This window comes from Urtica dioica, chromosome 4 (genome assembly GCF_054948205.1).
Source record: "Urtica dioica subsp. dioica isolate 48M chromosome 4, U.dioica_male_clone48M_v1_H2, whole genome shotgun sequence".
Lineage (NCBI taxonomy): Eukaryota > Viridiplantae > Streptophyta > Magnoliopsida > Rosales > Urticaceae > Urtica > Urtica dioica.
This window is the reverse complement of record NC_142759.1, coordinates 13,087,970-13,160,058: the sequence shown is the minus strand read 5'-3', so window position 1 is coordinate 13,160,058 and position 72,089 is coordinate 13,087,970. Positions and strand designations below refer to the sequence as shown.

Below are 72,089 nucleotides of genomic sequence, written 5' to 3'. Positions count from 1 at the left end.
GGTAGGTTTGTTTTTGTTGATGGAAATTGAGTTTTATAATTCCGGCCTCAATAAATTTGGAATGGTTACTTTAATTCGTGGATATGCTTATGACAAACGGTGTGCTAAAGGAGGAATTATTTAGTTAGTTGGATTAAATTGTAGAAAAAGGTCAAGAGTTACCTTATTGAGCTAATTAGTGGCATTATCAAGCATGTTATTCATGGAGCATTATTCAATAGTAGTAGTTTAATTTTATTTGAAGAAATGTGTGATTGATAACCAGATTTTAGTTCGCACATAATTTTCTAACAAAAAAGCGGTTGTCCAATGGCACATGCAAGGTAACTTGTTAGATCAAAGCAAAATAAAAATAAACCACCGCAAACAAAACAAAGCCAAATGAAAAAGCTACTAAAGTTGGAACCAATCATGCCGGCTAATGTTTGAAAGCATATAATAAATGAGGACGTACAAAAAATGAAAGTGGAGTGATGCTTGTTTGAATTATAATGCAGTTTGGTACCTTTTAAAAAAAACAATTATTTAGCAAAATAGCCAACTCAAACCTTTAAAATTGATAAATAACCAAAGTTTTATAAATACTAAGTAAATAGTCAGATATAATTTAATACACTCCTAAATTTACAAAAACGCCCAAATGATTCCCGCCCATAAGTCACAGCAGTTGACTTAAAAAAAAAACGTGATTCCGAGATTTGAGGGGAGTAATAACTGCAAATTTAAAACCTATCAACTCACAACCTCTTATCACACGACAATTAAGAAAAAAAAAGATTTCTCCCAAAAAAAATTTCCAACTCGCGTCACTTTCTCCGACGAACTGCATCCATCTTCTCCGACTATCGATTTCGGCGAGGGGATCTCAAACATATACGCATGTGTAATTTATTCCGATTGTAACTCGTATTTACTAATGTTCAACATCGATTTACCCCTTAAAAAATGGAAAATTGTTTTTTTAGGAATCGGTTATGAAATAAGATGGTATTGCTTATTCTTCTTCCTCTTGTAATGAATCAATGGATTATTGTTCATTTTTCCGAAAAATTTCACAAAACCCTAATCTTCACAATGTATTTTGGGGGATCCGACTATTGTGTTTATAATACACCTATGCATGTGTCATTTAGTGATTATAAATATGTTAAAATTATAGGGGAACCTGGTTAACGAATATATTTTCTTTTGATTTCCATTTTTAAATGTTTATTGTAAATCTTTTTTAAATGTTGGTGGTTTGGGTATGATGTCTAAAACTTGATGTGTTATATCTAGATCTTGTTGAGTAGTGTATTGATTCTGTTTTAATGTGTGTTAGTGTATGAGTAATACCATTGTAAATGTGTTTGAAGAATTGGTGTATTTGGATATTAGAAGGAAATATGATTGACATATTTTGCAGTAAATATGTGTAAATGTCAGACACGCCCAGATTATTTGTAAGTCATTATTTACACATAATACCATTGTAAATGAGTTTAAAATTGGTGTTTTTGGATTTACAAGGATGTAGGTCAAACAAACAATACTATATCGGGTTTTGCTAGATCTCTGGACCCTGAATTCAAAGTTACCCCGAAGCACAATCATGCTCATAGCCGCCACAGGAACATCCTTTATGTGCATTATAACAACATGTAAATATACGTAAATAACATCATGTAAATATACTGCATTATAATAGTATGTAAATATACGTAAATACATTAATAAACTGGGATGAACCTGGCGTGGAAGAGAGATATAACAACGTTTGAAATATATGTGCGTTAGAAACAAGAAATTTAAATAATAAAACGAGACAAGATAAATCATGCAGTAAATATAAGAAAATAATATAATAGGAAATAAATAAATTGCAACTGGCACGTCCAAATTAGTTCCTAAAATAAAGGGAATCATTAAGTTGACTAAATCATGTTCACACTTATATGAGGAATTTAAATTAAAAAAAACCGGGAAGTTATATAATCAGAAATTTCATAAAAAATTGAAATTCAAATGCAACAGGGGTAAATTTTGGATATGAAAAAACATATTATTGGGCCACGTCATCCGAGTGACTATTTACTTAGTATTTACAAAACCTTGGCTATATAGCAAATCATAAGGTTTGATTTGACTATTTTGCTAATTTACCCTTAAAAAAATTGAATTTGGTAGTTGTTTTGTATTATTCTTTTTAGGTATTATTTAGAGGAAGAGAGAAACGAGTGTTTTCGACCTTCGGTGAGGAAAAGAAAGGAAAATAATGTCGTACATAATTGTGACAAACCTAGAACACAGTCGATGTTTAAATCTAATGGATTTACTTCTGGATAGGTGCCTAACTCGTCAATCCCTACGAAGACCATAGTGGCAAGTGGCCAAGTATTTTCGATGATGAGCAATGTCATATGCGGTCGATGATTTTCTCATAACTTCAACAAGCTCGGTATAGAAAATCAGCATCGCACTAGTTGAAGTTTCAAGGAATTCGACGCATTAACTCTGTGTTCATGTTTTTGGTATCCAAACTTCAGATTCACATTATCGAAAATAAGAACTAACTCCAAAAAACCATATATTAAGGAAATAAACACTAACTCCAAAAAATTATATATTAAAAAATTATGTATCTATTGAAATTAAAAAAATTGAACTCTTCATATTTTTTCACTTCAGCATTTTATTAATTTCATAAAAGTAATTATTAAAAATTATATTCTTACTCTTAAAAACACAAAATATAAGTTGAATATATAATTATGTATTCTAGAGTAAATTTTTTTTAATGATACTTTTATTATTATAAACAAGTTTTATTGTTTATTATTGCTAATTTCAAATTTACGTATAAAACAAAAAGACTACAAATACATTTATTAATCAAAACTGCATATACCTCTTTATCATGTAAAATAAAATATAAAGAAGTGTGTTATTGTTCGTATTTATTCTACACACATCACTTACAAAATTCATAATTTACTATTATTGTCTTTTAACTTTAAAAGTCTTTTAATCCTTCAACCATTGGTTTTCTTTCCATTCCATGATATTGTGACATTATTATTTATAATAGAAGGTAAATGGCATGCAACTTATTTTAATTATGAATTAATTAATAATTACATGTTGTAATATTATATATTTAATAACTGAATACTATATATAAAAAAACATATGTACAAAATATCTGAAAATATGAATATTTCCAACTACTTATATGTTTTAACTAAAACATAATAAACCGTTTAAAAAAAAAAAACTAAAACATAATAAACATATTGGATAATTATCAAGAAAATTACTATTATTATCTTTATAAACTCGTAAACAGTTTAGAATAGTGTTACTTTTTTTTAGTAAATCCGTAGCAACGCGCGGGTCAATAAACTCGTTTTACACTAAAAATGACATCAATTTAAAAACAAACGAATAGGGAAATAAACGACAAGCTCAATATATCCCTAGAAATAAACGACAAGGAGATAGAAACGACAAGTGTGGAATTCTAGACCAAATACAAAAGAAAACCCTATGCTCTCGTTTTGGCGGTGTCACTCTCGAAAGCGCTAGTCTGGAAGTAAAGCCTTGAACTTACGTGAGGCGGTTTTGATTTTTGACGATTTCATTTTCTTCTCCGAGTATCTCCACAGATCTGATCTAGGGTTCCTAGGGTTTCGATTCCTCTTCGTCTCTCTTCCACAATGGGCGCACCCGATATCCTCGGCGACCGCCAGTACGGCCAGGACGTTCGTACCCAAAACGGTACAAACCTATCTCTCTCTCTCTGTATATATATATGTGTATACATGGATATTTAATGATGTATGTGTGCTCTTACGTTGAAGAAATGGACTGAGTTTATTCCATGTATGCTTACAGTTATGGCTTGTCAATCCGTTGCAAACATCGTCAAATCGTCTCTAGGTCCCGTTGGCCTCGACAAGGTATATACACTAAAGAACCTCAGTTTCTGCAATCGAAGTTTCTAGAGCTTCCTTTTATTTTGACCTAGAAACGACTAGACAGTGGTTTCTTTGAATGTTTGTACTCTTAATAGTTAAATCTGTGACTAATATGTACTGATAAAATTTTCAGATGCTTGTGGACGACATTGGTGATGTAACCATCACTAACGATGGAGCCACTATACTCAAGATGTTGGAAGTTGAACACCCAGCTGCCAAGGTGAGAGATATTGGAGTGTTTTTTTTTTTTGAAGTGTTTATTTGGTGCGAATGTGTGTTTGAACACCATTTTTTTTGGGTGTTATAGGTTCTCGTGGAACTGGCTGAGCTTCAAGATCGAGAGGTCGGTGACGGGACTACTTCGGTTGTCATTGTGGCTGCAGAGTTGCTTAAGGTCAGCAGAGTATTTATACCGAGTTTATTTGGGCAATGTGAAAAAAGATGATTGAGATTGTAATATGTGAGATTTCTGCTGCTGTTGCTGCAGAGAGCAAACGAACTCGTGAGGAATAAGATTCACCCAACATCTATAATAAGTGGTTACAGAGTGAGTCCAATTTGTTTTACTCTTTTGCGTTCTAAGTTTTCAACGCCCTTTTATTTTGTGTGCGTAAATTTTCAATTATTAGTGTTGTTATTTTTCACCTTACATTCTCTATCTCAATGTCTCAGCTTGCTATGAGGGAAGCATGTAAATATATCGAAGAGAAATTAGCTGTCAAGGTATGGTTTTCTTGCTGAAGTTATTAAAGCTGATAGTGTATCTGATCCTTGCATGTCAGGAAAATGTATTATTCTTCCAATTTTCCATGGAGCATTACGTCAAGTAGTGTTTGACAAGGCTTAAGTTCAATATTTTCTAAATCTACAGCTGATTTTAAATTATGGATGATGTACATGGGTATTTTGGCCGTCTTGTGAATGATGACATGATAGATATTTTGAATTCTGTAGTAGCTTGCAGATTATTTTATGTGTGGTATAAGTACCTGATTTTGTTATTTATTCTTCACTTTATAGGTTGAGAAACTTGGAAAAGATTCTCTTGTAAACTGTGCCAAGACAAGCATGTCGTCAAAGTTGATAGCTGGTGAAAGTGACTTCTTTGCCAATCTGGTATGCTATTATGCTGAGAACTTGCGAGATTAAATAGCATCCCCCGTAAACACTGCATTCAATTTGAAATATATAAATGACATGGTTGTTTAATGGTGCACTGGGCGGTATTCATTTTTTTGGATGTTTGTTCTTTCTAGGTTGTTGATGCAGTGACAGCTGTAAAGATGACAAATGCTAGGGGGGACATTAGATATCCGATTAAGGTTGGTAATCACTGACCTTCTCTATTGGTGTTATATTTAATGGTTTCAGTGTCTTGATTATCATGTGGTTAATCATTACTCTTTCAAACTCCTTCCAAGTTTTCATGGTTTTGAATTGCATGAAATTTTTTTTCTTTCGTACTGTCCAGGGGATTAATATTTTGAAAGCTCATGGAAAAAGTGCTAGAGAAAGTTATCTCTTGAATGGATATGCTCTAAACACAGGTCGTGCCGCACAAGGAATGCCAACTAGAGTTTCCCCTGCAAAAATTGCCTGCATTGACTTTAACCTCCAGAAAACAAAAATGCAACTGGGAGTTCAAGTTTTAGTAACTGATCCCAGGGAGCTAGAAAAAATTCGACAAAGGTAAGTAGCTCATTGGACCTAAATTTATTCCGGCTGTATCTGAATGTCTTGAATGATGTGACCATGTATTCACAGGGAAGCTGATATGACGAAAGAACGTATTGAGAAACTTCTCAAAGCAGGAGCAAATGTTGTTTTGACTACAAAAGGGATTGATGACATGGCCCTCAAGGCAAGCTTTACCTATTTTTGCTTTTCAAACTTACTGTATATATACATGACAACGATAATGTAAATTGAATATCCTTCGAATTTTTGTTAGCATGGTGCAATAACATCTTTTGGGCATGTGTGCGTGAAAGTCAATTTTCTTTATTATCTCCACCTCTAATATCAAAAGAATAAGTGTCGTTGTGAAAGAGTTCCCATTATCATGACCAGTAAATTCACAACCTCCCTTTCTAGTGTTTTTTAATTGTGGAGACAGTGCATACAATAATTTCCTGCTTTCGATTTATTTGAGAGATGTTTGGCGGGTATTCTAATTCATCCACGTGTGCAGTATTTTGTGGAGGCCGGGGCTATTGCTGTGAGGCGAGTTAGGAAAGAAGATATGCGCCATGTTGCAAAGGCCACTGGTGCAACTTTGGTAATGCTGCTCTGTTTCTTTAGTTTATATTTCTAATTGCTTTAGTTCAGTTATAGGCTTGTCAAAGCTGTTACTATTATGAGCTTTTTTTTAATAATATTTCTACACTTCTTATAGCCGGGACCTGTTAGATTTTATCCGTATTTGCTTATGTTAATGTATCTGTAGGTCTCAACTTTTGCTGACATGGAAGGGGAGGAAACATTTGAGGCATCATTTCTTGGTTCCGCTGATGAAGTTGTGGAGGAGCGAATTGCTGATGATGATGTGATTATGATAAAAGGGACCAAAAATACGAGTGCAGTGAGTCATAAATTAAACTTGATATACACTATGTAATTGTTTAAAGTAATGGATTTCTGTTTAACAACTTGAGTATCCATTCGTCTTTTACCGATCATTTATTTATTTATATTTCATATTTTATATTTATTTTGGAAACGAGTATTGATGTGAATTGTCTATTTTACTTCAGAAAAATTTGCTCAAAGGTATTTTTAGATAATATTGGCGTTTCGAATACCGACTTCGTTCTTATTATTGATTGCCATGTGAAAGTGAATTGTCTAACTTTGGTTCATTAATTTCTAGGTATCTTTGATTCTAAGAGGTGCCAATGACTACATGCTTGACGAGATGGAAAGAGCTTTGCATGACGCTCTATCGATCGTGAAGAGAACCCTCGAATCAAACACGGTAAATGTTTACTACAAAGGCCAAAAGCCATGTCACCTCTAATCTGAAATGGGATTAGGAAATTTGAAATTTTAAGTTTTTGGCCCTTGTATAGTGTTTGCTTGATTATTATGGGATGCAACAGGTTGAGATTACTTTTTTGAAAAATCATAATCTTGAGTTGATCACTTGGCTGTAATCTTTATTGTTATTCTTTAGTCAAGAAATGGTCATTCTACAGTCTTAATTCAATCACAACTTTGCCCCCGTGACCCCAAAAACATGAAAAAGAAAAGGAATAAGAGAGAGAAAAGTAAAGCAAATGGTTTGTAACAAAATAAATTTCATTTGTTGGTGCTCATTTCATTGTCGATATTGGCTGTGACTATACAACAGGTGGTGGCCGGTGGCGGTGCTGTTGAGTCTGCACTATCTGTCTATTTGGAGTGCCTTGCTACCACTTTAGGATCACGTGAACAATTGGCAATTGCAGAGTTTGCTGAGGCTCTGCTAATTATCCCCAAGGTGTGTTTTCCATAAAAGTTGCTAATTATCCCCAAGGCTTAGGACATATGAAGTTATTTATTTGAATAATCCCCTCTTCCCAAATATTAGGGTTCGGTTGGCGGACCTGATTTTTTTTCCCTTTCATATTCTCTAATTAGAGACCTTTTTTTTTTCATTAAATATAATGTAGAACAATAAATTTGAACTTTGGTTTTGCAGGTCCTATCTGTTAATGCTGCCAAGGATGCAACCGAGTTAGTGGCGAAGTTAAGGGCATACCATCACACAGCACAGACCAAGGCAGATAAGAAGCATTTATCAAGGTATTCTATTTGCTGCTTTGTCTATACAAGATATGTTTTGTATGCATATTTATGGGGGGCAGAAATATACATTGGCTTTATAATTCTGCTAGTGAAAGTTCAGGTTTGTACCATGTTATCGCATTTACATCATCATTGCTGTAAGTGTTTGTGAAGGGTGTGGAGTTAGTGGCGAAATCATAGAAGAACCCATATTTTGATGAGAATAAAAGAAAAAGAGGGCCAAAACGATTAAATCTGAACGACAATGGGAACTTTTTTTTTTGTAATAATAAGCTTTTTTATATTTTTTTTATTGTAGCATGGGATTGGACCTCTTAAAGGGAACTGTGCGCAACAACTTGGAAGCCGGAGTCATTGAGCCTGCAATGAGCAAAGTGAAGATAATCCAGGTATTAGTCAGTTCTATGTATTTTACACACCAATGAATTGTCATTACCGAGCTCTGTCTAATATGTTTTTCCATTAAATCCTCTCTTCCACAGTTTGCAACCGAAGCTGCTATTACAATTCTTCGAATCGATGATATGATCCGACTTGTCAAAGATGAGAGTCAGGAGGAGTAGGGGAGGCATAGCATCTTTGGAGAGGATGGGATTTGTGGTTTGAGTTGGGTTTTGTATTTAACGTTGCAGAAACGAGAACTTGATGTTGTATGTGTGCTTTACCGAGGCTGAATTCGTTTTTGATCAAGGTCCATCTTTTTTTTTTCTTCTGGAATTAGGGTTTATAGAATATCATGAACTATGGGGACTTGGTGATTTTGTAGGGGGGGTTCTGATCGTAACACTAGAGACTGGATACTACATGTTTATTTTTGTTATGTAGTTGAGGCTTTTTCCCAAGCAGTGTTTCTTTGTTATGAAAAAGCAAGGAGGATAGTGACAACTCTCAACCGGAATATTTTTTATAGTGTCTTTAGGATTTGCCTACTGTTGGCTGAAAAACTTGCCCGAAAAATATTATTATTGTTTTGTGCTCACGTGCGTACTATATTGTGGATTGAAGAAATAAAATTCTGAAACGGGAAAAGGAAAATTTAAGTGGAGCTAATTTGCTTCATGTTTTATGCCTTTGTGGCTTTTGGGAGAGATCCAGATAATCTAATAATTAAACCTATTTAGTTCAAAAAAAAAAAAAATCAAACCTATTAATCTATTGTTCTCTATAAATATGCCCAGCTTTCATGCAAGTAAATGCCCCACCCAAACTCATGAACTATTGATTTTTGTGTTGATCTAATGATTTAATAGGGATAATGAAGCTAACTAAAGCTAAATGACTAAAATAATGTCTAAATCTTGTGATTATTTTTAACTCTCTTTGTAGGGATGAGTTTGGATATTGGCTAGTGTACTTGCATGGATTGAGTAATTTATCCTTCAACGCTATCTGTAGTGTACCGATACACTTTTAGATATCCTCCATAAATAATTGTTTTTGTTCATAAAAAAACTTTTGGAAACCGCCAAATCTTATACACCATAATCACCGCCAAAACTCATACCTAAAAAATCATTTCACTCTCTATTCTCGTATAAAACTCTCCAATGGGTTCAGTTAGCCTAATCCTTCTTCCCAAAATTCCCACCAAGGCCCCAAAATCCCAATCCCATTCCCACCGTCACGACGCTAAAATCACCTGCTCCTCCGTCACAGCCCGGTCACAGTCCGCCAAGCAAAACCTCCTGGGCCTCATCGCGGACCAGGAGCGAGGCCTCAAGACCCAGCGTGACCCCACCCGCCGAGCCTCCATCGTCGCCGCCATCGAAGACCTTGCCGAGCTCGGCCGCGACACCGTCACCACCGCCGGAGATTCTCTCTCCGCCACGTGGCGGCTCCTCTGGACGACGGAGAAGGAACAGCTCTTCATCATCGAGAAGGCTTACTTGTTCGGCACCCGAACCGGCGACGTTTTGCAGGTCATCGACGTTGACAACAGGACTCTCAACAATGTCATCACTTTCCCTCCCGACGGAGTCTTCTTCGTCAGGTCTGCTATCGATATTGCCTCTGAACAGAGAGTCAATTTCAGGTATTTCTTTAGATATCGTTCATTGATATTGTATAACTGTGTGCTTGCTTTATACGATACATATGTCGATACCATTGTGCAGAGAGTCAATTTTGGTCTTTGCGTGCTTTTAGTGAGTTTCTTACAAATCCGAGTCATTGTTGTGATTAGCTTCACAAGTGCGGTTTTGCGCGGGAAGGACTGGGAGATTCCATTGCCGCCCTTTGGACAAGGATGGTGAGCTTAGGTTTTGTTCTTGGTTCTTGGTTCTTGTCTAGTCAATGAAATGGACTGTATCTATTTTGAGTGTAGCTATGTATATAACTCGTCAAGCCATTGATATTTACTTAGTAGACGCATATTTTGTGTGTTCAGGTTCGACAACTTGTATATCGATGATGAGATTCGTGTTGTAAAAGATATCAGAGGAGATTACTTGGTCGTGGACCGTGCACCTTATGCTTGGAAAGAATAAGGTCAGAATATAAACACTTTTATTCAGCTGCGGATTTCTTTAGTCTCCGTTTTTGGAACATAACACACAACACTTATTAGCTACTAAAATAAGTTTTCGAGTATTTTAATCCGCCGTAGACCCAAAATTCAAGGCCTGGGAAGGGTCTCCTGATCGTTCTCCCAGACACCCATAGCTGTGTATTAAGCAATGTATAAACAATCCCTTGTTAATCTTATCGATCCGAAATAAATATGTCGCATGTCACTTATATATATATATCTTATAGTAGAGTTTAAATGAAATACGTTCCCTTATACGCTTCTCAAATTGTCTTGGAGTAGTGTAATCGCTTGCTCATGTTATGTAAGAAATTAATTTCATTTTATTTTATTTTCATACCCAGATTTTCTGGATGAAGAATACGGAGTTTAGCAATGTAAGAGTTAAGAGCTGACTTAAGATCATTAAGTTAATAAGCAACGTAAGCAAGTTGGTATGAGTTAGTTAAGCCAGTCTTGTAATATAATAACCAGTCTGTAACAACCATCAATGCATTGGGAAATTCTTTGTACTCATTCAATATGTCTTTCATGTCTCTCTACAATCTGAACATAATCAAGCATTGTATTTCGCTTCAGGAGACTAATTCCATCGTACATCCCTTTTCTTCCGGCATCAACTTCAGCTACATTCTTTCTTGTGAGATATCATATTACTATCAAATTGTCCAAATTAGGAAACAGCAACTATTTGAGTTTTGATTTGTGTCTATAACTCTAAAACGTAAGATTTTATATTTGTGGGAGGTTGATTAACCTTTCGTCAAGTTGGATAGAATAGAGTTAAACAAACTTTCCTTTTTTAAGCCTTCCATTCAGAAATGAAGATGACTAAAAAAGGATGCAAAATTGTCCATTGCATGAGCTTTGGGAGACTTAAACGTAGTACAGTGATCTTAGTTTGATATATATTTTTGGAGAATTCAGTATAATTCCTTGATGATGAACAATCCATGCAGATTTTCGAGCATACTTGCCTTGAAGATGTTTTACGACCAATATATGTGTATAAGACAGAATCGCTGAACGACTAAATAACTACAATAGGTAAGGTGCGGTAAACATTATATATGTAACTCTTATGTTTTTACCTACTTCCGTAGATGATAGTATTAAAAAAATAAACAATAAGAAAATTTGTGCAGTAATTTATCTATATATTATTGTCTAATTGTCTAATTCTCCAAGAGTTTTGGTATTCTACTCTGACCTCATAATTCTCATACTTGTTTGCAATGGCAATGTAAATTACATTATATTTCCTTTTTAAAAAGTCAAATTACCCAGATTCCTGCTTTTCAGCACTTGTATTTAATTTATAATTCGTCTCTGCCCTCTGAATCTATTTAACATTGTTGACATATCGGTGGCATTTTGAGCCAAATTCGTTTTCTGGTAGAAAATGGGAAAATATTATAAAATTGGTGACAAATGAGACAATTTCTCTTATGTTTTCCTTAGAAGAAATCACGCTCGAGGTATGTATTGTTTTCTGTTCACGAGTTTTTTAGATTGTATCTCAGAAATGATTTTTACTTAATTTTTTGCAGCACTTTTACCATGGCTCTCAAACTCAGGCTCAAATGACCATTAATGAATGCTATTACTAGGCACTAGGTTTATCTGACTCCTGGTTAGCAAAAATCCCCAAAAAAATTAGACAAACTGATATCAAAGTCTTCATCCTAGAAGCTCGGGGAAATTTCACAAATATGTCTTCTTTAATTCTCATTCCAAAAATACCTCTTTTTAATTAAAATTTAAAGAAGTAAAAAAAAAAGCCTGTAAACATGAAGGAAAATACGTATACAATCTGCAAAGTCGTCATTTATGACATTAAAAACTTCATTATTCGAAATTTGGGAAATAAGTTTTGATAAGTCAGGATTGCGGGTAATTTATTCTAAAATATCAAGTGTTCCTTTTCTCTATATGTATGTGTTGTATCTTTCATAGTCTTATTCGCAACCAACGCAACTCTTTATATGGATAAATAGTGTCACTGGTTTGACTAATTTATGTAGAAAGTGTTTGGATTAGGTTAAAGACAATTTAACATTATAGTCACGGCACTACTTTAAAAACAAGTCAGGCGCACAAATACCGGTACTTTAATTTTGTTTTATTAATGCCTTTTTCTTGGTCAACGAATTGACTTTTGAAACATTAATATTCCTTTTGACATATTTGTGGTAGTCGTCATCCATGATCCCATTATATTATAGTTGACCGAGTGTTCTTTTGGAACTTGCAATATAGTATATTGAATACTACTAAGTACTAACTACTATATTATTTAGTTGATCTTATTTGTTTCTTATTTTGGGTGCTTACCGTCGCCGTGTAAAAGTTGTCTTTCATATTTGTGAATGCAGTCAACTAAGAAGCTTATTTAAATGAAGAAAAACATGGCTGTTTTTACATAGAACAAAGATGTGGGCTCAGTCAGTAAATGTCATGGGGATAAGAGTAATCTAAATCTACTAAGATGAAGTTTTGCTAGAGAAGAATAAGTTTGTCGCATTGGACCCATTTTTTTTTGGGTGAGAATCTTAAAGGTGTGGAGTTCCATCTAAAACCAAGTTTGGTAATTAGATGAGTAACCTACAAGCCTTATAAAGAGGCTATGATCGTAATAGCCAGTCGATGTGGGACTATCCTTGATACACCCCCTCGGTAGTCCACAGCCGAGAATGGGCCCCGCTCTGATACCATCAGAAAGGTGTGGGGTTCCATCTAAAACCAAGCTTGATAATTAGATGAGTAACCCACAAACCTTATAAAGAGCCCATGATTGCAATATTCAGTCGATGTGAGACTATCCTTGATAGAGAATCACATGGTGTGTGAGTCAAGAGACCATCGGATTGTGGAGGAGATTTGATATCTTATATATTAAAAGGAAAGAGTAGTGCTGTCTGTACGGAAATAATTCCTTGAAATAGGCTCAAAGTAAAATGGTTGGGTGGATAAAGAAGATTTTGGGAGAGATTTCGGATGATACGAGAACAATAATAATTGTGGGTGGGTGGCTTGTGGGCCCTCACTGGATCGATAGTGGGGCTATCTCCTCTAAAGGCCTCTCAAATTAGGGCCCATAAAATTTCAGATCCACCACAAAATCCACGTCTTTTTGTTTGCTGTCAAGCCATTTTTGGTAGCATTTCATTTTCTTCATTTTCTTACCCGTATATGTTTTGTCGTTTTTTTTTTCAGCATTGAGTTTCTTTTATTTAGCCATTATTTTTATTTTCAACTGGCAAATGAATTAGAGCCTCGTAGTGAGAACGTGAAATGTGAGGAAAAAAAAGTCTTAGTCTAGTGGTGCATGACTCGTGAGTGGTCACTTTTGAAGTTATCACGTGGAGCATTTTTTTTCATTTGATGTTAGTGTTACATATAGGAAAGGCAATTACGATAAGAGCCCATTACGAAATTGGCGTATAATTTGTTTGTTTTTATTCACGAGCTGTTTTCAAAGCGACGAATAAAGCAAGCACGTTGATAGACTCTTTTGTAATTTAAAGATAGATAGAGAAGAAAAGGGGCAAGTTTAGTGCGTCATTTGATTCAATTATGCATGCTTACAGCCATTAAATTCCGTATGTGACAAGCACGTGTTTTATTATTTATTTATTTATGTATAGTGACATGTATTATACTAATTGCGTTTTTAGGCAGATTGTAGTTGGAGGTATTTTGGACATTGTTTGTTTGTTTGTTTTTTTTGTTTTTTTTTTAATTTTATTTATTTATTTATTTTTTCATAATGATGTTGACTAAATAAATATACAAACAATACTAGTCTCACTAAACCTTCTTTTCCATAAAATAATTCATCGGTCGGATATCATTTCTTTTGTGTACTAAAAGTAAAGAATTTCATCGTGGAAAAGCCATTCCGTAAAATAATTCATCAGTCGGATATCATTTTTTTTTGCTTGATACATAAAAAAAGTCAGTTTTTTGTCTATAATCAAGATATATATGCCCCCACTTTTTTTGGATCATTGCACAACATTGACAATATATACGATTTTGCTGTACGTGGATATTAACAAAATGCTCTCCGTACGGTTGACCATCCCTGAAGTCTATGAAATAACCCTACCCCGGCAACCTTATTCTGAGCTCCACCATCTCTTCTGGGACACCCACGGTCCTTAGGTCACTGTGTACCTTGCCTAAATGGGCTCGAAACGTCACCTACCCTGCAACCTTTTTGAAGACGACGATGAAGACGATACGGACGAGGTGGTGACGTAAACCACTTCCCTGTTATCATCAGAGTTATGCATTGACAAATCACCTAACTCGTTACCAGTCAAAGGTTCTGACCATGTTCTACTAGGGAAAATAATAACCTGGAAACCCTGTGGAAGAAACACCATTGCAGCTGTCCTGAATCGTGCCTGAGAAACATCGGATACATGGACGATCTCTGAGATTCGCCCCGGCCTCTTCAGACTCCAGTTCAAGCAGAGGAAAGATCTCGACGCCATTCTCAACCGAGGCCCATGGACGGTGAAGGGTGCTCAACTCATTCTTCAGCCTTGGCCAGAAAACCTCACCCTCGAGGAAGTGAAATTTCGACATTGCCCCTTTTGGATTCGCCTCTTTGGTCTGCCTCCAGCGATGAACCACGAGCACTGCCTTCGTCGGATTGCTTCCACTTTTGGCGATGTTCTAGAGTGCAAAGAAAATAGAGGGGGCCGGTTCCACCAGTCGGTTCACCTCAAAATCTCCATTCCAATTAGGAAGCCACTCAAAGCTGGCTTCTTTCTCGATCGAGAAGGCTCTCTCCCTACCTGGGTTCAAGCTAAATATGAAGGCCTCGGTTTCTTTTGTTTCCACTGTGGAATCCTCGGCCACAATCAAAAATAGTGTTCCCGCCCCAATGACACCCTGGTGGAGAAGGAAGGTTTTACTGCGGTACCTATGTATGGAGAATGGCTGTCTACGTCCTCTCCGATCGACTCTTGCTTCTCCAATGGAGGAAAAGCCCCAATCCACCTGAATCCAGATGCACGGGGAGAGGACAGGTCGGGAAAACCTCACGCTCGGAGGGAGCAAGGGGATCCCACTTGCACTGAGGATGAATCAGGGGAAGGACATCTCGAGCAGCACACCTCGTCCCAGTCTGCCAGACCTCCGCCGAAGACACCAATCTCCTCAGTCGAGGCAACCAGCTGCAAATCATTTTCCCCTTTGAGGAAAGAAGTTCCTAGACGTCTTCAGACAAAAGGAAAAGAAGGAAACCCTAATTCCTCTTTAGAGGTCTCTTGCTATAAGCCGCTTGCACATGCCACGTCACCTCTCCCCTAGTCAATGGGCCTAATACTTCTGCCCCAGGCCCAGACAATTCCTCTGGCCATACCTCATCCGGTTCTGGGCCTGGTGATAAGCAACCCGACACTAATGAGATCTCTTTTATCTCTGAAGCTTTGCAACGTTCCTTCTCCAGCCTTACCCCAATAGCTTCACCACAATAAAAAAAACGCATCACAAGCTCAGCCAGGTCCAGGAACATCGACTCGGCTCAAGCTCACCATAGTTCAACCTCCTCGACTCCTCGAAAGCGGAGGTGCACCATCCCAGCTCGGACTCCTCCAGCCAATACCACCTCTTCTCCCAGCGTGAATGAAGAACCACTATAACTTGTATCCGGCCCACCCTCGGTTCTGGCTATTTCTCCCAGTGAAGATTTGGCCGAACTATCTCAAACTAATATATCGGCACCCCCATGACCCGGGGCGACCGGGCACAATGATCGGCGTCTTTAGGAACATCTTCGGGCTCGGCGGCCCGGAGACAATGAATGCCCTGCTCTTCCACATTCAACGGCACAGGCCTGATTTCGTCTTCTTATCTGAAACTAAATCCACGAAAAAAATACATGAGACCTTCTTATCGGATTCAGCTCTTGTTTAAGTGTGGGGAGTGAGGGCAAAAGTGGTGGTATTGTTTTATTCTGGAAAGATGGTATTAATTTAAGTATTGGTTCGTACTCAAAGGCTCACATAGAAGCCTCGATCGCAGAAGATAATGGAAATTGTTGGCGCATTATGGGCATTTATGGCAACCCGAAACCGTCCCAAAGAAAATTTACTTGGGACCTTCTTTCCCGAGTTCATAAGCTCGCTACCGGTCCTTGGCTATGCGGCGGTGATTTCAACGAGCTCCTTTACAACTTCGAGAAAAAAAGGCGGTGGTCGGAAAAGTCCAGGACAAATGGCTGCTTTCCGGAGAGCTCTCGACGAATGCCACCTTGAGGACTTGGGCTATTCGGGTGACCCCTTCACTTGGCGTCGTGAAACTCTCGAGGGTAGCATCACCCTGGAACGACTCGATCGCTGTGTGGCCAACGAGGAGTGGATGAACATGTTTCCTCGGGCCTCGATTACCCACCTTGACTTATGGGCCTCCGATCATCGACCCCTCATTCTCTCCACGGAAGGCCACATATCTCGGACCGCTCGGGCTTCTCGCCGCTTTGTTTTCGAGAAGGCATGGTGTGAGGAAGAGGCGTGCAAGGCGATCATCGAGGAACATTGGCGGTCATCCATGCCTTCCGCGCTCAAACGCTGTGCCACTGCCTTGTCCTCGTGGGGGAGAAAGAGATTTCGTGAAACAACAGCCGACATTGAGAAGCTCAAGCAAACTCTCAGGCTCTTAAATGCTTCTTCCGCCCAGTATGACCCCTGGCAATCCGAAGAGCGGAGAGCGCTCTAAACTCTCTGCTGGCAAAAGAAGAAATCTATTGGCGACAACGAAGTAGAATCTCTTGGCTTCGGGAAGGTGATCGCAATACCAAGTTCTTCCATCGGAAAGCTTCCCATCGTAGAAAAAAGAATACAATCAAGGGCCTTTACGATGCCGCCCATCGTTGGACCGAAGATCCCATTGGAGTGGAAGGTATTATCTCGAGTTACTTTGTCAATATTTTCTCGTCGACTAACCCTACTTCGAGAAATATTGCTTGTGTTACTCATTGTCTAGATTCCAAAATCTCGGAGGAGGTGAATTGTTGGCTGACTTCGGCGTTCACAAGGGACGAGGTTCGTGCAGCCTTCTTCGACATCGACCCCAACAAGGCCCCCGGGAAAGACGGTTTTTCCGGATTTATTTTTCCTCAAATTCTGGGATATTGTGGGGGAAAGCGTCACCGATACCTGCCTCGGCGTCTTAAATGACAAGAAAGACCTCGGCCTCCTCAACGAGACTCTCATCGCCTTGATTCATACAACGATTCAAGACTTCCGACCCATTAGTCTCTGTAACGTTGTCTACAAGGCTATCTCCAAATGCATTACTGCGCGATTGAAATGCACAATGGAGAGTGTCATCTCCGAGAATCAAAGTGCGTTCGTGGGAGGACGTCAAATTTTTGACAACGTTATCATTGGTTTGGAAGGCACCCACACCATGAAGCGAGGGAGATTTGGTAATGGCAATTGTGGAGCCCTTAAACTGGATATGTCAAAGGCCTTCGATCATGTTGAGTGGGACTTTCTCGAAGAGGTTTTGCACCGCCTTGGTTATGCCCAAGCTTGGGTGGAACTGGTCATGAGATGTGTGCGATCCGTACACTTCTCTTTCATCCTCAACGGAGAAGTGAAAGGCGACATCACTCCTAATAGAGGACTATGACAAGGGGATCCCCTTTCCCCTTTCCTCTATCTTCTATGTTCCGAAGGCCTGACCGCACTTCTCCGCCGCGCGGAATCACTGGGAACTGTTCATGGCATCCGCTTCGGGAACTCGGGTCTCCAAGTCTCCCATCTTTTCTTCGCCGACGACAGTTTGATTTTTTTCCGGGCCACGGAAGAAGAAGGAAGAGAATTTCGCGCATGCCTTGACGTCTATGCCCGGGCCTCCGGCAAACTCATAAATTATGGAAAATCCGAGATTAGCTTCGGGAAATCGTTGGACACTAACCAGCGAGTCTTGGTGGCTGGAACTCTCGGAGTCAACATAATCGAGGGCCACAACAAGTATCTCGGCCTCCCTCTCGCCTTCGGACGAAGTAAAGCGGAAGTTTTTAGCTTCATCTGGGATCGTGTTTGGAATAAAGTCAAAGGATGGAAGGGGAATTTTTTCTCCTCGGCCGGGAAAGAAATCATTATCAAATCCATTTTGCAAGCTATCCCGAGTTATGTTATGCATTGTTTCAAGCTTCCGAAGCATCTCATCCACGATCTCCACAAGCTCACGGCTAATTTTTGGTGGGGCTCCAATGAAGAAAAGAAAAAGACTCATTAGGGGCGATGGGAGGAAGTATGTACGAGGAAATTGCACGGAGGCCTCGGATTCCAGAATTTGGAATGGACCAACAAGTCCCTCATCGCCAAAACCGGCTGGAGAACTCTTCGCAACCCCTCTTCTCTAGCCTCCCGGGTACTTAAAGAGAGTTACTTCCCAAACTCCTCCTTCCTCGACGCCACAAATACACGCTACGATTCCGGACTTTGGAGGGGACTACTTTGGGGTCGGGAACTCCTTGAAAAAGGCTCCCGATGACGTATCGGTGACGGGGCCGCCATCAACGCTGGTCGGGATCGCTGGCTGCCAAGACCCGGAAGTTTCCAGCCTCGTGCCAGTGACATCATTTCGCACGAGACAACGGTGGCCGACCTTGCCCTCCCAAAAGGAGATTGGAACCAGCCACTCTTGCACTCATACTTTTGTGCCGAAAATGTTGAGGCAATTCTTCGGCTCCCGGGCGTCTCCAACACGGTCCGGGACTCTCTCTGTTGGCACCACACAAAGGACGGCAAATACACAGCCAAGAGTGGCTACTGGGTTGCTGCCGACTCCCAACAATCGGCGGAATCCTCCTCGCCTCACGTTACTACCCGATGGTGGACTGCTCTTTGGCAACTTCGAATCCCTCCTAAGGTACGCTCCTTCCTTTGGAGAACCTGTCGAAGTTGGATACCCACATGCAAGAACCTCGCCAACAAGGGCATGAACATCGATCCAAAATGCCCCCGCTGCTCTGCTGGCCTCGAATTTTCGTTCTATGCCTTGTGGGCATGCAAAGACAACAAGCCTCTCTGGAAACACATGGGTTGGTGGTCTATGATTAAGACGAGCTATCACGGAGATATGATCTCATTCCTTGTCCGCATAAAAGCTCTCCTCAGTAGCCATGACTTCGATTTCTTCGTCATGTTATCTTGGACAGCCTGGAACCGAAGGAATGATGCAATCCATAACAACAACCGCAGATCGATGGAGAACTCCATCGACCACACTCTCAGCTTCCTTGAAGACTTTCGCGAGCACTCGGCACTTACTCTTTCTCTCCAGAACCCGAGTATATCCCGACCTGCTCGTTGGCCCCCTCCGGCTCCGAACATCACAGCAATGTCAACCGATGCAGCCTTCTCCACCGATGGAAGTCGTTGCGGCCTCAGCGGAATCTTCCGAACCACCGACGGACATATCCGCGGCTCCTTCATCACGCCGGGTAACGCCGCTTTTACTCCGACGCTGGCTAAAGCTCTGGCAATCAAGCAAGGCGTCTCTGCAGCGTGCACACTTGGGATCTCCAACCTCCTTGTCCAGACCGATTGCGAGACTCTACCAAAGCTCCTTCGGTCCAGCTCCTTGCCGGTGACTGAACTCGGCCGAGTCCTTGAAGACATCAAAGCAGCCGCTGTTTCCTTTGTTTCCTTCCAAGTCATCTACATTCCTAGAACTTGTAACTTAGCTGCCCATCTTCTTGCTACATTCGCATTAAACTTTAACGCTTTCTCTTTATGGGCCGACTCTGTACCCCCTTTTTGTGGGAAACTATTCTGGCTGATATGCCATCAATGAATTAGTCGCTGTGACTTTTCTTCAAAAAAAAAAATATATACGATTTTGCTATGTAATGGGGGACCAACCACCTGGCAGACTGAGCAATTTTCGCATATATATATATATATACGATTTTGCTATGTAATGGGGGACCAACCACCTGGCAGACTGAGCAATTTTCGCATATATATATATATATATATATATATATATATATATATATATATATATATATCATTACGTTGCTATTTGTTTTTGGTAATATCACGTTTGTTGAGTAATTTTACATTTTTTTTAATGAGTAGCAATGTAAATGATAGTGGTTCATGAAGATTTTTTTAAACTGATTTAAAATTGAATCCTAATTTTAAAGAATCAAATAATCGAATTTTAAAACTTGTTTGTAAACTGGTTCTGTTTTAAATAATCGGATAGTTGAACTTTTGTTTTAGATTAAACTGATTAAATTATTAGTCCAAAAAGTAAAAATATAAAAAAATTAAAAACCAGATTCAATTATAAAAATAGAGAAAACTAAATAAAACCAATCTAGCTAGATTAAGTGAGACATAACGAAGGAATCTGTTACATTCTTCTCTCAAAAAGTTAATTTCATGTATCGCATGACTTTTGCATTGAGGTTTTTCGTTCTAAAAGCTTTAGATTACGTCCTTTGCTGCTAACTAGTTATTTTATTCTTAAAAACTACGCTATATGGTGAAGGGCTTTCCGACGTAAGCAATCCACTTAATTATTTTTGGGCAACAAATCATGACAGCTTTGAACGTATATAAATGACATTTTTATTGTAATTGGGTCATAAAATTTTCTATACATACATGGCTAAATATAGTTGGGGTTAACGTATAGATAGCAGTCAGTATAAGAACCGATATCTATATATATATATATATATATATATGTGTGTGTGTGTGTGTGTGTGTTTTGTTGTCGTTGCACTTGCATGACGTTAAATTCTTATATTTGTTTTTTTAAAAAATATATTTACTGCTCATTTTCATCCTGTCATCCTGGTCACTCTTAAATATTACACTTCCCGTATGCTCCTAGTTCTTACAAAATAGCGAGGATTCTAATAACATTCCGGCTCAAACAATATTATACAATAACTCGCCGGCCGACTGTTTTCTCAAGTTAAGTGTGAACCTAGACGTACTTCGAGAGTGAAAAAAATAAATAAAAATATCTATCTCTCTCTTTTTTTTTTTTTTTTTTTTGTAAATAAAAAAAGATTTAATCTCACATAAAAATCAACGATGCCTTTATTGTTAGTTTCTTTGTAGTAATATATATCATCATACGGTGGTCCCCACAACCCTAAAGATGGTGATTTGTTAGTTAATATATATTGACCGTTTTTGTTATTGACAAAACTGTTGTTTTCTATGATGTTGAGAATATTTGTGTTGTGATATATATTGTCTTAAGGGTGAATTAGCCTACTAACCCAATCAACTCATTTTTGTTAAGGGAATAACCCAAGTTCGAATTAATTAAGAGAATAGCGCAAATGAAATTTCATTCCAAAATTACCCTCATAACCCAAAACACTCTGAGGATCAGGAACGTCACCGCGGCGACGAGGAAGACGAACACGGCGGCGTTGAGGAGCGAGCCTTTGAGCTTCTCGGCGACGGTGACAGAGGGGTACTCGGAGTAGACGAGGTTCGCGGCGGTGCAGGTCAGGGTCTCCGGTGATGGATGGCAGCAGAGTAGACGAGGACGACGATGCTGTGGAATAAGTGTGCGTTCGAGGGATTTGTGGTATTGGACACATTCGCGTTCTTCTTCTCGCTCTTTGTAGTTTCGATCAACCTATACATACCTCTGCTCGTTCGTGTTTTTGATTCGTTCTACAATTTCTTTTTGTTTGTTGATTCAGTGGATTTTTCCTTTGTTTGTTGATTCACTGCTAATTCGCGAATCAGTTAATTAATTAACTGACTGAATTGAGTTAGGTTAATTGATTAACTGATTGGTTGAATTAAGAATTAACTTAGGTTCTGATTTTTTTTAGTAAAGTTAATTTATTAACTAACTGAATTAGGAATTAGGTTAGTTAATTGAATGCTTTCAATATGAATTGACTTAAGTTTTGATTTTTGTAATTTTTCTGTGAATTTCCAATCCAAACATTCAGTTAATTAATTAAGCTAATTCAATTCAGTCTGTTAATTAATTAACTGATTCGCGAATGGTATAATTGTCTGCTAAGAAAAAATGAGCTATTTCCTTAATTAAATGAAACTTGAACTATTCCAATAATAAGAAGTGTAAAATAATCTAGTGATAACAAATTTCACTTGTCTTAATTCACGTGACGTGGAATTTACATAGGTAATTTTGAAGTTTAAAAAACCTAAAATGTGATCATTCAGGTCATTGTATTTATTTTATCAGTTAATGAAGTTTTATTTTCACCGAAAGTATTATCCTTATCCGATTATTCGAATTGAGTTACCATTTTGTTGTCTCTTTATTTACCGTTTAATTTGTTGTATTAATTTGATAAAATCAGTCTTGCCTAACTTGTTAAAAGAGACTTACTTTTTCAATTGACAATGATACGATGATGATCAACGGTCGACACTTCTTGGGGAGAGCAAAGTAATTAAAAGTGGGTTGCAAATTGTTACCCTTTTGGGAAACACTTGCGTGTGTTAATTAGTTTAAGCCTTTTAGCCCTAAACTGTCCTCTATGTATGTCAGTATGTGCTACTTTTTCCACCAGACTCTTACATCTGTTTTTTTAGCTTTTTTTTTTTTTTTTTAAATTATTTTATTTCCCTGCAAGGACTTTCCATAAATTTGTGGCCACAGATTGTGCTCGTTTTTATTGTGAATACTGAATAGTAGGATAGTAGGGATAGAGCAGTGTATACGTGTCTCACTCATATTTTTCAATGTCCTGATATATTTGGCCCATTCATTATTTATTGAAGGTCCTTAAGTGCATGCTTAAATGCTTGTTGGAGGTGTTCGTAAATGGTTTATATAAATAAACGGTGCTTATATAAATTGTCACGTGAAATATCAACTCGTGTAGAAAGAAACCGTTAATATATGTGATAGAAGGAAAGCCACAATTTCGTAAAAAAAAAAAAGGAAAAGAAAAGCCACAAAAATATCGTTTTCAAAGATATGAATTTCAAATAGGTTATAGTGGTAATGGCTATTTTGAAAAGTGGAAGTTCAAAATTACATCGTTTTTGTCACATTGTTTTAGTTGCACCGACTATTTTCGTTCGTGGAGTGTTAATTATTTTAACATGATGATATGACTTATTTTATGCTCAAACAACTTTCACTCTCGCACGACTTTCATAATATTAACATCTTAATTAAGATAATTATATTGCTTATTATAATAATCATATCTATCATAGTATAGTTGATTGATTATAATATTTAATTAATAAAATGTTACATATCTCAATTAATTAATATATATACGTACTTTAATTGTATTGGACATTGGTATAGTTAATATTAACAAAAAATTTTGGCTGCTTAAGCCACAGAATATGTAGCAATTTAAAATTGGCCAACGTTTTGTTAATAATCCGTAAATAGCCTAGATGCTTACGTGGCAGCTCATTTATGAAGGATTTTTTTACTGATTTGCCCTTGTTTGACCGATTTAGTAACTTCTTTTTAGGCAGTTTTTTTGTTTGAAATTTGAAAAATTTTTCGGCAAGTTTTAATTAAAACAATATTCAATATTTTGCGAGATTTTTGAAAATTCTGATTCAAAATTTTAATTTTGAATTCGTGCAGGTAGTTATTATGAGCGCATATTTTTAGGTTATTAGTTTCTAATTTTGTTACAAAGTATTTACTGGAAATCTGTTAATAATAATTCTATTTATTGAAAATATTTATAGTTGATATTTGTTGAACGCTTTATTCAAATACATTTGGCCGCCAATAGTTGTTCAAATTTTTATTTTTTCAGGATTCAACGTTTGAAATATTATTCCCAGAAATCATAACCGTCCCAAAGTATGTTTTGTATTTACAATGAATATACTGTAAATATGTTTTGTATTTACAATGAATATACTGTAAATATGTTTCTTATTTACACGAATATACTGTAAATATGTTTTCTATGAAAAAAAAACTGTTCTTCGCGGTGTCGCATATCGGGACCTTGGACGCAGATCGCGGAGAGGAGGACGAAGTGACGCTTTAACGGCGGTGGTGACGTGGTGGTGGTCGTGATTATTAGTGGTGGTCGTGATTATTAGTGGTGGCGGCGGCCTGAAGGAGGTGCTGCCTCTCGCGGAGTTGGAGGCGGGGAGAACCATTTCACACGCACGCACGCCCAGAACCATTTATGGCTGTGAAATCAACTCTTCGGTGCTCTCTGCATCGTTTCCCGGTGTCTCCTCTCGGTCCGGCATCCATGGCGGCTCGTGGCTGTCCTCGTTTTCTCGGCTGGAACACGCGCGGGTGGTGGTCGGTCTCGGCCATTGATGGCGCGCAAGGAATGAAAAAGAAGATAGGAGAAGGAGATGAAGGAGACGATGACAATGAGAGAGAGGAGGGGGGTGCTCGGGCTCGGCCATTGATGGCGGCCAAATCCTTTTTTTTTTTTTTTTTTTTTTTTTTTTTTTTTTTTTTTCTGAAGAGCAGTAAATAGCGTCCAAATTTGTGGTGCGTGATGTTTAAATTCGTTTGTTAATGCATTTATGGAGTTTTAAATGATCCCTTGATTTATGCAAGGTAGTTATGGTCGAATTTTTTCTTTCCATTTTAATTACGACGCTGAAAATAATGGGCGGGAATAACAAAGGGCAATCTCGTCCAAATTTGACTGTTAATAAATGACACTGACTATTTACAGCTTATTAACGAAAGGTGGACTAAAAAAAATTGCTTATTTTTGGGAGGCCATTTAACTTAATTACCCTAATATTAATGAATATATTCCAGATTGATATTAATATAAATTGGTCGTAATAACCATTAATGTTGCACTTTCTTTTACTCCAATGTTGTCGGTGTAACAACTTGCAACCAACACACAGTGATATTTTTATATACTTTGTGATATAAGTTAAGAACTCATGCGCGCCCCTGTTACGGTATTACTTTTATGTGACATTAGTTGCGAAAGAAGATCTCCTATTAATCTTAAATGTGTTTGCTAGAATCTAAGGCCACTTGTAATTAACAGTTTACAGAGATTATCCGTTAGCACATATGTAGATTGATTAACTTTAACTACTTTAGCCAAATTGATTGAGACAAGTATTACGATCATCAAGTATTACGAAAACATAAAAATATTTGATATTCTCATTTCTCCCCCTCCATATTTCATTATTTATAATAGTCATACATGGCAAATAATGATACGATTATGAATGTGACACACAGTATTCAATGCTTCAGCCTGAAAGCATAAAGTGTTGGGAAAAAATCGCCTGAAATAATGTCGAATATGATTTTTCTTAACTTTTTTGTGCACAATTAAACTCAATAAAAAAAAATTAAACAAGCCAAATACAAAGTTAAGCAAATGATAGATAATAATGAACACAACCAATTTTAGCATGAAAAACCCTCAAGACAAGAGTTAAAAACCACATAACCCGTAGGCCGCTCAAGAAACATTCCACTAACAATTTCATCTTCATCACATAGAGGTTCAACATCATCATCTAAATAAATATGACACAAAAGAAGAATAATCTTACTAATTGTTGGAATACTCAAATCGGGTATCTAGAGAGCGAATTGAAAAGAACAACACCGCTAAAAATGACGAGCACGACACAATGACCACCCCCCTAAATTTGAGACAAAATGGATGCTTGTTAAATAATGAGCTTCTTGCAAATATCCTAAAACCCTTTTTTTTTTCCTTCTCCATTTCCGGTGTCTTTTCATTTCTTTTTTTATTTTTTATATTTTTTTTGCAAAAAGAAAAATGCATAATTTTTTTTCCTTTTAATTGACAGAAGGCTAAAGCCCTTATTTGTCAAGCCCATCATGTGGCCCTAACCACAACATAGGGTATCTTTTTAGCATGTACCATTACTTTTACTCTTACTATTCTCTATAAGGTACGATTGTTCCTTTCTACTATCCAATTATGTTTAAAAGTGATACGAGTAGAGAGCTCGCACATGATACCTTAAGTAGTGCAAGAATCAACGAAACTAATATTTTAAAATTCACGATCATTATCACTTTTTATTCGGATGAATTTTCCAACGCTACAACCTGTTTAACTCAGAAGACGAAGGCAAAGAGAATGAAAGACTTAGATGCTTCGTTCTGCTAACTTAAGATCCATTTTGATAGACCATGTCCTTGAGATTGTCGCTCCATTTTCTTACCCGATCGTCTGTTGGCGGCTTCTCATCCGCGTCATCTATAACGATTTTCGCAAAGCTTAGAATTGTGTCCAGCTCACCAAGAAGCTTGAAGACCAGCTTGTTTCCGCATAACAAATTAAGTGTCTCCTCAGAACTCACGGTTTGAAACACGGTTTCAAGTGCGTGGGCATGTGGCGATGGCTCAACCATTTAGACGGAAGGATTTCACTCTTCCTGTACACCTCGCTCCAAGCATCACTATTGAGTATTCTTTTCCACTGCCCTCAGTGCGCCAAAGGCTAGTGAGAAACATGATCGCCAAAGGGATGCCTTTGCACATGCTCACAATTTTTTTTCCCGATCGCTTCTAAATCTTGAGAGTAATTAGGATTACCTTTGAAAGCGATAGTACTGCTACGAGAGGTCACAAGAATCCTACTCCCATATTCCCCATTACTGAATGAGCTCTTCAAAACACGCCAAAGCCCGTAACTTCCGTTCCAAACATCATCTAGGACAAGGAAAAAAACCGCTTCTCCCCTAAGGCTTTATTCAAACCCTTTTGTGTTCCAACAAATTTCCATACTCGGTAACCTCTTCGCCTTTATCTAAAGCTATGACTTTCTCAAATATCATCTAGGTCATCTCAAAGAGATCAAATCTGTGGCCAACAACAGCCGTCCACTAATTATGGGGATCTCTAGGTCTACCTCCATGTCAAGGACATAAAAATCGATGGGGAATATGAACTTTCCAACTTTGAAAACTATGTCCTCCATGAAACCTTGCAGATCCTTTACTGACCTGTCCGCCATATGCAATATGATGTTCGTGGACCTAACATCGCCGATCTCAAGCTTTTCGAAGATGGAGGATGAAATTAAGTTGATGCTTGCCCCTAGGTCGGAGAGCGCATGAGACCTTGAATCGTCCCGGGTCCTTCGTCTTCGAAGGGATCTCTCGTTGGAGGAGTGCGCTACACTTCTCGCTAAGCATCACCATACGTCTCCGGATACGGGATCTACGGTGTATAGACACAGACGAGTAAAAAAGGCTTGACCGCGGGTGTCGTTGATGAAAATGCTTCGACGTTTACCATCTTTGGGCTCTCGGGGACAACGTCAGTCTGGTGAGTGATGTCGTTGCACTTCTCCTTCGGGTTATTCATTGTGTTGCTTGGGAGCGCCCCTTGTGGTCGAGTGGGGAAAGCCTCGGCGATCTGCCCAACTTGTGCCTCAAGACTATGGAGTTGTTTGGATTGGTTCTTGAAGGTGTTTCGGGTCTCATTCATGAACATTGCAATGACATCTTTGAGGTTGGACTTGGACTCAAGTAGGCGTTGTTGCAGAAAGCCCTATTGATTTTTAACTCCATGCAGTTGTTGTAATTTTGGAATGGGGGCGGTCATAATTTGACATAAAGTTCGCGTTCTCCGATTGACTGACGATTATGTCATGATTTACGAAAAATTGACAAGCCGATAAAAAATCGAACTGATTAGCTGTTTTTAAATGCCTTTTTCATAAAAAAAATGTACACGATCCAATTTTTAACCTTATAATATGGTAGTTATGATAGTTTAATATGTAATATATATTACTACTTATATATTTGTTTCATAATATATATATAAATTTATGATGAATCTTTTTTAAAATAGTTTTATGGGACAATTAGGTAGTAGCTCACCAGAACGAAATTAATGAAATTAACTGTTAACTTCGGCCTGCTGGATTATTTCACTAATAAAATAAAATTTGAACTAAATTTAAAAATAGAGATCGAAGATTGCTTAGTTGCAACAAATACTTGTATTTTTTTTATTTTATTTGATTTGATATTTTTAGTACTATCACATTCTAACTCTCACTTTTTGTCCTTACATATCCATATTTCCTAAAAAAAATAAAAAAAATTCCAATTTTCCCATTGATAGATCTTGACTGTATACTTTAAGGTAAGACCTTTTTTCTCTTCCTCTTTGGTTGATGTTGACCACTCTGCTGAGCCCTTTTTTTGCAGTCCACTTGTGGGAGAATTTTTTTTCTTCTTGGGCCAGTGGTTCGGGAACTGAGGGTTGTGGTGGTGGTGGTTCGGGGTTGTCGAGATTCAGTTGCTCAAGGTAAAGTCTCGAAATTATTCTTCCCCTGCTCGAGTTTGCCAAGGAAGTAAGCTCTGTTTGTATCATCGTGTTCTTTTATTTTACTTTCCTCTCTCAGCTATGTCGATTATTTCTGGTTCTGTGTGCTATCTGATTTTACTAGGAGACAGAAAACTTTAAGGCACACCTCCTCAACAAGCTGTCCAAGAAGGAGGATTATCAGGAATCTGCCGATGAAATTGTTTTTTTTTTTATAATCGTTTATTGTTTTTGGGAGATTAACAAACTTCTTCATTGAGTATGGTCATTTTTTTTTTGAAAACGTGGGCGGTGCCACAGAGAATTCATAGAAGCCCTCACGTATGGCGGAGGAAAACTGTGGTTACAGGAGATAACAAAGTACAAACACAAAACCACACAACCAACACAACCGACCAAACCCTATCTCGACAAGTGGGATTGACACTCTCTGTAATCGGCTCTAATAGCCTCTTCCGAACAAGGAGGGACAAGTCCCACCCATCTGGAGTTAGAGTTTCGAGTAACAGCAAAACGGGCTAAATTGTGAGCCGCCTTGACCACCTCCGAGCAATCCGAATGAAGCTCCAATCTCGACCCGCCGATGCTACTAGCCAAAACTACGCCTTGGAGGACCGCAAATGCCTCCGCGAGCTGGGGGTAAATCCCCTAGCTTGGGAAAACGTTTGCGAGGCTAGCACCCTTCCGGTATGGTCACGGGCAATGCAACCCACACCAAATCTTCCCTGGTCCCGATCTAGCGCAGCATCCACAGTCACCGAGATCGTTCCTTGCGTCGGAGGGATCCACCTAGGCTTGGTCGTCCTTGTCTCCTCTTCCCGAACAGTTGATTTGTTCGCATCTCTGAACTCTCCGAGGAAGCTCCCAGTCCACTGAACAAGCTCCGACTGATTCCAAGCTCTCTTCCCCGATACAACATTGTTCCTGTGGTTCCACAATTTCCAGACGATAGTGATATAAAATTCAAAATTACTAACCTCGAGAGAGTCAGCCGCTCTGAGAATGGTTGTCAACGCCACGCCCTCCCCGTGCGCCGGAAGAATCTCACCGAAACCCGCCTCTTTCCAAACCTTCCGACTCCACTTGCAACCCCAAAAAACATGGTGTACCGTCTCGGCCATACCCGCACAGACAGGGCACCGATCGTCCGTGATAACCTTCCTTTTGACCAGAACGGAGCGAGTCGGGATCCGTTCCTTGCAAACTCTCCAAATAAAGAGCTTGACCTTAGGAGGAACCTTGAGCTTCCATAATTTTCTCCACCAATCCTCCATCAGGGACAGGTCAGACGGACTAGCATCGTAAATAGGCTCCATAGCCACCCGGTATCCACTCTTAACCGTATACTCCCCATCCTCTGTGTAGTGCAACCGACGACGATCGGGGACCCCATCACCACCACACGGGATACTCAGAATAGCCCTAGAATCATCCTCTAAAAACATGGCCCGAATGAGTGGCTCGTCCCAATCCCTGTCCCACCTCATCAGCTCCGCAACTCTCATGTTCGGGGGGATCAGAGGGGGGTCCAACCACGAGAAGGATCTGGGTCTGGGGATCCATTTATCTCCCATGACCATGACCGACTCGCCATCACCAATGTTCCACCTCATGCCAGCCAGGATAATCTCCCTCCCATAGACCAAACTACGCCATATAAAGGAGCTATTCGACCCACAATGAGCACTCAAGATGTCCCCGTGAGGGTAGTAACTCTCGCAGAAGACCTTGCCTACCAAACTGTCAGGCCGTCTGAGGAATCTCCAGACGTTCTTAGCGATCAGAGCTTGGTTGAACTTTTCCAGGTCCCTAAAGTCCATGCCACCCTCCACCTTGTTTCGCACGAGGACTTCCCAAGCAACCCAGTGCGTCTTATTGGCCCCATTACAATTTCCCCACCAGAACTTAGCTATGGCCGAGTGAATCTCTGATATCAGTGTCTTCGGAAGCTTGAGGCAAGAGGCCACATAGCACGGAATAGCATGAAGGATGGACTTAATGAGCACCTCTCTGCCCGCCTGCAAGAAGAAAAGACCGTTCCAACCCTTGATCTTCTCCCAGATTCGTTCTCTCACGTACTCGAAGAGCTCCTTCTTTTTCCGCCCTGTGAACGCGGGGTGGCCTAAGTAACGCTTATGGCAATCTGTTCTCCGAACTCCAAGAGTCTGAGCAAGGAGCTCTTCCTCATCCACTGTCTCAACGTGTTTACCAAAACACACGTCGGATTTCTGAAAATTTACCCGCTGACCTGACGCCGTAGAGTACACCCGGAGGGTCGTAGCCACAAAGTCGCACTCCTCCGGGCAAGCCTTAAAGATCATCAAACTATCGTCCGCAAACAGGAGGTGGAAAACACGGAGGTTTCCGAAGCGGACCCCACTGATCGATTCCGACTGATCTCCCGCTCGGAAAAGACTCGAGAGTCCCTCTGAACAGAAGAGGAAAAGGAAGGGAGAAAGCGGGTCACCTTGACGGAGACCTCTCTGCGGAATAACGTGGCCCCGAGTGGTCCCATTAATGTTAAAAGCGAAACGGACCGATGAGACACATCTCATAACTTTTTCAACCCACTTGGCCGAGTACCCAAGCCTCAACATGACCGTCTCCAGGTAAGACCACTCAACCCGGTCATAAGCCTTCGCCATGTCAAGCTTAAGGGACGCCCACCTCCCGTTACCAAACCTTCCTCTCTTCATCGTGTGAAGCGCCTTTAAACCCACCATAACATTGTCAAAGATAAGCCTTCCACCTACGAACGCACTCTGATTTTCTGAAATGGCCACGTGCATAGTGCCTTTGAGCCGATTCACAAGGCACTTAGCGACGATCTTATAGACAACGTTACATAGACTAATGGGCCTAAACTCGCTTACCCTCCAAGGCTCCTCATTCTTAGGAATAAGCGTGATAAGAGTATCGTTGATGCTCCCCAATTCTTTTCCTTCGTTGCGAATCCCAAGACACGTTTCCGACACCGATTCCCCTACCACGTCCCAATATCTCTGATAGAAAATCGCCGGGAAACCATCTTTTCCCGGGGCTTTGATAGGGTCCATCGAGTATAGCGCACTTCTCACTTCTGCAATCCCAAACGGTCGCTCAAGATCGCGATTCAACTATTCCGAGATCCTGGGCTGGATGCCATCGATCACTGCCTCGATATCCTGCTGAGACGGTCTCGCAGAGGTGAAGATGTCCTTGAAATATATGGAGATCACCTCTTCGATCTCCGTCCCGCTGCACCGCCAAGCCTCGCTCTCGTCAAATAGGCCACTGATGGTATTCCTCTTTCTCCTCGTCGTCGCCTTTCGTTGGAAGTACCTGGTATTCTTGTCTCCGTATTTCATCCAGGATGATCGACTCCTCTGCCTCCAAAACTGCTCTTCCTTATCCATCAGGGTATTCAACTGTCTCTCCTCCCGACGAAACGTATCCATGCAGAAATTTGGACCCGATCTGCCCGCCAGCTCCACGACCAACTTCTGTTTCTCAATCCGGTCCTTCATCCCCCTGTTTTCGCATACCCCCATCGAGCCAGGCCTTCTCTACACTTTCTGATTGAGTCCGTCATCGTCTGACTCCGGTCCCCCCCTCTGCCCCTGTCCCAAGTCCTCCTGATCACCTCATCGCACCCCGACTCCCCGCACCAAGCCTCCTCAAAGAAGAACCTCTTCGGTTTCCGGTTCCATCGCGTGTTTCCCAAACCCTCCGTACACAACAGGAGAGGCATGCAGTCAGAATACCAAAATCTGAGATGCTTTACGCTAGCTCGTGGGAAGAGGTCTCCCCAGTCGTGACTAGCAAGGCACCTGTCCAGACGCTCCTCGATCCCACCTCTCCGCCAAGTGAAGATATCTCCCTCAAAACCTAAGTCCTGAACATCACAACCCACGATCATCTCGCGAAACGCCGAAAGCTGACCCGGTCCCCTGTCACGGCCTCCCCTGATTTCAGCTTTCGTAGCCACTTCGATCATATCCCCTCAAACCAGCTAAGGACCCCTTTGGTTCCCACGTAGCCGGCGAAGAAGCTCCCACGTGTGTCTCCTCTGGGAGGCCACCGGGTCCCCATAAATTCCTAGGAACCTCCAAGATCTCCCATCCTCATCAATAAAGTCACCCTCGATATGATACCTCGACATTGTCCCAAGTAGAAACTTCACTGGCGTTTTCCAAAGTAACATCAAGCCTCCGCTCCTACCAAGACACTCCATAGTCACACACCCGTCAAAACCAAGCATAACTCTAACCCTCTCAACCCCTTCTTTCCTAAGCCTTGTCTCCGAGAGGAAGAGAAAGTCCGGCCTGTAGTCAATCACGTGGGACCTGAGGGCTCCCTTCGTCCTGGGGTTCCCTAACCCCTGGACGTTCCACGTAACGCCTATCATTGCGTTCGGCGGCCCTCACTCTTGAGGGACGCCGCTCTCTCAATCAAAACATCCTTAGTCAAATCCAAATCATCAGAAGCTCCTAAGGTACTACTATCCAATCCCGCCACTTCTAATACCCTCCCCCCTCCCCCCGTGACACCTGAAGAGAGACGATAGTTAGGGCAAGAGAAACTAACTTGGCTCGTCTGGGTAGTGGAGGAAAGCCCCGTCCTATTTTCTGAGAAGAGAATCCCCTCGCTGATCTCTCCGCCACCGGCTTCGAACATGCGCGCCATTTTCTTCACGCTGCCAATTCTCATCCCCTCGTTCGATTTCCTCTTACCGGGTCCGCCTTCGCTCTCTCCCGCCACCACATAGCTTGTCACCGTCAATTTTCCCGCCATCTTTGAGCCGCCCGTCTTGCCAGGTCTGGACCCAGGGGGTCGTGTCTTCGTGATCCCACTAGCTTCCTTGGTGGTAGCCAGCCCCAAAAGACCCTGGGCTGTCTGAGGAGGGGGCCCACCAGAGCCAAAATCCGGAGTGAGTTGGGGCCCAGGATGGACGCACTGGGTCACAAGGGAAGACCCAAAAATTAAAACCATTTCCCAAGTTTGCATTCCCATTCCATTTGGGCTTATCCTCCCTCAGCCCAGAAGGGTTGTCAAAGCCTCCCACAAAGTCAACATCCTCATGAGGGAGTGTAGGCCCCAGCTTGGGCGCAGAGCCTGCTGAGTCAACACGTATATTCTCCATCTCACCGACTCCCTCATTAAAGCACGTCCTTTCCTCAGAGGTATCAGTTTTTCCCTTTTTTCTAGAGAGCCTCACCTGCTCCAAAGAGACGTTGGCTCCAGTCCTCTCCAAATCCGCCCCAAATCCATCCTCTTTTTGCATAGGGCAGGTACTGCTTACCTCTTTCGGGCAAGGAATCCCGTAACCCAATGAGTTGCCCTTGTTCCGGGTGTGGAGTCGACGCGCCTCAACCTTCTTCTTCGTCGGACCCGGCGGTGGGGTACCCCCAGGCGGCGAACTGGCTCCGGGCGACGGAGTGGCAGATCCCCTCGTCTCAGCTCCCAGCGTCGTCATACCGGGCCTAGATTTACCCACCTCAGCACCAGCCATCGTCAGGCCAGTCGTCGGAGCCACACCCACCGTCGAAACGCCACCGGTCGTCGGAGTTGCAGGCCCAGATCCGGTCGCCTCGCTCGAGGCCCTAGCCGGTTCGGCCGCACCCACCTCCGCCACCGAGGCGCTCTCTTCCTGCGCCATGCCCTGAGACCCACTCGGCCCATCCCCGATCTCAGTCTCCATTGGTGTAGAGCTCCCATTCTCGGGCCGGTGAGTGTCCCTCATGCCTCGCGGCTCCGGTCTTCTCTCTTTCCCATGCCGGTTAATCCCACTAGTGCCCATATCTTCAACCCCTGTTTTGGTCGGTTCAGGGCTTGGTCTCGTCGGGCTTGGATCGGGCCCGCCTAACCTTTTTCCCGGAGCGATCTGGTCCCGTTAAACGTCCAAGTGCTAGAGCTCGACCTGTGAGGAGTCTCGCCATGCAGCCAAGCCCCGAAAGGTGCCTTCCCACCATTGTTCGTATCCTCTCCCTTGTCGTGGCACTCGGACTCGACATGCCCCAGCCGCCCATAGACGAAGCAGAAATCACCGAGCTTCTCGTAGCGAAAAGCGACCCAAGACTTCTCCTCTTCAGCACCAAGCTTGATGAAGATCCCCTTCCTTAGCGGCTGCCCGATATCGATGGCGATGCGGACCCGTATGAACTCGCCAAAGACCCGACCATCCTTGGTCTTCTCCACCTTAGGGGTACGGCCAATCTTTCCACCAATCAATTCTCCCATTCGCGCCGATCGATATTTGACAGGGATCCCGTGTAGCTGGACCCAGAACTCAACAAAACGAAACTCATCGCCACTGTCCTTCTCAATCTCAGGGTCGTTCAGGACCAGCAGAGATTTGTCAAAGGTCCAAGGTCCCGAGTCCCAAATACGTTTTTATCCGCTGACTTCTCAAAATGAAAGCAGAAGATTCCGCCCCCGTGGTCGCTAACCTCCAGCTTTCCGTTAGTTCGCCATACGGTCGCCATAACCGATTTGAGCGCACTTCTATTGAAGCCTTTTCTCCTTAGTAACTTCCCCAGAAGACAATTGGAAAAATCAACAGCAGAGTTAACTAGCTCTTCCTCGTCAAAAACCAAAACCTCCCATTCGTCTTCCTCCTCGAGACCTAGCTCCGACCACTTATCGCACAAGTCTTCCATCCTCACAGGAGACGAAGAGGCCACGGCAATAGACTCAGACCACCCTCCAGAAAGAGAGCTCCACTGAGAGAAAGTTTAAAAAGATACTTATTTGGATTGGCCGACTTGTAATATATTGATGTGATTAGGTATGAGTATGGTCAAAATTTGTAGTTTGCATTTTCATAAGTAAATTAATAACTTGAGTTTATTTAATTGATACATATATATCCCTCGAAACTCATTCTTTCAAATTTTTTATTCTAATGAACTCATAACTAAACCATGACACTTTCTGAAATCTCATCGAATCGCGGATGACAATTTTTTTTTTTTTTTTCATTAATGCTTTTATACATGCTAAAACTATTAAAACGACTGGAAAGAATGGACCGGTACCGATTGACTCATCAAGTAATGGGCACTGGAAGGTTTTGTTTTGAATTTTTTTTTCAGTTGAAGTCTTACATAGTTTTGAATATAGATTGAAGGATCACAACTTTAGGCTATTTTGTTGTTTTTCAGACTAGTTCAATGATATTAATTTAAGAGTGGACCTAAAAATGAAGGGTGACTATTGTTTAATTTACAGCACGTTTTTTTAATTTTTTTTTTAACGTATTGTTAAGCAGCTTTTTGGATCTATCATTTGTGGACACGTGGCATTGTGTGCTTGGAATAGTCACATGCCTAATCTGTTGTCAATGGTGCCCACAAGAAGAGTTGTAGTCTTTATTTTATACATTTGATGTAATAAAGTCTCATGAAGACTCTTGCTTGTAATTGCTTATTCATTAATAAAAAGTTGAAACGTTCATTCATTCCTCATTCTCTGTTTGAAGCTTTATGATAAAACATTAGTCTTTAGTCCATAAACAAACTTAACAACTTACGAAGAGACAAATGTAGATTTGCATAAACAAACTCTTCGTAGTTTGCTTAAAACGATATATTCGCAATCTAAGGGTCAAAGGACTATTGACCTCAGTACGATTGTTAGGAGACTCTATATTTCTTCTAGGTATCTTCCGAAGGTACTGAATTGACCAGTGTACTTCTAGAGACAAAATAAGAATAAACCATTTAACCTCTTATGTCTCAAAGTCACTACGTATGAATTGCATCGTGCTTACCTTAATCTTGAAATGAAACATGCCATTTCACAGCTTACGTATTCTCATTTGAGAAAGTCAGAGTTCGGACTCACTATGTGATTATTGGTGAAGTACTGAGTTGTGAGAATGTCATGAGTAACTTTGTGAAGTTCTCATAGATATGGAATTCATGTACAAGATTGCTGAAATGCAATGTATATCACCTCATGCTTTGTTCCTTGGAGTGTGAATAAATGAACTAGCCAGTGTCCAAATTGAGTCCTGACTCTTTTGGATGAAACAATGTGACTTGTTAGATCCTCGTCAATACATTGTTTCTAACTTATTCACAAGCGACAAATGAGTAGAGGAAATAACAGCTAGAAGGGTAAAATGGTAATTTTGTAAATCCCGACTAGCTGATGATATTCATGAAGGGTATACATAGATAATATTCAGTAGATCCGCTCATCATAATTTGGTTGAATTCTTGAGTAGAAAATAAATTCATTTGAACCGAGAGATTTTCAGTGTCAACTCTTTAGTGGAGTCAGTTGACATTAAGCTAAACTTGGAAAAGGTTTGTGAACTTTTGAGTCCAAGTATTTAGCTCAAGCTTTGTTCATTTGGATCCATGAGGTCACTGTCACAAATCACATCGAGTAGGAATAGTTAAACTAGAAGCTAAGTCAAAACAAAAACGAGACAAGTTTTACGAAAATTGTCAAAAGGGTATTTTTGTCTTTTGAGACATAGGATGAAATGAATGTCAATAAATTTTTTGACATGGTCATTTGATGACATGCATGACTCGGCCAAAATTAGATTTATTGGGCCTTGTGGATTAATTTCATTTCATAAGAATTTTATTGAAAATTCTTAATGGGCCTTTTTCATGTTGTCAAGAACAAATGAAGGAACTTCTAGAAGCCCCTTCTAGAGAGCATATGGGCGCCTACTACCTAAGAGAAAAGAGAGAATATTTTATGCATAAATGTATCAAGATACTTTCCAAAAGAAAAAGAGGAAACAAATTTCCCATGCATGCATAAGGGAATTCGGCCAAGTGAGTCAAAGGCAAGACAATGAACAAAAAAGGAAACAAATCCAAGCCTTCTAGAAGGCTGCCTTGGCCGTGTGACATAAGTGGGAAGGAGGTAATATTTGCTCATGAATATGTGATATTCTATAGAAGAGGAAACTACCTTATTGAAGGTGAGACCTCTCCTATAAATAGGAGCCCCATTCTTCACATTTCATTCATCCAAGTTTTAGAGATTTGAGAGCTTCTCTCTCTAGCTTGGCCGACTCCTCTCTCTCTCTCTCTCTCTCTCTCTCTATTCAATTTCGTTTTTGGTTTTGGCACCTAGGTCCTCATTTGACCTAGTGTTTTAGCTCTTCGACTTCAAGACTTGTTCTTAAGTCGTAGTGTTTAAAAATGCCCACACACTAATTCCTTTTTCTCTCGAGTGATTTAGTGATAGAAACTTTTGTGATTGCTCGAGTTGGCGAGGAAAGAAAGAGAGACGTGCTGCGAAGGGGGAGACGAACGTTGCAAATTTCCAAAAGCTTCTCAACGTTCAAGCTTCTAAAAAGGTTAGTAATCTTTAATGCTCATATTAGTTTTTATTTACACGTGCTTGCTCTTTGTCTAGGTTAGTAAAATTGTTTTACTAGTTAAAAGAAAATTTTTAAAATTTCGCATCTTACCGAAGCGTTAATCTTTTTCTTAAACCCTAGATCAATTCCAACATAATCTTATATCACTAGTACAAAAAAATAGCAACAGGTGCGACTTTTTTCGCACCTGAAAGTCAATTTTCACACCCAATGATACCTTTGGGTGCGACTTTAGGTGCGACTTTTTCGCACCCAAAAGTCCGCACCTAATGATCTTCGGTGCGAAAAGTCGCACCCGAAAGTCATGACTTTCGGGTGCGACTTTTCGCACCCAAAATCGCACCCAAATTGGACAAAAAACTCACCCGAAAGTTGGCGGGAAGGGCATTGGGTGTGACTTTTCGCACCCAAAAATTTGGCGGGAAGAGCATTGGGTGCGAAAAGTCGCACCCAATGCCCTTCCCGCCAACTTTCGGGTGCGAAAAGTCGCACCCGATAGTTTGGTATATATTTTTGAAATGTTTTTTTTTTTTTTTTTTTTTTTAATGTTTTTCCTTTAATTTTTCTGCAGCGAAACAAGTTCCAAACAACTTCAAAACAGGCTAAAACAAATAAAAAAACAACACTAATTTCTCATTACAAATTTGTAGTAGTGTATGAGCAAAAAATCACTCTTCGAGATTCTAAAGACTCAAGAAAGTTTAGGGGAATGATTATAAGTAGTAATAGTTTTGATACTTTGAACCAAAATAAATCAAACAATGTTTTTGGATACTTCTACTAGTAACTGTAGACATGAAAGTATACAGTTGTCATCAATTGTAGATTTATAAGTCTACAAATAACAACAATTGTAGATATATATATATATATATATATGTCTATAGTTACTAGTATAAGTGTCAAAAAACATAGTTTGACTTATTTTGGTCCAAAATATCAAAATTGTTACTAATTGAGGTTATTTTCCGAAATTTTAGAACAAGGCTCAAAGCATCTGAGAGTTTCAGATGAATATTTGAATCGTGTTTTGGGAGAAAAAATCACTATTCAAGATTCCAAAGGGCTCGAGGAAGGTTAAGACAAGACCCAACGCGTCCAAGCACTTCAGAAGATCCTTAAATCGTGTAGTGGGTCGATGAGATTTTCCACTTACTACGTGAAGAGCATGAGAATTGATTTCTCAATCTCTTGGACACTTTTAGAGAGAGAAATGTAATTTGGCTTGGTTAGCCTTGATTTGTGAGAGAAAGTGTTTGAAAGATAGTAAATATTTTCTCTCCCATTCTAGATAGAATGGAAGTGAATTATTATTATTTTTTTTTTTGTGTTTTTATTGTGTGAGTTGAATGATTTTTTATTTTTATTTTTATTTTTATTTTTATTTTTATTTTTATTTTTATTTTTATTTCAAATGTGTTTGTGAGAAAAAAAATCAAAAGAGAAGCGGGAGAGAAATAATTGGCATGAGTTTGCCCAATTTTTTTTATTTCTTGAGAGAAAATAGTGAAGCAGGGGGTATTTATAATGTTTTGAGGTGTTTTGTGGAGCCCAGCCGAGTTTGGCTTATAAAATGATGTATTGGTGCTCTGGGGCGAGCAAAAATGAGCTTGGGCGAGAGGATTTGGGCGGGTGACGTCATTAGGCAAGGAGGCAAAAGGCTGAGAGTGGGATGCCCTGACGAGTCAATGAAGGAGATAGCTGGTGCAGAACAGGTGCTGATGTCGTGGCCGAGGAATCCACACCCATAACCGAGGACAGGTGATTTTTCGAATTTGAAGAAGATCAATACCTTTTCCCATGCGACTGGAATGTATCGACCTAGGCATAAAGATTTAGAGAGGTTGATTGCAATTTTTACTCTGAAATATTCTTGTAAAACAGAGCAAAAAGAGTTGTCCCGTTTGAAGGTGACAATGATGCCTCCCGTGCGAGCAATTTCTGACAGGTTCTTCTCGGTTAGTGCTTAGAGCGGAATGCCTTAGATTCGAATCCAGATTTTGACGGAGGAGAAAGTGCAATATTTTCATTTGTCTTAGTCGGACTAAGGCTCGAGGAGAAGGAAACTGCCAATGAAGCAATACGGTCCCTTTTTCGGTCAGACCTGCACAGGTCTTCGAGTCGGAGAATTCAAAACCGATAAAAAACACTCCATCGGATTTGTCCAGGAGCTTTACGTGCCAACTCGATTCGCTACACCAAAGCAAGAAGATGATGGAGATGATAAGCTTGGGGGTGTCGATTCGAGGAACGATGTTGAGAGCGACGGTTTGGTCTACAAGGAGGTTGCTGGGAGGGGCCGATAGGTTGGTGTTTTAGGTCATTGGTAGAATAATTTCTGAGAAGGAAGATCCACAAAAGGAAGGGCTCATGTATCACTAGAGAGCATTGCGATTTTAAATTGTTGAGCAGTCTTACATAGTGTCGAGAGTTAGTCACCCTATAATCCTACAAATGACAAAAAAGAAAGAAAAAATATCATAAGTATCCTTGTGTTTAATTATAATGCGACGATTATTCTCACGGTTTTTAGAAATATCACATGTATCCTTTAATATTATTATTTATAATATGTTTATACTTCAAAACTCATTCATATATCAAATATATCTCGTATACTAAACTTTTATTGACTTTTGACTTATTTAAAATAAAAATTTCCATAATATCCTTAATGAGATCACCTATTTTTTTTTTTTTTCATTTTATTAAGAAAAAAAAATCATTGTATTAAGAAAATAAAAAATAAATGAATCCCTACCATATCATTATTTTTCAGAGATAAAAAATAAATAAAAAAAACTTAATGCGGAGATGGAAGGAAGTCGTATCAACACAAACTGATTTCACATATTTCTTTCTTCTTCGTCAAAACCTACAAAACTCAAACTCATCCTCATCACTTTCTTGGGCAACTGGAGCCAATCTCCTAATCCAAGAACCCAAAAATTCCTCCAATATGGCCAACGAAGCGGAGTCGATGCTCTGCAAGGAAAAGCGATATTGAGGAAAAAGAGATATAGACGGGGAAGAAGCTCTATGCGAGATGAACATAACATGCGGCGGCCAATTCCTTGGCTCTGCCTACAACGTATATAAATGAAGATTTTTTTTAATAAAATAAATAATAAACAGAAAATCTAATTAAAGGTATTATGAGCATTTCATATATTTTTTTAATGATAAAGTCAACCAAAAATCATGAAAAGAGTTATATTTGATTCAATAAAAAAAAGGTATAAACATGCTACAAATAGGAATATGATGAAAATGCATGTGATATATTTAAAATCTGTCAATGTAATTGTCGTATTTCGATTATATATGAAGATATATAGGATAAAATACATCAATCCCCCTTCAACTATGTCACTCGTAACGTTTCACCGCCTCTAATATGAAATCGTGCACCAGAGTCCCTGAAATCCTACAGCGTAACGAACACCTCATTCTGTCAAATTCTACCTAACGGTGTGAAATCACTAAAGGTAAAAAAAGTATTTTTTTAGGTATACATAAATAAAATTGAAAATAAAAAATGATAACTGGTGATCAATTGATTAAGCATAAATTACAAAAATTCCTCCCAGCCTGCCCTCTCAACGATTTTTTTATTTTTTTTTTACAATCCTCCTACCTATATTTTAATATAATTTAAACATTTTTTTTTTTTAATTGTTGCAATCCAAAATTACTTAAATAACTTTGAAGAGTCCATAATTTATCAGTCAAAGTTAGCTCCATGGGAGTATAGTGGTGATTCGGTGGGACTGCTTGGGGGTCTCTTTCTTCATCGCCAAAGTCGGCTTTACCTGTTAGAATATTTATTGCTATTTGTGCCACTTCTGCAAATCAATCACCCTCTAGCAACACCTCGTCCCCATAAATTAACATAAGTTTAAGCCCTTATCATATATGTATTATCTCAAAAGCGTCCCGTCGGAGGTCATTTCCCTTGTGGGGTTTCGACGGCACGAAGCTTGGAACTCCCCGCCGATTCATTTCCGTCGAAGCTGTTTGAATTGCTCGACATGCTCTTCTTGCTCGCGTTCTTATTACTGTCTCCGCCGCGAGGCTGCTGCAAAGGTTTGAGGCTCACGCTCGCCACAGAAGTGCCGTCGTCGGAATCGTTGCTTTTCGGTGGTTTCTCGTCCATGGAGTTTGTGCAGAGAAAGTGTTCGACGAAATGTCTTAGAGAAAGATACCAGCTTTTTTGGGTGTTAAAAACGGAGGTGGGGTGTTCAATGTTGGTCGTGGAACGAGGCGACCAAAGAGCTAGAGTCGCGGGAGCCAAGTAAATAATTAGGAAGGGTTACAGTTAGAGTTAGACTGTGAAAACTTTGTTAAAAAATCGCTCGTGTTTTAGTTTTGAGTCCATTTTTTTCTTCTTCTCGATTCTCTTTATTAACCCCTCTGTCCCCGAAAATACAGCTTAAGGAAAAAAAAGAACTCACAGAGAGAGAGATTGTCATTAAATAAATAAATAAATAAGGGTATTTAGGTAAATTTATTATCTAACACAAAAGTTATTCTTAAAGTTACTCCACGTAAGCATAAAATCTGTTAAATATTTATCAGAATGAGGTGCTCGTTACGTTGTAGGATTTCAGGGTCTTTGGTGCACGATTTCAGATTAGAGGGGGTGAAACGTTACGAGTGACATAGTTGAAGGGGCATTGATGTAATTTAATCTAGATATATATGATACTTTCTCAAAAGAAAAACTACCGTGGGGGGAATAAAATATGGAAAAAGAAGAAACCAATTTTATACTAGTTATATCAATATGTACTGTATTTCTTCCGTAATGTGATGCGGCCAAGTCAATTGCTTATTGTGTTCTATTACTCATATGTATAACCATATATAAATTGCTGTCTTGTATATTTCAGAAACCAATTTATGCAATTGTTTACGAAATGTCAATCGTTTTATCTACTATCAATCGTTTTATTTACTGCTAATTTAAATCATGATTTTAATCCCACAATGATTTTGAGATCTGCCTTTGAATGACGCAATGCAACTCATCCTGGCTATTGGAAGGAAATGGAAATTCCATTTCACCTTCCATTGCTTATTGAAAATTGTATTTCCATTAGGTATTTTGGTGCCTTCTATTGCTTATTGGAAATGAGATTTCCGTTAAGCTTAATAGAAATATGGATTTCCGTTAACTTCCAATAAGTAATTAAAAAATCAAATTTAAATGGTAAATGAAAGGGACTAAACTGTTAAATTTTTTAAAAAATGTACTAATATGTAAACTGAATTTCATCTTTATTAATAACTTTTTTTTTAAATAAAGTTAAAACATTACAACAATATTATGAATAAAACATTACAACAAGACTACATTTCATTAATAGTCATGTTTTTAAAGTTTATATCAAAGTTATCAACAAGATCAATGTTCACAAATGTTTCTTGAGAACGTTGTTCGTGTTGACACCAATCTTTGTATATGGTGAGAGCCTCAACCATTTTGGGTTTCAAACTCTACCTTCGATCGTCAATGATGTGACCCGAGCTACTAAATGCGGACTCGGACGACACCGTTGACACCGGGATCGAATGAACATCTTGGGCCATCTTCGACAAGATCGGAAACATGTTCTCGTGCTGACGCCACCACACTAGCAAGTTGAGGTCGTCTTGGTTCATGGAGGCAAATTGTTGAGAGGTGTTTAATGCGATCTCATCGTTGGAAGCCGTATCTTCAGTGGGTTGGGGATGTGGTGACGATCTTGGAGATGAAGTTCCACCTCGAGCAAAATGAGCTATGTCTCGGAACATTCCTTTACTTGTCGATGAGTGTCGGGGTGGAATAGGCACGGGACATGCAGGAGCTTGGCGCTAGTAGAACCTGAAAAAGGAGTAAAACTCTTCCACGACCCTAGCATGATCATGTGTAATGTAATATTGTTCCGTATGACGTTTTAAATATTGTAAAAATGTCAAATAACCCCCAAATTTCATTCGAGGGTCTAGAATGCATGCAAAACCATATAAGTAAGGAATTTTTGTAGTTCCCCAATATTTTGAAAATTTTGCTCTCGTAGATTCTACGCATGGTTGACAAATTTCGAAATTGTTGCAATCATGAAGATGTTTGGCAATTTTTGTAACACTATGTATGGCTAAATAAGATGCGGGTGTGTACATAGCAGACAATGCACATGTTGCATCGTAAAAAAACGTGAAGAAAATGAGTAAAGACCTTAGCCCTTGCGATGTCTGTTTCGGTTATGTCATGTTCTCCACTTCTGTTCACGAATTCTTGTGTAATCTCTACATGTCTTTCGGACAAGAAAGAATGCAACATAAAAAATGTTGAGTTCCACCTAATCCTGTTATCAGTGTGGAATTGCCTCTCCTCAAGACCGTTGATTAAAAAATGCCTCTTAAGATCGTCTACCCTTTGGTTCGAACTGTTTAACCAAGATATGGCGTCTCTAATCTTACGGATACATTCATCAAAACGCCTAAACCCAGCTTTCAGTATGAGGTTTATGATGTGGGTTGCACACCTTGCACACCTTTGGTGTAAAAGACAATCATGATTGGAGATCTTAAGACATAAGGCTTTCATCATGACGTCATTGTTTGTGGCGTTATCTAGAGTTATTGAGATCATTCTATCCTGAAAATTCCATTCTTCTATAATGTCTAAAATGATTGCTAGTATGACATCAGCGGTATGACTACCCTTTATTCTCTTAAAGGCTACAATCCTCTTGTTGAGATGCTAAGCCTCGTCTATGTTATGAACTACAACAGACATGTAGTCCATTTTGGTATTTTCAAGTGAGGGCCACGTTAAACCTAGTAGACATGAAGCATGCTCTAAGTGTGTCTTTATGTTCCAAAAAATTTCTCATAATATCACTTCGAAGAGTTTTTCTTAAAATAATATTTATACCAGGAACTAAGTAATGCACAAATCTACCAAAGCTTTCGCTTTGTACGTGAGAAAATGATTGGTCGGTAGAAACTATGCACTTAACTAGTTCTTTTCTAAATTCTAAGGGATCGTGGGTACTTACCATGAATGTAGATCCCTTCAAGACGCAGATCCTATAGTGGTGGCGCAACGAAGAAGTACCATGAGAGGTAGAGTCGGCTTTGACATGCTTCCCACATTTGTTTTCCCTTATTTCCTTCGTCGTCGTTGAACTCGATGAAGTATTTCCACATTTCAGAACGAGATTCTCTTTTCGTCTTCTCTTGTGGAGGTTGTTGTGCTTCCGAAGCTTCGTCTTGTGGTGGTGGATGAGGTGACTCGTGTGGAGGTGGTGGAGGAGGTGACTCGTGTTGAGGTGGTAGAGGTAGTGGCTCGTGTTGAGGTGGTGGAGGTGCCTCTTGTTGTGTTCTTTAAATCTACGGAGTTGTTCTCGGTACATCATGTAAAGGTCTTGGGGTGGATTTTGATGGGAGCTAGAAGGTTGGTCGTGATGAGGATGATGTTGTGTATGATATTGCTCGTGAATTGGACGGGGAGGAGGTGGAGGTTGTTGTGAAAGAAATTGTGGTAGATATTCAGGTTGATAAGGGGAGATCGGGGCGAATCGGGCTAATTCTAGAGGACATTTGGTGGATGCCATTGTGGTCGTTGGAATTCGATGTAATTGGGATTTTCAGAAAGGTTTAACCAATTTTGTGGAAATTGGTGAGGTGGAGAGGGTTGAAGAACTTCGTCATGTTGCTCGTCTTGTTGTTGTGATTGCGACGGCGTGACAGTGCGACTAAAACTTTGGCGCGATTCACGTCAACCTCGACGAGAACCTCGGTGAGATGATGACTCTCCAGACATTATAAGCATCTAGCAACGTAGTCAATTTCAAATATGTTTGTAAAGATCTAACCAACGTTTGGTAAATTTTATAATCTAGCCATTTACAAGAATAAACGGTTAGAAAATATCAAAAATACCCTTATATAACATAAATCATAAAAACAAACTACTAGCGAACGTTTCAGCCAGTCAAAACTTATCGCGTGTAAAGTAAACGAAAATTAACCCAAGAAAACATCCAATTACTAGCCAACGTTTTAGCCAGCCAAAACTTATCTCGTGTAAAATAAACGGAAATTAACTAAAATTAACCAAAGAAAACTTGCCTTACATTATGAATTACGCAGATTTGAATGTCTTTTTCAAATCAACTAATTAAACTATAAAAAAAGAAATAAAATATTATGGACTATTAAAAGTTGACGTGTATATTTTTTTTTGAAAGAAAAAAAGTTGACGTGTATTAATTGCATTATTTGTTCTATCAAAACGTTGATTACATGTTGATGTAGTTAATTTTAATATAGGATAATCTAGTAATTTGCTAAATGAATAATAAAGCCACGTCATCATTCGTGGCTATATTTGAAACTTAGGTGAAACGTTGGCTAGATTGCAATACCAACGTTTCAAGTGGTTTAGTCCGACTAAAAGAAACTATAATTAAAACGTAATACTATATAATAAATTTTAAAAAACAAATTTAAGTATATGATATAAAAATTATATAAACGTAACTATTTAAAAAAATAAGAACACTAACTTAAGTATATAATAAATATTTTATAAATTTAATTATCTTAAAAAAATTATAATACTAACTTAAGTATATAATAAATATTTTATAAACTTAATTATCTAAACAAAATATAAATTAGTAACTTAAGTATATAAAAATAAGTAGAAAAAAACTTAAGAATATACTAATTATTTTTAAACTTAACTATAAAAATAAATTTAGAATACAAACTTATAAACTTTGTATGTGGAGAATATGAGAGAATTTGAGAGATTTTGAGAGTTTGAGAGATTGAGTTGTGATTAAAATTGTTAGAATTCGGATGTATTTACAGGAGAAATAAAATGTGGGTTAAAAATTAAAGAATTGTGTAAATTCGGAGGGTCAACGGTCAAATAACGGACAAACTTTTTCAGCCGTCCAAATCATAATCGTTGATGATCTAACGGTTGATATTTAATAATAAAAACAAAAATAAATGCTGAACATTGATTATAGCCGTTGTCCATATAAATGATGAAAATTCATTACATGCCAACGGTACTAAACGCTGACATTTATTTCCGAGTGCCTCTCCCAATTTCCGCAACGTGTTGGAAGAAAAATTTTCGTATGTCAGTCACACGGAACATGGTAATTCCATGAGGCTTCACGCGCGCCACGGATCCCGTCTTTCCGTGGGCGTGCCGTCCTAGAAGCTAGGATGTATACATATGAGTAATAGAACACATGTTTGGAATCTTGATTCTTGGGTTAATTCTGTCCTTTTTATTTTAAATTTTAGCATTATGAATTCCATTTCAATTCAAATGATTCAATATATATTACGTCACCAGTAGTACTACGAACATATTCCGCCGGTTTCGTATAGATTATAATAATGTCTAATATATTAAAAAATGTTGGAATTTTATTCACATCACCCAAGGCACACAAATCAAAATCAAAGTTTGATGTAGTCGTGATTCATGTAACAAACAAACAAATAAAAAACCGATATTTTCATTTTCATTTACTTCTACATTATATATATATATATATATATATATATATATATGTATAGAGAAATTTTATAATGTAGACTTAATAATTTAAAAATATCAAAAATGAATCTCTTAATTGCAAAATATCTAAAATGAACTTTTGACTAAAAAAATAAAAAATACCCTTTTAAGACATGTAATAGTAATTTTATTTAAAAATTATTTTAAATTCTATCATTGAAAAAAATATTAAATTTCATCGTATTTTATGGTAATGTATCGTACTTTATCGTAATTTATTAAAATTGAGATATATATCGTAATATATATATATATATATATATATATATATATATATATATATAATTTAAAGCACTTCTACATTTTATTATTATTCACTAAAAACGTATCTCTATTTTATTAGACCATCTCCAACCCATAACATCAAATTTGTGCAACTTTTACAATAAATTGGTGCAACTATTGTTGATGTCGGATTCGGTTCCTCAAAATCACGAAAATATATATTATATTTAGTGTATCGTATTATTTATGTAAATGTGAATCTCAAAAATTCGTCGTAATAGAATTGAAATAAAGCAAGAGTAACGATGATTTTATTGAGTGCAAAATTGAGTAATACAACCGAAGAGGAGCTCGGCTGATTGACGAGCTCAGTGAATACAAGATTGAAGAAAAGTAGCGAAATAATAATAAAATAAGTGTCTTCTCATCGCCTAGCTATAGTCTATTTATACCTGAGGTCGGCTTGTCTTGATCGTCCATCTGGAAGACGCAAGGTCACGCTGGATATAATCTCGGAGTTCGCTTGTTGGTTGACCCGGACTGTTGACGAGGTGAAGGATGAGACTCGGTTTGACTGGAGAGAAGAGAGCGCTTTGAATACGATGGGCCTAGGCTTGTGTCGAGATGAACTCACATGGACGAGCTGGGTTATGCTGAGCCGAACCTCTACATTGTCACATTTATATTTGGGCTTGGCCCAACTAAGAATAATAGTGGGAGGTCGGGTCCTACATCCAAAATTAGTCCCCTAGTATATTTAATAAATATATTTATTAAATAAACTAAGATAAAAACCGTTCGAATAAAGGGAAAATTTATTTCGGAAGTTGTTTCGACTTCAAAATCCAATTATTAAATCTAAGTCATGTACTCGAGTGCTCCTATACTCGTGGCACATCGTTAGCATGCCTTGAGACAAGTGTCGGCACCTAATCAAGCCTCTCTTGGAAATCCGCAACAAAGTCTGTGGAGATCCCTACTCGAGTGGGATATTTCATCTGACTAACATGATAGGCTCGTCAATCAATGTCAATAAATAGGTGAGAAGTGAGAGATTTATTTTTCACTCTTCTATATTATTACTGCTAGTGGTCATTCACAGGCCAGTTCTCGTTTTTACTTCTCCATCCCATTTCGCTCTCTAGGATTTTCTCCCTAAGATCCTTTGATTTTTTTCCCGAGTTCACCCCAGAAAATAGAATAATCCCAAGTTCGCACCTTAGAAAAGTTTACCTTTTGTCAGGTCGACCCAAATTTCCTTTGAACTTTCCAGATTTCTCTTGAAATTTTTGAGCTAAACTTATATTTCATTCGAGTTTATCGATGTAGACTCCAAAGAAGTCTGAAAAAATAGATGAAATTTCCCATGACATTTGGTCTCACGCAACCATCACTCTAACAAATCGCGAGGGATATTTCGACGAGTTTGCATTCCTCCCAAGGTGCGTCTTGCCTTGCCGAGCCTGAGCCTGACGGCAGCGACCATCCATGAGGGTTACTGTTGTGTTTACGGAATTTTCTTTAAGGAGCGTGAACTTTGATTTCCTATCCCTCCTCTTTTTTTAGAATATCTAGACTTCCTCCGAATTTCAATACCGCAAATGTGTCCCAATCTCTTAGGACGATCTCCGGGCTAATCACTTCAATCAATAAATAAATCCACAACCATATTCAAGACACTAAGCCATCACCTCTCGGGGATTAGTTCATGGCGATGAGAGTAACAGAGGAAGAAAATAAATAAAAGAAAACCACAACTAAACTCAAACAAATAAAAATAAAAAACGAGAGTTCCATAATTAAAGAGAAGAAGATTAACTTGAATTAATGGCTATGAATGGTGGTGATGAGTGGAACTTCTTCTCCGAATTTTCTTTTCTCCCAACAAGCCAAATAGAACCTCTAAGCCGTATATGTAAGTTTACAAGGTGTTTTCGGAGCTTTGTGGACCCTTGGATGGGATCCCACGGCTCAAAACTCTCAGAAATCGCGAATTTTAATCTTGCTGACTGGGTAGTTTGCGCGGTGTGCATATGATTCTACCAGCACACACTCATGCTTGAAACAACCATATCTCCTTGCTTTGATGTCTGAGTGTTACAAATGAATATGCAATGAAAAGCTACGAGAAAACTCTACCCAATAATGAGAATAAATTATCAAAATTCGTTAATTGAGAATCTCAAAATTGTGAAGAACATGACAATGTATTTCTTGTTTTTCTATAAGTTGCCCAAAAGTATCTGACTTGTCTTGAATTTGCCTTGAAACGTCGTGCCCTGAAATGAGTTAGACTCACTCGAGAACGCGTTAAATTCAAGCAGGGAAATATAAGTGTAACGTGTATAAAATGCACCTATCACTCACAACATCATCCCTAAGACGAAGAAGACCTCTTGATGCAAAATGACCTTCAACCTATCAATAATCTCACTCGCCTCGTTCTTCACGTGCAAATCAAAACCTCCTGAATAATTGAGTCCAACAAGTTTCTTAGGTACCTTGTGTCAAATCGATCCTGCTTTGAGTGACGTCTTGATGTCGATGTCGTCCATCACATAACCGGCTCGATACATCATATCTTTGACATTGTCGCTCCACTTCCTCACCCGATCTTCCTTTGGCTACTTCTCCTCCGCGTCCTCGATAATGCTTTTCGTAAAGTTAGAATGGTGCCTAGCCCACTAAGAAGCTTGGTGACCAGCTTGCTTTTGCGGAACAGATTTAATGTCTCCTCATAACTCAGGGTCTAAAACACGGTCTTAACTAAAGCAGTGAGAAAAACTCTTCCACCATTCCAGCCATGTTTTTGGATGAGAGAGAAAAGAACTGATCGACGACAATATTCAGCTTGAAGGGTTCAAAAATGGTGGTTTACTCTCTTCTTGATCAACCTCACCTGGAAAACCAAATCGTCGACGCGTATACTATACCAAAGATTTAGAATGAATTAAAAGTAACAGATATTGCTGCCTCTAGTGAGGATTTATCTTCTTTTCGTTTGAGTCATTTGTCTTCTAAATGTTTTTGTGGCATTCTCGTTTGCGTCATGTTTCGGTGTCTCATTTTTTTTTCTCTTCTACTCAAGCTATAGGAAATTTAAGCTTCCATTATACTTTCTATGAGCAAACCAAGCACGTTGAGATTGTATTTCATGTCACTTGCTATCATTTTATAGCTTGGTAAGATCATATTGCCAAATGTTCCTTCTTCTCTTCAGATCACTCAGTTGTTCACAAAAGCTAACTCCACTCCGCCATTCTGCTTATTAGCAGACAAACTCCTAATGGGAAAAAACTCCATGGAACCCAAGAACGTTCATCCCAAAACGCTAATGGAAATTGAATAGTTGTGCGGAAATACTTGGCCGTAACTTAAACCTTGAACTTATCGGGATCAAATTAAGTATGGAATGATACATACTGAGTATGGGTATGAAATTCGTAGATGTGATTCGGTTAGGAGCAACACGAGCCTGAAACAAAGATTGATAAATCATGGATAAGCTCATGCATGCGGAGATTTGTGTTGGGAATTAAACTCCTATATATAATCATGCGGAAGAATTAATTACGCTATCATAAGCTAATTAATATTGATTATATTTAAAACAAGATCTAGTTTTATGAGTTTGTACTATAAAGTTAGAGAAGCAATCAAGCAACCGATAAGAATAAAGGTTCGATGAGACTTATGGGTTAGGCTCACGAACCGAATTCTTCATGGCTTGTCAGATCCGTCTTTGTTCTTGAACGTTCGTCGATGAAGAGGACTTCCAGATCAGCTTCGAGTCGTCGATGATGACACCGCAGTCTTTCGAAATGTAATCTCCGCGACAAATAGGACAACTAAGTGGGCAGCTTTCTATATCTCACTTAGATCCGAAACAATGGTGTTTCGGATCTCACCGTGTTTATGGGATTGTAATCACGGAATTCCGGGGAGAGGGAGAGGGAAAAATTGTTTCGTCCACCACAGAGAGGGAATGGACAAAATTTTTCCTCTATTTTTTGGATGATTTTTGTTCAACCCTAGACCCCCTATTTATAGTGGTAGAGTGGAGAGGTTTTAGGAAACCCTAGTCTCCAATTAAAGATCAACCGTTATATCTTTATTTAAATTAATACTTTCTCTCTCAACCCTTAGATCATAATCTAGGATATATTATTCCATAATATCTTCCTTTAAATAAGGAATCTATTTAAAAAGGCAATATCTTATTCCCTTTTAAATAGTGAGATAATAAAAATCTAATATTATCTCCCAGATATTAGGAATTTAAATATAGAGAGAATAAAGACAAATATCTTATTTCCTTTTAAATACTATTCTCTCTTTATTTAAATCATGAAAGAGAAAAATTGGGCGTTTTCCCAATATACCTACTATGGGTATTTCGAATTTCATGTGCCCATGAGCAAATGATTTCGTTTTTGGGCGTTTTCCCAATATACCCACTGTGGGTATGGACAAATTAATTGTTTCTCCATAGGCCAAGGAATTTCGAATTTTGCAATGCCCATAAGGCCCAATTCAAAATTCAATCAATTATTTACTTAATCCAACAACAAATAATTAATTCCACTATAAATAGTTAATTCGACAAATAAACAAATTTCCGAATGTATGCTGCTAATCATATTACAACATGTGAGATTATAATAAAAACATTATTATTAGAAAGTTCCTATTCGTCTTTATCGAAGCCGAATCGGGGACTATGGACCTTGAAGCTTAACAAATCCGATCAAAAAGACGAAAAAAAATTCTTTCTCTTTTTCGATCGATTCGTCTAATCTTAGTCAATACTCCACAGTGTAAGCTAAGACTGAACTCTCCTTTAATACTAGAATTATATTTTCTCATCGCGATGAGTGTCCACTGATATAGTCAGTACGTGATCAAGATCCTCCAGGTTCAACCCGTATCGAGAAAAAGGTCAATTATTCTGTTATACCTTTCTCATACATATATAATCCCTAAGCATTGTTGTTTCCCCAGCGAAAGATTCTCTCGAACGTTACTTATTTCGAGAGTGCCGACAATCTATCGATTCTGGAAACAACCCTTAGGTGAGAGAACATTTACCTTATTTCAGGAAGGCTGGATTCCGTATATGTGAAATACTTCCCTTCTACGATCAAGTCCCGAGTTCCCAAAACATTTGTTTATGCAACCTCAATTGGCCTTTAACGTGATGAATCAAAGAACTAAGTAACAAGACCTAGAAGTCCATGAACACTTCAGGATTTAGATCAAGTCTCACTGTGACCATCATAGTGACCTCGGCTAGTGTGTCGTTACGGTGCTGAAACGTCACATCTCAGGCAAGGTCTGCAGGTCATACACTTACCAAAAGTGTAGAATTCTCCCACTAAGTGATTTTCCTTCACTTAGTGTTCCACATATATGATTTTAGATACAGCTTCCCAGTCGTGTATCAATCATCGACCATGTTTTAGCATACCACCCGAACTTCAATGCCCAGATGTAATCCAGTTTAATACGGAGGCTATGGGGATAGTTGTTATTGATTCTATATATTAATATCAGAATTCAACCCACTAAACATAAATGCTACAGTGTTCTTCTTATCGAATTCAATAATCATTTATCTTTAGTGCGCAATATTCCTAACAATTTGACCCTTGTTGACGCAAACTCTGAAAGAACGACCTCAACAAGAGATCATCTAAATAGACCTCTCCGAGCTGCTCCATTGTCTTTTCACTTTTTAGTCGCTATGCAAAAAACCCTAGACCATCCACAATAGGATGATGTCTTCCTTCTGAAAGTCGTAGTAAGAGAAAAATGGCTTTAGGTGCACTGGCATATGGCGATAGCTCATCAACAAAGTCGGAAGGAAATCACTCTCCATGTACACCTCGCTCCAAGCATCACTATCGAGTATGCTTTTCTAATGCCCCGAATTTCGTTTAGTATGTATAAGGCTAACGAGAAACAAGATAGCCAAAGAGATGCCTTTGCACATGCTCTCTATCTTTCTTTTGATCAATTCCAAATACCGAGGGTAATTAGGATAACCTTTGAAAGCATGTCTCGCAAATAAGTGTCAACAATATTTCCGCGAAAAATCCTACAAGCGGTGAGCTAGCTCGACCGCCATGAGCGATACAACAGTAGTACTACGAGAGGTCAAGAGTATCCTAGTCCCATGTTCCCAATTACTGAGTGAGCTCTTCAAAACACGCCAAAGCCCATAACTTCCGTTCCAAACATTATCCAAGACAATGAGAAACCGCTTCTCCCCTAAGGCTTTCTTCAAAAGGCGATCTAGCAATGTAGCCAATTTCGAACGTGGTATTAAGGATCTAGACAATGTTTGATAAATTTTGTAATCTAGCCATTTACTGAAATAAATGAATATTAAAATAGAAAATACCCTTCATTAAATAAAATAAAATTACTATATATAAATAAATTTAAAAAAATAAATGACAAAATATAACTCTTCTTATTATAGAACTTTTTGACATATATAAATTGAGATCTTGCCGATCAAAACGACCAAAAAATATCTGCGTCATAGTCTCATAAATGTATTTATGCTGCGTTTCTGCAACAAATTTATCAGCATTAACACAAAAAAACATAAATATACTGACATTAAAATAAAAATAAACATAGAAATTTACACAAATCTAACGATTCAACCTCCCTAAAGCTCGGTCACCAAATCTGCGGTGAATGACGACGAGGGCCGATCATAACCAGCGCTGGTTGTCCATTGAAAAAGAGAGACGTCGTCGGTCTCGGTGGGGGTGAGGCCTCGTCGATCGGAGAAGAATATAGGGCGTCTATCGTCTCTCTCTGACGTGGACCGGAGGAGTAAAGGCACGCCGACAGATTTAGATTGGACCCTCCTCCGTCGTGCGGATCCGAGAAGCACGAACCATTACCTTGAGCAGCGTCGGGAAGGGAAGGAATCGACGGATCCAGGGCAAGCAAGCCAGCGTCGCACGTAAAACCAGAGGAATGAGGTGCCAAAATCAATGCAGGCGTGTTTTCCTCGTCGCGCGAACTAGGAATGATGGTCGCCGGTCTGTTCGCGCAGATCCGAACGAAGAGGTGGAAAGAAACACCAGGTCCGATATGGGTCTCTGCACCCCGTGTGAGGCGAGGACAGCCAAGGTCGTCGACATCAATAAAGAAATTCTCAAAGGAGAGAGAGAGAGAGAGAGGGAGAGAGAGAGAGAGAGATATGAGATTGCAATCGTTTGGAGAAAGAGAAAGAGAGAGCGAGCTGATTGGACAGAGAGAGTGATAAAAAGAGAATCGTTAGGTTTTTAAAATGGTAATAGATATGTACATTAATAGAAATTTGATTTTTCATTACCTTTTTTTTTCGAAAATAACTCAAACAAAGGGCAAAATCGTGATGAAATATTTGGTTTAATTGCCACATCATCAGAATTGCCTATTTAAACAACAATTTTGGAACGTTGACTAGTTTTCAATTCCAACGTTTCAAATGGCTTAGTCACTGTAGTTTTTCTTCTTCAAACCCTTTTGGAGTTCCAAGAATTTCCACACTCGGTTACCTCCTTGCTTTCTCCAAACCCATAACTCTCTCAAATATCATCTTTGTCATCTCAAAGAGATCTAATCTATATGATACTGTGACCTACACGTGTATTCTAAAATGTGTCACAGTTATATCATCGTCATAAACAATTGGAGCGAGAGTAGTTTTTCCTACCCATCCCAACAATCGAGATGGCATGCATACCATCTTCAATAATATCACATGTGTTTGATAGTAGATCTTTAATTATAGCCTCTTTATTGCCTTTTTGATTCGTCAACCAGTACATAACTTTCCATTGTAGAAGACATGTTGCTCACAACATCATCCTCAGACGAAGAAGACCCTTTTGATGTAAAATGACCTTCGACCTATCAATAATCTCACTCTCCTCATTCTTCACATGGCAATCGAAACCACCAGAATAATCGAATCCAACAAGTTTCTTGAGTACCTTGTGCCGCATCGATCCTGCTTTGAGTGATGTCTTGGTGTCGATGTCGTCCATCAAGTCACCGGATCGATTTACCATGTCCTTGAGATTTTCGCTCCACTTTCTCACCCGATCTTCCTTTGGTTACTTCTCCTCCACATCCTCGATTACGCTTTTTGCAAAGCTCAGAATGGTGTCCAGTCCACTAAGAAGCTTGATGACTAGCTTGCTTTTGTGGAACCGATTTAGTGTCTCCTCAAAACTCAGGGTCTGAAACACGGTCTCAAAGAAAGCAGTGAGAAACGCTCCTTCAACCACTTCAGCCATATCTATGGATGAGAGATATAAGAACCGATCGTCGACAATATTCTGCTCGAATGGTTCAAAAATGGAAAAATGGTGGTGTACTCTATTCTTGATCAACTTCAACTAGAAGACCTAATCGTTGACTTGTTTTATCTCTGATGGCATTCCCAAATCGTAAAGGGTTGACAATAGTGGTGTCTAGGACTAGGAATCGTCATTGAGTCTACTATATATACTAAATATTTAGGACGATTTAAAGTATCGGATGTTGCTGCCTCTAGTGCAGATTTATCTTCTTTTCGTTTGAGTCATTTGTCTTCTTATTTTTTTTCTATGGCATTCTCGTTTGTGTCATGTTTCAGTGTCCCGTTTGCAGTTTTTGGTTTCTACTGGATCCATAAGACATTTGAGCTCCTTTTGATTATAGTAGTTGTAAACGTGCAAAATTCTCCGCTTTACTTTTTCAAACAAGTATTTCGTCTTCTCTTGTTCTTTTTGATCTTGTACATTATGATGTGTGGGGACCTACACATGTTTCCACAAAGAGGGGTTTTAGATATTATGTTTTTTTTATTGATGATTTCACTCGTTACACATAATGGTTTTTTTGGGAATTTATCGTGATTTTAAAGCTCTTGTAACAACACAATACTCTGGTGTTGTCGTGTTTTCGTTTTGATTTATGGTTGAATATACTTCTAACGATTATTCTCAATTACTTGTCACTGATGGGACCATCCGTCAAACCTCTTGTACTGATACAGCTCAACAAAACAATGTCGCTTAAATGAAACACTGTCATCTTGGTGAGACCACTCGCTCGTTCATGGAAGCCATCCATATTAATTTTAAGGTGTATATATTAATTTATCCATTTAATTTTCAAGTTAAATTAAAAATGGGAATTAAACATAATTTTAAGGCATGATTTAGGATGAAATTTAAAATGAGCAAGAATATTACATGCGATGCAACAAACAACACCATCTTCTGAAGAATAATGAATATTACTGTTTGGCGTGAAACCTCTATAGAAAATTCAAATAATTGCGGTTATGGACTCATTAATTATTATTATTATTATTATTATTTAGGAAAAGAAAAGCGATTATCGATTCGTGGCCTAACATCAAGGTAGATCTAAAAAAATCGTAGTTGATGTGATCATGACAACCGTTGAAGTCTTCTTTTTCTTCTTCTTCAATTCTTTCAAACAAATTTCACGTGGACGAGACGATTTCTCGGACCCATTTGATTCTTAGACACATGTATATTCTTTCGCATCAAATCTCTCATCTAACACCAAATATGCACCGATGATAATTGCGCAATTATCTGATTTTCCTTTTAATGATAGAAGAAAAGTAATGATCTAGATCAACACACATCACAACTGATAATTGGCATTAATATTGTCACTCATGAATGTGATTGACTCTCGTTGGTGCTTTGATTTAATGTCGTACTCTCCCAATTTTGAGGGATCTGATAGATTATCATTTTTAATAACTTTTTTCTTTTGGGGGGCTAAAAATCTGATATGAACCACATTTTCTTTTGCCGCATAATAAGTTTACAATTTTTTTTTTGTATGTCGCTTTTGAATAATATTATACGCTCATGCAAGCTAAAAAAAGCTATATATAAAGTGGGAAATATGGACATAAAATGTAAATAATAGTTAGGACCGGCTAGTTATCTAGCCCAAATTAACCACTTTTAAAATTTTAGTTTAACTATTACTTAAATTAGGTAACTAGCTCATTCCACTACCAAACAATATTATATTCCTATCTTACCCCTCATCAAATACACACCAAAATTTTCGTATCCGAGTCCGTATCTTTCAATCCTCCGATACTGCCTCCGAACTCTCCGTCAATTTCGAATTCTTTAATCCTCCGATATTGCGTCCGACCTCCTTTTCCGCCACCAATTTTCTGATTTCGCCACTTTCGAAGCCGACAAAGACGTCTCCATTCTCAGACTTGGAAAAAATGGTAAGTAAACATTATTTCCAATTCGATTAACCCATAGAACACCATAATCAAAACCCTAGCCCGCATCTCCGATCGATTCATCTGTTAGATTAACTATAAAATATGGTAAACAATATTTCCAATTCGATTAACTCATAGAACACCATAGCCGAAACTCTGAAACTTTAATGGTAAATAATATTTACAATCGGGCCATTCGATAGTAAATATTATTTACCATTCGAAAAAGCAAAATACTTGTCTCCGATTTGGCGAACGATTCCATGATTCAAATCTGATGATGAATGACTGGAAAAAATTTGGAATTAAGAAACAAATAAGAACGAAGTTTTATGAAACCAAAGAACCTAAACACCTACACTAGACAAATAGAAACTAAGAAGGATTAAATGACTAACCTAGACGAACAGATAATATAAGAACAATAGAAGAACATCTACGAAATCGACGATCCTAAACATCTATTCCAAATGAGTCGTCGAATATCTTGGTTGCAAATCGTATGATAATTTTAATGGTAAATAATATTTACAGTCGGGTCATTCGATAGTAAATATTATTTATCATTCGAAAAAGTAAAATACCTGTCTCCGATTTGGCGAACGATTCCATAATTCAAATCCGATGATGAATAACTAGAAAAAATTTGGAATTAACAAACAAATAAGAACGAAGTTTTATGAAACCAATGACAATTTTGGAAGTATGAGAAATATGAGCTATTTTCCTAAATAAATAGATAGTTGGACTATAATTTAAAATTCCCCTCTATAAATAGGCTAATTGTTTACAAATCTCTAATAGTTATGATAACTCCATAAATTAGCAGACAGTGAAAGTATGAGTGGAACTGATATTTCTGTTGACATGAAAAATAATATGAGTAAATTAAATCACTAAATTATGTTTGAGCTCAAAGTGCAGAGAATCCAACTCCTCGTTGTTTTTTTTTATTATATATATAACACACACACACAGTCAAAGTTTGACATAGAGAATAAAAGAAGAAATAGTTCAATTTTTGTTGAGGAAGTTTATTTTCAGGAGTTCATCGAGAAACATGTGACACTTCAATTAAACACTAATTTAATTAAAATGATCAAATATGCACGATAAATTGTGTGGTATAAAAAGGTGGTAAAAAAAAAGAGCAATGCTATTTGTCCGGAATCGTAAACCGTGACGATCCACTCACGTTCTGACACGTGGCAGTTCGTTGCCACGTGTCAGCACGTGAGTGGATCGTCACGGTTTACGATTCCGGACAAAAATCAATTCCGAAAAAAAAAGATATTTAAATGACGAAATGTATGATATAGCTAAAATAAAAAGATGGAATTAATGTTCCCACATCCTTTAAAAGACATCCCCCATAACTGTAGTATGAGGAGTTCTTTTGTTTTGTTAATTTTTTTTATTTTTTATTTTTTCCATAAGTATTTGGCTTGAAGGTGATCATAAGCGATTTATGTGAAGGTCCCACAGTTGCTGGACTATTCATCAGCTAAATCGTATATAGTGCTATAAAAAGTAGAACACTCTTTAATTCGCCAGGACGTTGGTCAATTATAAGCCGTTGTTTTATTGTCGGCTATGATATTTCAAGTCAATCCTTTTAGTCTTAGAATTCAACGGTTGAGATTTATACAATGCTTTTGGTTTAAATATTTGTGACACCGCATGGTAGAATTCAAAGAGAACTGTTGTGTGACAATGCAGGGACTGTACTTTGTGCTCCTTAACATTCCTGAATTGTCCAGCGGAAATGTTTTAATGACAACGATGTCCCTACCTCGTGACGACAAAATAACGTGTACGAAGTTGACTCCCCCGAGTTATTTATCTTCTCTCTCTCCGGACGGAGTACCTTTTAGTCTTTTATATTTACCTTTTTACCGCTTTACAGCGCTTGGAATTTGTACTACATTATATCCACTCTCTTCAAACACTAAGTGGAGAAGAGTGAACAATTTCGTTTTAATTTATTTCCTTTGTCAACTTCTTACCATTTGTATAAAATAGCCAATTTTACAATAAAACTTGTATAAGAGGTCGTAATGTGATGCAAAAAATACCAAAAATGTATGTAGGCTTGGGACCACCGTAGACACAATGCTTTTCATTGATATTTGACATTTTTGCGTCCGAATTTCTTAATTTCGCCTCTAAAACGACGGTGTTTACTATTTTGGTATACACGTAGTTTGCTCTATGTATCACAGTTTATATTTTCACTTTACTTTGTCTTAAGTAATTTTTAAGTCTACGTGTCAAATGAAGGGAGATTCTTTAAATATGGAAAGTTATTATAAATTTAAAATATGTGCAATTTTGTCAAAATTGTCATTCAGTAGTTGCTTACGGTGAGTTGTGGTGACTTGTGCGGCCATCTTTTGGTCACTTGCGATCAGAGAATAAAATATAAGGTTCGAGTGTTTAAAATTAAAAAAACTATACGCCTGAGAGTATTTTTGTCAAAATGTATATATTTTTCAAATTTATGATGTTTACCCCTTAATTTCAGAATCTCAATTTTTTCAACGCATAGTTTTCAAAATTTCCTTAGTCTTATTTGTTTTCACTTTTAAGATGTAACTTTGGGTAACAAGGAATTTATAAAGCCTTGCCTCAAATTTATTTACATTAGGTTTTAGAAGAAATAAAACTAACCCTAGATTTTGATTCCCCTTCTTGCCTTTCTTTGTCCTCCAATAATTTACCTTACATCAGAATGTGTAGCAAAATTTAAAGGCCGCAGATGAACTTCGACTATAGACTGCAATGCACATCTAGCAGACTAGCTACATTTTCTGTATACTGATCAATTGTACTTTTAGCGATGGATCGATTTGTGTGTAAAACTACTTGTATATTATCAGATATTTATAATTTCTATGTATAAAGTCCATTCAAAATTCGTCATGTGATAATAAGAATTTTTTTCAAACAATTCTAAGTAATCATAAAATGTTATTTTGTTATATATTAGAGACGACAATGTTATCAGCTATACCTATAATTTATGTAGATTTGGGGATCGCCAAGTCAAAAATTTCGTGGCTTAATGAATTTTATGGAAATGATCCAACGTGGAAGACACAATGCTTTGCATTGATGTCAAACATTTTTCGTCCAAATTTCTCAATTTCGCCTCCATAACAACAATTTTTAGTTTTCCGACAGTGTTTACTATTTTGGTATTTCCAAATTTCGCTCTATGTATCCTAGTTTATATTCACGCTTTACTTTGTATTATTTGTTTCCATGTTTAATTTGTAACTTTGGGTAACAATGACTTTATAAAAGACTGCTTGCCCCAAATTTATTTACATTTTCTTTGGAAGAAATAAAAATAGCGCAATCACATGTTGAAAGAATGTTTAATCCAGCGCTTGAAATGACGGTGGTTCAAAAAATCAGAAGTTTTGATGGTCGATCAAATTGCGATGGAAAACTTGTGAATAAGAACATATTGTTGACAAAAATTGAATTTTTCAACAAAAATGTGATGATTAATGAAATTTTTTACTGAAATGATGTTGCGGAATATAATAAAAAAAATAATAAGTTTAAACACACATATTAAGTTCAAACTAAACTAAGGTTTCTTCAAGGTTCAAACTTCAAACAACACAAATAATAAGTATAAAGTTATTTTGTTTCTTAAATAGAGTCAATGATAGAGTTATTTCAAAATTTTGAAAGAGTTCCGTCTAAATTATTGACTACCAAATTTCAAGATTGATTTACATATATCAATTGCCTATTTAGACATGTCTCAAGAATTAAAAAATTCGAATCGTATTGTGCATTTTTAGAAGAAACAAAATTGAATATTCCATCTTTCCGATGATAGAAAGTATAATTAAAAAAGAATATTATCAAGGAGTCCCACATCGGTTGGGTGTTACGATCTTGGGCCCTTTATAAGGTTCATGGGTTACTCCACTCATTACCAATTGGTTTTGAGATGGAACCCCATGTAACTTCTAACATGGTATCAGAGCGGGTCTCCCATTCTCGGTTGTGGGCTACCCGTGCCTGTGCCACAAAGTGTGCCTGAGCCTGTGTTCGTGAGGGGGTGTATCAAGGAGTCCCACATCGGTTGAGTGTTACGATCTTGGGCCCTTTATAAGGTTCATGGGTTACTCCACTCATTATCAATTGGTTTTGAGATGGAACCCCATGTAACTTCTAACAAATATAGGATTAATTATTAGTTTTTAATTCAATAATAGTTTGATTATAATTTTATCTTATGTTAAAAAAAACTAGTTAATCACATATAAAATTCTAGTTATATTGGCATTCAAATGAGGTGTAAAATTTGGGTTGGAGTTTGTTTATTATAATGAAGTAAAAAATTAATAATTTATATGACGGTCGTAGACTGAAAAGAAAGTTTGAAAGTAAAAGTTAAGGTTACATAAAAAAAAAAAAAACAAAATTGAGTAAAATTTAAGGTCGTTGTAAATGTAATCGAGGGTCAAAAACCGTTATTCTTAGTAGATAAGTATCAAATCCAGCGTATTATTCTTTCTAGATAATTCCGAGCGTGTTAAACACCGTACGCGTTGAGAGTAGTGGAAATAAGGCTGTCTAAATTACCAATTATATATGGCTAAAGTCCAAACCAAGAAAGGGACAACCCGAAAAAGAAAAAAAGAAAAAAAAAAAGAGTAAAGATGTTAATTGAAGCAAAGCTATGGCCAGGAAGGATACAATTGTCATTTTACTGCTCTCAATTTTAAGGTTCACATCTCTCTCTGCCCTAACTGAAAACGACTGCAAGCAACCTGTGGTCTACCTATATATATATAAATAAATATATATGTACATATCCGAGTAATCAATTTATATATATAATTTGATATTAATATTAAGCAATTTATACACCGACTTAAAACCATTACTCTCTCTTCTTTATATCCAAGTCTCTCCCTCTCTCCTTCTCTCTCTCCTTCTCGCTTCTCTCTCTTCATCTTATCTTTTGCTCTCCTTTTGTTTGGGTTATTCTTGAGATTGATAATCAGACAGACGCATAGTGGTTGAAGAGGATCATCAAGAAGAAACTGTAAAGATCTTCAGATCAGCTTTCAGAGTTTGAGCATATACAGATATATAGATATAGATATAGATATACATAGTAAAGAAAGAGGAATGGTAGATCTACAAACCGTGTGTTGCATGTGCGGCGACGTGGGTTTCCCGGACAAGCTTTTCCGATGCAACAAATGCCGTCGCCGATCTCAGCACTCGTATGTATATTTCCCTTACTATCTCTCTCTCTATCTACATATATATGTATATAAATATATATCATCATCATCATCATCATTCTTATCATCATAATTTTTCCGACACATGTATAATCAACTACACAATTTCTACGTGTATATATCGCTGTGACTTGTATCACCGTGTGATCACACTTTCTACATGTATCATTACACACACACACACAGACACATCGCTCATAAATATTTTGGAATTGATTATAAACACAATCATGGCCACATATTCCATCATATATCTGATAGCTACTGTTAACTAAATGATCATATATATGGATCATAGAGGGGGAAAATAAAATAAATACCATTCCATATATATGTATATATATATAGAAAACAACTACCCACCAAACCTAGCTATTATTATTAAGATTATTTTTAGTATTGCGGGTAAACCCGATAAGTAACGCGGAAATTTAAATATTCGGATAAAATTTGTAATACATATCCCCTAGAATATGTACATGTATCCTAGCTAAGTAAAAACTATATATAAATGCTTATAATTAATTAATTCATGATCATGTAACCGACTTATACACGTCATGTTCATTAATATATATTTATACATAATGCAGATTATTAATTCAAAGTTTGTACATGTGTGTGTGTGTGTAGGTATTGCAGTAACTATTACATAAGCGAGTACGAGGCAATTGAGATGTGTGATTGGTGCCAAAGCGAAGAGAAGAGTGGTGGTAGTGGCAGTAGACACGGCGGTTCTTCGAAGAGATCCTCCGCGGCGGAGCCCGGGGTATCGAGCCGATCGGAGTACAACGGGGACAAGATCAAACAACACGTGGCAACAGCTGATCACTCGGCAGCGGAGCACAAGGGAAAGAGCGGAACGCCTTCTCCGAGGCCAACCACAAGAAGGTACAAGCTTCTCAAGGATGTTATGTGTTAATCATCGTCCACGTCAATGCTAGCATATATAATCATATTAGAAAATAAATACTAAGGTACTTGATCGAATCACCAGAGATATAATTATATATATATATATATATATATATATATGTAGCCTTGTATGTGTTCATATAGTAGAAAAGTAATAAAACTATATATATATATATATATATATATATATATATATATTATATATAAGAGTTTGTTCTCTTACGTTTCTATGAGGGTTTTGGCTTTTGTTCAATGCTATGGTGTGTTTTTTTTTTTTTTTTTTCACTTTCCAGTAACTGTTGATATAATAATGTAACTTTCTCTATATGAGTGCGCTGTAAATAGTACCGAAGAACTGATCTATATTTTTCCTTTTCGTATATATGACTTTTTAAAAAAAAAATTTGCTTTCGAGTGTTGGAGGGGTTAATTCTACACACATGGAGAGAGGGAGAGATAAAGAGCTATCTTTTGGGGAAATTGCAAATTGGTCTCTCGTGTCATTTTGCTTTTGTTGAGTCTCTTAAGGAGAATTGAATGCATTTGGTCTTCGCCCAAAGAATTCAAAGTACCTAAAGCCTGCGATAACTTTTACAGATTCATTGAAAGCCCTTTAATGGCTAGGTCCCCTAGTATTTTTTTTTCTTCATATAAATATAGGTAGAAAGAAAGAAAAAAAATGGAAATTGAGTAACTTCTTATGGTGGGGAGAAACGAAGAATTAAATTAAATAATTTAATTTTATGAGATGTTTGGATTTATGCATTATTGAACTCAAGAATTATATATATAGTTTTCCAAAATACCCCCCAAGGGAAGCTAAAAGAGCAGGCGCTATACTGCATTTTGTATAGGACTATATATGATCATACAAGGAAGATCATGATTCAGAAGCCAATTACTATGTAGTAGTTTTTGTATGTTTAAGTTGTTGGTGTTGCTTGTAGTTGAGCCATAAATTTAATTTGTTTCATTATCACGAAATACATATAGACACACATAACTGATTTCTTGAGACATATATTTATATATTATTTGTATCCGAAGTACACAGGTGATAGGGTATAGACTACAATCTCCACTGTGCTTGTTTTGGCTATTTATGAAAAACCAACAAAATCACCCGCTTTTTCATTGGGGCTCTTCAGAGTGTACTAAGTACTAACAACAAGAACACTATATCAACACCTATATCTACATCTCATTTTTTTAAACAGAAATTTACCCCTCAGTCTTTGCTTATCTAATTTTGTACGTAGACATATATTATATACCTAAATGCAATTTTAATATGTATATCAATATTCTGTTGTAATTGACCAACCAGAGTAACTTTTTTTTATAACATTTTTTATTTTTCATTAGCACTACATATCAACCAAATCTCTCTCCTATGAGTTTTTCCTTTACTACACGTGGAACCGAATTTACAGCCTTAGAACACTGAGACATATTTATTATACATGAGCACGTCATGTATGATAAATTCTTCTGTAAGACTAAAGAATTTCCTTTGTGACACTCCTTCCTTTCTCTACAAACTATCATGTCACATGGTTATTACTTTTGCTTCATAAGAAAACTTCTTCTTCTTTTAAATCTAGTATCCCATACATACTTTACACATGCAATAATACGATTTCACGTGTTTCACTGCATGTCTTGTTTCTCTTGCTTTCTCATCTACATGCATTTTTTCTTCAGTGCACGAGATCTCTATTGCGCGGGCAATATATTTTCTCATAGACATTAACGTTCTTGATTTAGATACTTATAGTTGACCATGTTACATAACTCTCTCTCTCTCTCTCTCTCTCTCTCTCTCATATATATATATATATATATATATATATATATATATATGTGTGTGTGTGTGTGTGTGTGTGTGTGTAAATATGGCCTTTGTGATCTAGATATTAGAGCTGAATTGACTCGAGAAAGAATGCTCGAGTATTTCCAGCGCATACTTGGATATATATCAATGATCAACTGGGAAGGCTAGCACACATATAATAATATATATTTTTCCTATATATATATATAATATATATATATATATATATATATATATATCATCTGTACTAGATGAATCTAATTATAATACAACGCAATAGAAATGCTTCATTGATAAAATAATAATAATTCAGAATTTAGAGAAAACGTAGGATCCAAGTTTTGTTGTTTTGGGATCGAATAGTTTATAGAAGTAATATAAAAGAAATGAAGAGAAAATGGAGAGAGAGAAAGAGAGGATGGTTATCTCGTAATAATCACAGAAGAGATTTATGGTATATATTATTTCGTGGTCGTGGCTTTGTGAACTGTGATACATTGACTTCTTGTACGACTATGACTTGGACACCATTATCATCGATATGTCAACTATCTCCACTTCATATTATAGAAGTGTTTGATGCCATTGAGGAAAAGAATCATACCACGTACGACCACCATTTCCTATTTTACATGTTGTTTCAATATTATTTGATATCCCAATTAGATTATCTCAACTAACCACATTATCTCATATATATATATATATATATATATATATATATATATATATTAATGTACTTAATTAGTCAAAGTTGTTGTTTCCATCCACCGATTGTAATGGGTACTAACATAGTGCGCTATGCAAAATCTTTAAGATATGATTAGCAGTTAAGCCTACTAATCAGTCAAATATATAAATAACTAATACAACAATCTTAAAATAACCATTCTTAAAGAATTTTAACAGACTTTCAAATTAGACGTGCGGAGTATATTTTCTAATGTGTAAAATTGTGTGGGTTACAAATTAGCCTTAACTATAAAGTTTGCTTATTAATGGATGAAAAGCTGTGTGGTAAAGCACGTGGCAAACCAACTATCCACACTACTGCGTTGAGATATACATTACTGCGCACAAGGAAAACTTGTTGACTAATTAAATATATTTATATGTATATATATTGCTATATTGCCTTTAACTGTTGTTCCGACAATTTTTTCTTTTGATAAGTGGTATAATTGATTAAAATTACATGATATAATAACAGTGCAAGCGTAGATGATATTGTTGGTCAAAATTACATAATTTAGTACAAGGGCATTGAAATGAAAGAGGATAAACCTTTCACCTGTAACGGGGCACGTATTTTTGCAGCTCATGGAACTCAAATTCAAGACCTCTCAACCGAAGTATATGTGAGATTACCACTAAGTCAAATTAGTTACTACTGGTCCTACATTATTTTAAGGAATGAATAGTTCTTATAGTACATATCTATTTCTTGTAAACTTCGTATAATTAATTATCCCATTAAGCTTAATTAGACCATGTCCTCACCAAAGTTTGAGTTACTGTTTATCGTATTGTGTAGAGACTCAGATTTTGTGGGTATTATCATGTACAATAAAGATTTACCGCGAGTTTTCCATAAAGAAATCGATAAATTTTTCATAATAAATAAATATAAAATAAGTTTTCATAATTTTTATTTTGTATTTAAATTTATTCTATTAATATTTTTATTTAAAATTGCGGTAAACTCCGATTTTTTGTGATAAATTCAACTTTCATGAAATTTTTAATTAGGTCGAATCGATTTTTTGCATCGCGGAATTCTTTATTGATGCCGGCACAATAAACACCATTTTTTTTTATGATGTTATACGATTTTGTACGTTTTGTTATTGAGATACGGCGGGAGACGGTATACCACGCAAAAACTCACCAGTTACGTTGGTAACTCAAACATTGTCCCCAACTACAAAATCACGCATTAATATAGCTTCAATCTCTTTAATACGGTCTCTATCAGGAAATAAAGTTATAGTACGTGGCATTTGATTTTCTTTCACAACAAAAATATTGGGTGGACAATTTATGGAAGGAGAACCGACAACTTCGCACTTTCTCATTTTCTAATGAAGTTTAATATTGAATATTTGCTCTCCCACGCTGTATACTGTGGCATTGAAGTACTCGTAGTTTATCGAATCCCTTGGAGGAACTTTTTCTTGGGATATATATTTTTAAATATAACTGAGCCTTTTAAATACTCCAAAGTACATCAAACTTCTTAAAAGAAGAAAAACGTTAAAGACCTTAAATTGTAAACTATTCATCAGTAGTATAATAAAATAATAGCAGAATGCATATACACTTTTTAGTAATAAAAGACAATAATACACTACATTTAAATTAATTTTATAATTCGTTAAAAAATCTCTCAAAAGTTAATAAGTGTTGACCTGTAAAATTAATACAACAATATCTTACGAAAATACACAGACTCCGAGTACTGAGACGATTTAGGCAAGACTTTCTCTTTATACTGACGAATCTAATACAAGAGAGCAATGTATTTGAAAAGTTCTAAGTGAAAGAAAGTAAGTAAAGTATTCTAAGTCTTTTTTCTCCTCTCTGAGAATCTCCGCAAGCTCCTATTTATAATTGTCTGGTGTAGCTTCGTGGTTGTGGACTCTGACGGTTATTCTGGGGAACGTGGGGTGATCACTCCCACGTTCTAGACGGTTTTTGAGTAACTGCTGCGTTCCCCTTACTGAGGTGGACGGTTACTATTCTTCATATGGTTTTGGAACCGTTGAGGTGTGCGTTTTAGGGATTTGAAACATGTTTTCTTTTGGTTTGACTAGTCTTTGACCCACCTTCTTCTCTTCTCTCCGAAGTTCTGATCGGTAGGTTTCGTTCTTGTCTTATGAACGGTTCATTCCTTTTCAATGGGAAGCCCTTGGGTCTATTCTACCTGAGCTCGGTGCTGGATTCTTCTTACTGCTCGGGGGTCTGACTAGCCTACTCGGTGCCTGACTAATTTATCCCGTAACAGCAGCCCTCCAGTTTCTTAGTATTTTTAGCAAAAATGGTAAGGAACTATTTCGGTTTAATTGATGGCCGTGTTCATCTTTGCTTGTTCGTCTCGGAATGACCCGAGTAAAGTTCTACATTCCTTTCTTTTTCACAGGATATCGTACGACGTCGTTTGTCTTCGGTAATGTTGAATCATCGCGTCGTTTTGCTTCGACGGTTAGATCTGTTTGGCTTCTTGGACAAGCTTAATCCTAGCCGTTCATGTGGTCTTTATATAAGGCCTTTCCCAAAATTTTGGCTTCATTTTACATTTCCTCTTAGATTTCGCTCTTGGTGCGTTCTCGGTTTGGTCTGCCTATTCGGATTGTGCCCTCGGTTCTCTCGTTTTTTTTTCTGTTCAGATCTTCCGACCTTCAACTTGTGGGTAAGGTTTCTTTATCATTAATCCGATATATTTCTTTTTGTTTTAAGGTCGTTACTCGGTGATCTGTACTTTCCTTTACTTCTCGTATTCAGACCCTCCTGACTTTAGGGATCATAGTTTCTCAACTTTCTTAGGGACATAGGAGGACTTGCGCGTCCTGACCTGAGTTTCGACCCCCGTGTTGTTCGGCGATCGGAGCCCGACCCCGATAATGTTATCTTGTTGGATGGGACCACGTTCCCTTTCCTCAGGAGTCGAGTTTGGTATCATGTCCCAGAGATCGGATGAGACCATCCCGTAATCGCTTATGCAGAATCATGCGTGTATCCTAGTCCCGAGTCCGAGGGGGTTGATAACGAGGCAAAGATTTTTGACTCATCTTCCCTGTCGTGTAGGGATACCATGGTTTTGGAGATATCGTCCTCGTCCGCTTCTTCGAGGGGAAGCGAGTCGGAATCCCGTTACACGAAGAGCCTTTCCCTTTCGCAAGACCGAGAAGAGGGCTATTCTCAAGGCACTCCGGGTCCGAGCGGGAGGACTTTTGGGGTCGATCTCCCGGAGGAAGAGGATGAGGCCTTGGTTTTTGAACGGAAAGAGGGCCAGTTTTCGGCCAAGGTTTGGACTTCTCGGGTTACCGAGAGATACATACAAGACCTGAGGGAGGAATTTGAGATCGCAGAAGGAATTATCATCTCGGCACCTTTAGAAAATGAGAGGGCCGATCAGCCTCCTGCCGGGAAGATAACGTTCAATAAGGCTATCTTGAATGTGATCGGAGGATTGCCGATGCATCCTCTCATTTCTCAGTTCGTTTCTGACCTGAGTTGTTCTCCTACTCAGCTCGTCCCCAATGTGTATAAAATTTTTGTTGGGATGGCTGTGCTATGGGCGAAAATTTACGATCGCCCCGTCACTTTACAAGATTTTTCGCAATATTATTCGCTTAAGTCGGCTCCATGGTTATTATTATGCTCGGGCCCATGATGACCAATCTAGAGTGGTTACTCGTCTTCCTTCCAGCCAGAAAAATTGGAAGGATTATTTCTTTTGGGTTGAGGGGAACGCCTTCTACGATAGGTGCCCCATAAGAGCTTCGTTCTCGGAACTGGGTGTGACTCTGGTTCAAAATTCTTGTTTGATAAATTGGACCAGATTTTTTGCTATGGTTTCCTCATATATTTTATGTTTGGTTCCAGGTTCCCTTCCACAGTATCCCGAGGACGAGCGGCCACTCCACTCCGAGATCTTTGATATTTCGGAGGCTGATCGGTCGACGTTTGTGTTGTCGGACCCAGACTTACTCGATCAATACTATTATTATCCCTACTCGAGTGAGCATTCTATTCGTCTCTTATCAAATCGCATATGTTCTAGTCTTTTCTCGTTCTTACTTTTTGTTTCTTAACAGAGATTGCACAGACGGCGAAGAAGAAAGCAGCTCCCGACCAAGTTCCTCCTAACCCGAAACGTACTAAGACTTCCAAGACTTCGGCTGCTAGTAAGCGGGCGACTCCGTCTACTTCAAAGGTTTCGGAACATCCGAGCTCTTCTCCGGGGAAAAGCCTGATCGAACCTTCTTCTGCATCCGACCACCTGACTCCGATCGTTACCTTCCTTCACGAGCATCTTCCTGCCGAGAAGGTCCAGGCGGTTCTCGGGTCTGAGCCTTTAGAGAGGCTTAACCAGGTCACCGACTCCGTGGTTTCGGTATGTTTTTACTCATCTAGTCGGTATCTCTTTCCTTTCCTTAAAAAATTTTGTAGCTGACCTTTTTTATCACCACATAGCTTCATTGGTGTGGTCGGCCTTGTCGGATTACTAGGCTCCGAGCTCACATCTTTGAGACAACGGAACGATCGTTTTCTCAAGGAGAGGAACGCGGCTAGGGACGAAGTGGCGAAGGTTCGGTCGGAGCTTGCGCAGAAATTTCAAGCAGATCTCGAGGCTGCTCGCTTGGCGGCGGTGGAAGAGTACAAAGCTTCCGAGGATTATCGCAACATGTGCGATGATCTTTATACTGCTGGAATAAACGAAGCTGTTCGGATCCTCGGCCCGAAGAATCCTACTTTGGATACTACGGATCTTGATGAGGATTCGGAGTCAAGAGCTAGCGACCCATCTGGAGGGAGGAGGTGATTAGGGCAAGGAGTTTTATTTTCTTTCTTTTTTGTAACTCGTTTGGGTCTTGAACAATTGATCCGTGGTCGGATCCTCTTAATATGTAATTTTTTCCTTCTTTTTTTTTGGTAACCCGTTTGGGTCTTGAACAATTGATCCGTAGTCGGATCCTTTCAATATGTGATTTATTTTTCTTTAAGCTTAGCATATTTTTTTTTGTGGTCGGAGTTGATTTATCTGAGTTATCTGATACTGGAAAAATAAAGTATAGCTAAGTAGAAAGTATTTAAAACAATAGTTTCACCGGTATACGCTTTCTAAAGAAGAAAAAAAAAACTGTTTGCTAATCATCCTGCCGCCTAGTTTATTTTGTCGTGAAGTGTAAAAAACTATGTGACTAAGCATTTACTAGAAAAATATGAGTGAACAAGGGATAAATTACTTTTGAAAATCACAAGTACATGCTACCAAGCCGCTTTTGAAATTGTAAATACAATAAATACGACCAAGCCGCTTTTTGAAATTG

At 38.1% G+C, this 72,089-nt stretch overlaps 4 protein-coding genes across 6 annotated transcripts; 3 read left to right on the top strand and 1 right to left on the bottom strand.

Moving 5' to 3' along the window:
- Positions 1–3,544: 3,544 nt before the first annotated feature.
- Positions 3,545–8,587, top strand: TCP-1 (T-complex protein 1 alpha subunit). Its single transcript, XM_089611908.1, has 17 exons — positions 3,545–3,756; positions 3,874–3,938; positions 4,090–4,179; positions 4,267–4,353; positions 4,447–4,506; positions 4,632–4,682; positions 4,980–5,075; positions 5,216–5,281; positions 5,431–5,648; positions 5,724–5,820; positions 6,151–6,237; positions 6,406–6,540; positions 6,829–6,933; positions 7,309–7,437; positions 7,639–7,742; positions 8,044–8,134; positions 8,228–8,587. Exons 1-17 carry the CDS (start codon positions 3,696–3,698, stop codon positions 8,306–8,308), a joined length of 1,623 nt encoding a protein of 540 aa, XP_089468034.1. The 5' UTR covers positions 3,545–3,695; the 3' UTR covers positions 8,309–8,587.
- Positions 8,588–9,118: 531 nt separating this feature from the next.
- LOC149400572 (Plastid-lipid associated protein PAP / fibrillin family protein) lies at positions 9,119–11,651 on the top strand. Of its 3 annotated transcripts, none has more exons than XM_089612666.1 (4): positions 9,119–9,777; positions 9,928–9,993; positions 10,132–10,232; positions 10,852–11,224. In XM_089612666.1, the coding sequence occupies exons 1-3, from the start codon at positions 9,293–9,295 to the stop codon at positions 10,229–10,231; spliced, it is 651 nt and encodes a 216-aa protein (XP_089468792.1). In that variant the 5' UTR covers positions 9,119–9,292; the 3' UTR covers position 10,232; positions 10,852–11,224. The 3 variants fall into 3 exon arrangements, with proteins under 3 accessions (XP_089468792.1, XP_089468793.1, XP_089468791.1); XM_089612667.1 differs by lacking the exon at positions 10,852–11,224 and adding an exon at positions 10,617–10,841; XM_089612665.1 differs by lacking the exon at positions 10,852–11,224 and adding an exon at positions 11,232–11,651 and having other exon boundaries at positions 9,121–9,777.
- Positions 11,652–32,071: 20,420 nt separating this feature from the next.
- Positions 32,072–32,545, bottom strand: LOC149400571 (uncharacterized). The gene has a single exon (XM_089610454.1). It carries the CDS (start codon positions 32,543–32,545, stop codon positions 32,072–32,074), a length of 474 nt encoding a protein of 157 aa, XP_089466580.1.
- A 30,369-nt stretch (positions 32,546–62,914) lies between these two features.
- LOC149400570 (uncharacterized) lies at positions 62,915–64,347 on the top strand. The gene is made up of 2 exons (XM_089612722.1): positions 62,915–63,266; positions 63,921–64,347. Exons 1-2 carry the CDS (start codon positions 63,169–63,171, stop codon positions 64,207–64,209), a joined length of 387 nt encoding a protein of 128 aa, XP_089468848.1. The 5' UTR covers positions 62,915–63,168; the 3' UTR covers positions 64,210–64,347.
- The last annotated feature ends 7,742 nt before the right edge of the window (positions 64,348–72,089 follow it).

What these genes read in the sequence shown, in the direction of transcription:
- TCP-1 (XM_089611908.1), top strand. Translation starts at nt 3,696, where the DNA reads ATGGGCGCACCCGATATCCTCGGCGACCGCCAGTACGGCCAGGACGTT. An exon ending in GTCCCGTTGGCCTCGACAAG is followed by an intron (nt 3,939 to 4,089) that starts GTATATACACTA and finishes TAAAATTTTCAG; the next exon opens with ATGCTTGTGGACGACATTGG. An exon ending in GATAAGAAGCATTTATCAAG is followed by an intron (nt 7,743 to 8,043) that starts GTATTCTATTTG and finishes TTTTTATTGTAG; the next exon opens with CATGGGATTGGACCTCTTAA.
- LOC149400572 (XM_089612665.1), top strand. Translation starts at nt 9,293, where the DNA reads ATGGGTTCAGTTAGCCTAATCCTTCTTCCCAAAATTCCCACCAAGGCC. An exon ending in GAACAGAGAGTCAATTTCAG is followed by an intron (nt 9,778 to 9,927) that starts GTATTTCTTTAG and finishes TGTTGTGATTAG; the next exon opens with CTTCACAAGTGCGGTTTTGC. An exon ending in CCGCCCTTTGGACAAGGATG is followed by an intron (nt 9,994 to 10,131) that starts GTGAGCTTAGGT and finishes TTGTGTGTTCAG; the next exon opens with GTTCGACAACTTGTATATCG.
- LOC149400571 (XM_089610454.1), bottom strand. Translation starts at nt 32,545, where the DNA reads ATGATCGAAGTGGCTACGAAAGCTGAAATCAGGGGAGGCCGTGACAGG.
- LOC149400570 (XM_089612722.1), top strand. Translation starts at nt 63,169, where the DNA reads ATGGTAGATCTACAAACCGTGTGTTGCATGTGCGGCGACGTGGGTTTC. An exon ending in CGTCGCCGATCTCAGCACTC is followed by an intron (nt 63,267 to 63,920) that starts GTATGTATATTT and finishes GTGTGTGTGTAG; the next exon opens with GTATTGCAGTAACTATTACA.